Source organism: Scardinius erythrophthalmus, assembly GCF_964197995.2.
Source record: "Scardinius erythrophthalmus genome assembly, chromosome: 12".
Classification (NCBI taxonomy): Eukaryota; Metazoa; Chordata; class Actinopteri; order Cypriniformes; family Leuciscidae; genus Scardinius; species Scardinius erythrophthalmus.
This window is the reverse complement of record NC_138232.1, coordinates 33,666,863-33,738,951: the sequence shown is the minus strand read 5'-3', so window position 1 is coordinate 33,738,951 and position 72,089 is coordinate 33,666,863. Positions and strand designations below refer to the sequence as shown.

Genomic DNA, 72,089 nt, shown 5'->3' with positions numbered 1-72,089 from the left:
TGACTCACACACGTACAATGTGTGTGCCGGTGTCACCTTCTGACGTCATCACAGAATAAATGAAATGCTTATACAATCAGGTAGCTTTATATGGTAACATTTGCAGGTTTACCATACAGCAAAACTCTAAACATAATACACAACACTAGACTCTGTTTTATGTTTGTCTACAAATGAATGTCCACAAGGTGGAGCATAAGAATCAGTGCTGCTCAAATGTCTGAGGCTACTGTAATGCACCTGTACCACTAGGGGTTTAAATGACCATTTATTTGTGTTATGGTATCTATACCTATTTAAAAAGTATGAGTGATCTAAATCATTGAAATTGTTTGTTTGAAGTGACAGTCTCCAATACAATTATAAATACACAATTAAGAAAAACTTGCTACCATCTGTTTCCCCCGTTTTCTTGTTTTAGCTTTCTCTTTGCTTGACCGTTCTACCAGCTGTGAGATCATTTTGGGAATTGTACCTTGCTAGCTGACAGGCTGAACACATGCATGTAATTATGAGGTACGCTTTTGTTCTATTGCTGGCAAAAATCCAGGAATACTCTCTGTACCCCTTGTATAAAAATAGAAATCTGAAAGAGACTGTCTAACCCACATACAGACTCATATAAGATGTGAGCAGATGTATTTCAAGCTTCTCTGGTTGGTGAAAACAGACATCAGTCGTTTCACTTCGCATTAGGATTGGCAGATGGGGGAGGCTTATCCCGGTTTAACAGGTCTGTACCTTTAGATTTTTTTGCCCGGCTACACAAGTCCTGCCCATTGCTCCCGCTGTCTGAGGCTGCGCGCGCAGTGGGATGCAGAAGGAGTGGCGGAGCGCGCGCGTGTGACTGAAGCTAGCATCGATTATTACATAGGTACCGTAACCTGATCAACTCAACAGCTGTTTTCCCCCACTGTATACCCAGTGGTCACGCGAAACGTAAATGGACGTGAACCTGTGACTCTGAATTCGCACCTCCCCGAGGCACTCAACGGGACGAAAGGCGAGACAGCGCATTCCGAAGGGCCGGTGGGTGTTGGTCGACAGTTGAAAAGATGGGCACGGTGCTCTCTATTTCTCCCACGTCCAGAAAAGGAGGGATTCTGGATGAGAAGACGGATGGAGCTAGCGGTAAGACGGAGAAGAGCCTCAAGCGCCATTCGGTGCTGATATCGGCTCTGACGTGGAAGCGGTTAGTCGCTGCCTCGGCCAAGAAGAAGAGTGCCAAGAAAGTGAACCCGAACCCACCCGTTTCTCAGATCAGTAACCCCGTAGACCAGCTAAACACCGAAAATCTTAAGAAATCTCAATCAGGCTCCGAGCGCAAGACGAAATCTGGGCCGCTCGCAGTGCCAGTCCCTACTGTACCGGATAAAAGCCTTCGATCCAATCAAACCCAGAATGCATCCCAGAACGGAAAGCAGCTCCTTTCGGTCCAGCGGCAACCGAGCAGTCGCTCCATCATCTCCCCTAGACGAGTCATCGTGCAAGCCTCCACAGGAGAGCTCCTTCGCTGCCTGAGCGAGTTCATGTGCAGGAGGTGCTACAAACTCAAAGAGCTGAGCCAAAACGAGATCATCCTGTGGTTCCGAAACGTCGACCGATCACTGCTCATCCAAGGTTGGCAAGACCAGGGTTTCATCACTCCGGCCAACTTGGTGTTCGTTTACCTGCTCTGCCGGGAGGCGGTGACCGAGGATATTTCCAGCGAGTATGAGCTGCAGGCCACCTTTCTCACCTGCCTGTACCTGGCTTATTCTTACATGGGCAACGAGATCTCGTACCCGCTCAAGCCCTTCCTGGTGGAGACCAACAAGGAGGTGTTCTGGGAGCGCTCCCTGCGGATCATTGATAAAATGAGTGCCAAAATGCTGCAGATCAACTCCGACCCGCATTTCTTCACCGAGGTCTTCCAAGACCTCAAGAACGAGGGTGGCTCGAGCGATACGAACGGAAGATGGAATAATAATCTGGACCGCTAAATTTGGCTTGTGTTGAAAGGAGAGAGAAGCTCTCTGATACCTCTCCACACCCTTCCTTCAAGGGTGAAATGAATGTAAGGCCCGACTGCTGAAGGCGCAAAGAGTGTCTCGCTCTATTGCTGGTTTGTGGAAACGGACAGGGGGATTTCGCCTCACCTCCATGAGAGGGGGTTTACGTTATCACATGTGTAAAATAGGCTACAACCTTCATGACCCAGTGAATGTCACGAGCGCGATCTGGGGTTTCTTCATAGTTTACTTAATGCATGCTTAAAGAATTCTACTCGTATCATCATTGTGGTTTTTGAAGAAAAAATAAATAAATAATAATAATAACGAGCTGTTGGTGCCGAGCTAAAACCGAGAGATGTAAATTATTAGCTTGTGCGTCAACGCTGGGGTCTTATTTTTCTATTAGTTTCAGAAACGATGTTGTCACCGACGCTGAGCTGTCCGGGGTGCTGGCCTGCAACAGACACTCTCCTCCTGTCTCCTGTGGCGCCTGATGCTGTCTATCTGAACGTTGAATGTACTGTTTTACAACAAAACGATTCTCTACAGTCAATGTGCCAATTGTCATAGTATAAAACGTAATGTTTTATATTGTATATTTGAAAATATATGAATACAAATACCCCCAGACTCTCTGCCGCTTCTTTATTGTTTTGATGATGAAAAGGGGACAGTTGATGCATTGGTTCGTGATTGAAGTGTCCTTTTTGAGGCGTTTTTTAATGTGAGCATAAATGATCAAGGTTTTACTGACATTGACAGGCGCTGGCGTAATATCGCATGCAGATAAAGATGATTTCTCTTTGAATCAATTCTCTTAAGTCAATTAATTTGATTTAACTGAAAATGATTTGCATTTCCTTTTTTTTTTAACATTTTAACAAAACTCGACCATTGGTAAAAGTTGAATTTCAATCATGCACGAGAGCGAGCAACAGTGTAGGGTTTACGTCATTCCTGTGCAGGCAAATGCTTGAGCAAGATAATCAGTCGGATAAGGAGCGCGTGCTGTAACAACATAAATCCATACAGTCCCTGAATTCACCGGAGGCTTTTCAGTATATATAGCTGCTAAATCGTTTTATTTTGAGTCTGGACAGCAAACACTTACATTTAATCAGTTCGTGACTAAGTTCTGTGTATAAATATGTATCGGACCCTTTTTTATTTAAGAGGGGTCGCTAGCCGTGGTGCTGAAACTCGCCTTCAGTTTCCGCATTAGTTTCGTTAATAGGCCTATTGGTTATATGTGTTATACATGTAAACTACTTCCATATCTATTAAATATGGGGTGCCTTGAACTTGGTCGTTTATCTTACAAACCCCTCTCACAGATCACGTTTCAGAAGTTAAAGTAAATTAAAAATCAATATTCTACCATTCTACTTGGTCGTACAATTGGCTGTCACCTGAAAACATCAGACACCCAGACGTCATATATGATTTGATTACCTCAGTAATAAAATGATTAGTTTAAAATTCATTCATATGCGCGCGCGCGCGTGTGTGTGTGTGTGTGTTTTGGTCCCCATGAGGAAAACAGCTTATAAATCATAAGTTATGTTTTTTGAAAATCTAAAAAGTTTTCTGTGATGGTAGGTTTATGGGTATAGTTTAAGGGGATATAATATACAGTTTGTACAGTATAAGCATTATGTCAATGGAAAGTCCACTGAAAACAGAAAATGTGTGTGTGTGTGTGTGTGTGTGTGTGTGTGTGTGTGTGTGTGTGTGTGTGTGTGTATTATTATGTATGTGAGTGTGTGTGTGTGTGTGTGTGTGTGTGTGTGTGTGTGTGTGTGTGTGTGGCGGCTGGACATGGTGCACTGACATTGCTCACTTTCTCCTGCACAGGTAGTCCTCAAGAGAAAAGTCTTCATTGTGAAAATGGCCTCAGGGGTGCATGAGTCATGGAGAGAGTAAGAAGCAGCTGGTTTGAAACGAGAGAACCCCCAGAATTTGTGAATAAAGCACGTGGTTCGGGAGTTCGAACATTTGATTGGCTCGATTTTGGTGCAGTCTGATAGAAGTGTCATTGTGACGGAAGGCTGCAGAACCGGCCGCGTGTCGGCCATAGGAATTCTGCGGGCGCATTCCGCTCCGTCTCTATGGCAACGGCCATATTAGCAAAGGGTCTGATCCAGATCGAGCGTGGGATGAGAAAGGCTATATCTCGTACAATATCTGTCTCTATACAGTATGAAACCGGACGCCCAGAGTTAAATGATTAGATACAATATAGTGTCAGTAAACGTATTACACCTTATTACTAATGTGCACGGATGTGCATAAATGCCCCAATATTCAATCAATGTTCTTGAGAGTGAAGCAGGAGAGGTTGCAGAGTCAGACATGAATGCAAATGAGCTGGAAGTAGCCCTTAAAGCGATCTGCAATGTAGAAATGCACCAGCAAGCATGCATTAGGCACTGTTCTTGGATGAACCTTCAATGCGAAGATCATTCTTGTTAAATAAGCCGTTTATGTAAGTCTATATTCTTGTCTGCTGGATACGGATGCAGCCGTAGGAATGAGGTTGCCGTGGAAACACCCGCAGCTGGAAGCGAGATCCAGGGACCACAGAAAGGGTGGAGCAGACAATTAATAATTTACAATATTTCTTTCGGCTTTCTATTTTTACTGGAGATGACTGTCAAACCTTTAGTGGGAATGTGGGATTAGTCCCTGGCGAATGCCATAGGCTATCCTCTCAGTACTAAATTTAGTTATTTCTTTTGAGACTTATTGGTACTTAAACAGCCAAATACACACAAAATAATGTCAAAATGCCTCTCTTGGCGAGTATTCAAGTAAACACAGTCAGTCGTTTTAAGACAAGTGAATCGTCTTAAAGAGACAGAAGCCTAATTTACCTGCTGCCAAATTATGAGATACTTTTAAAAATATACGGAAAATTTTCCCCATGGTATCGATAGCAAAAATGGGGCCAGTGAAAATGCTAAGTGGCTAGTAACTTGGAAAACCACAAGCCACAGTGACTGATGAGCAAAAAAGTGTCAAGCTCTGCTTTCACCCATTCATGATTCCACTGAAACACAAAATAAATGGATGCAGTTCAGACTACTTACCTGTAGGTTATTATATCAAAAGTATGATACAGTTTTTGTCAGAGAGATTTTATTAAACTAAAGGTTAAAAACGCTTATTAATTTTGGGTTAATGTTCTTCAACTCAATATTCAGCAAATAAAGCACATTAAATGGTACATTGGTATATTAGTCAAAGTATGGAATGATAACTTCTGAAGCATAACAACTCATTTAAAATAGAAGCAACTTCAAACTGAATTTTTCTGGACTGTTTTTATTTTGTAAAGAGGTCAGGACGGTCTTTCTCTTTCTGTCAAGACACAAGTAAACATTGAAAATTGAGATATAAACACACTGACAAAATGTATTCATCACACAGTTGATCTAAGTTTCATATATACATGTCATATAACCAATATCAGATTATTTCTTAGGTAATCAACAGTAGCCATAGTCTGTTTATATTTGTACTTTATCCACAAGGGGGCTTACTGTATGTCTTTCAGGTTATATTGGTATGGGCTAATCTTGGTTATGAGATTATTTTATTCTCCCTGTGCATGCAGTTATAGCCCCTCTGAGACACTCAGCTGAATTCAGAAGACGTAATCCACAGCTAGTATGAAAGGGGCCAAGACATAAACAGTCACAAAAAAGAAAAGAAAAGAAAAAAAGAACAGAACAAATGCCATCAAATTGTATGTGAAATAACAAAATTGGTTACACTTTATTTTGATGGTCCCTTCAACGCATTCTGTTGACTCTAAGTAACGTTGCACCATCATGTCTACTAACTCTCATTAGAGTGTTAGTAGAGTATTAGGGTTAGAATAAGTTGATTTGTAGTTGCAAAGTTATTTATAGTCAATAGAATGTTCAAAAGGGACCATCACAATAAAGCTTTACGTGTTCAAGCTATTCAGATAACCCAATATTCTTGCATTTAAACATTTTGCATAACTATATGTTTAAATGCAAGAGCTACTGTTTATATGTTTGGAGTCGATATACAACACTTTATTTCAATAGTCCACTTTACACATTCTACTAGTAACTTTGCAACTACATGTCAACTTAGAGTATTAGTAGACTATCTGCAACACGGTCCCCAACAGACATTATACTTCAACTTATTCTACTAACCATAACCATAACCTAACATAACAATCTACTAATAATGAGAGTTAGTTGACATGTAGTTGCAAAGTTATTTATAGTTAGTGGAATGTCTAAAGTGGACTATCAAAATAAAGTGTAATCAGAGAATTTTTTGATGCTTTTGAAAGAAATGCTCACCCAGACTGCAATAGGCCTAATGCAGTGTCAAAATGTTAAAATGAAAAAAAAAGAAGAAAAAAAGTCAATATTTCATAAGTAATATTGTGAAATATTATTACAATTTATTACAGTTTTTTACAATCACTTTGTTACTATTTTCAGAACCTTGATGTCATTTTTCACAACTCTAGACACAAAACTCACAACCAATGATCAAAATGCACATTTTTCAAAACTCTAACCCTTTTCTCAATTGCTTGGATACAATACACATAAAACTTAGATCATTTGTTCATTCAACAAAAATCACCTGTTCAATATGACACAACTTAACATCAAAGTACCACTATTTCAAAAGACAATTCACACATTACATTTCAAAAGAGTGTCTATTCATTTCCTTACAATGATCTAACTATCAATTGATACAACTGCTCAAAATGATAAGTAACTGTTGCATTACTCTTAATGCATAGTTGTAAACAGACAAACAATCTTCCATGTTTACTATAAATCATGAAAGTTTCAAGATAACGAGATTCACCAATTAGCGTGGAGCATGAACCAATTAGACTACAATATCCATGGATGTAGCCTAATATTTTATCATAATGCTTCATCAGACACTGTGTGGTCCCAAATACTGTATCACCTTTTCAGACTATTTACTGTAAAATATTGACAGTACTGCACTGTATAGATAATCACTCCTGTTTTGTTTCTTACAGTACAAGCAAGCAAATTGAGGAATACTGCATTTGATGTTTTACAGTACTGTCTTTTCTTTTCTATTACAAAGCTAATTACAGTTTTTTACAATCACTTTGCTACTATTTTCAGAACCTTGATGTCATTTTTCACAACTCTAGACACAAAACTCACAACCAATGATCAAAATGCACATTTTTCAAAACTCTAACCCTTTTCTCAATTGCTTGGATACAATACACATAAAACTTAGATCATTTGTTCATTCAACAAAAATCACCTGTTCAATATGACACAACTTAACATCAAAGTACCACTATTTCAAAAGGCAATTCACACATTACATTCTATTCATTTCCTTACAATGATCTAACTATCAATTGATACAACTGCTCAAAATGATAAGTAACTGTTGCATTACTCTTAATGCATAGTTGTAAACAGACAAACAATCTTCCATGTTTACTATAAATCATGAAAGTTTCAAGATAACGAGATTCACCAATTAGCGTGGAGCATGAACCAATTAGACTACAATATCCATGGATGTAGCCTAATATTTTATCATAATGCTTCATCAGACACTGTGTGGTCCCAAATACTGTATCACCTTTTCAGACTATTTACTGTAAAATATTGACAGTACTGCACTGTATAGATAATCACTCCTGTTTTGTTTCTTACAGTACAAGCAAGCAAATTGAGGAATACTGCATTTGATGTTTTACAGTACTGTCTTTTCTTTTCTATTTCAAAGCTAATTACAGTTTTTTACAATCACTTTGCTACTATTTTCAGAACCTTGATGTCATTTTTCACAACTCTAGACACAAAACTCACAACCAATGATCAAAATGCACATTTTTCAAAACTCTAACCCTTTTCTCAATTGCTTGGATACAATACACATAAAACTTAGATCATTTGTTCATTCAACAAAAATCACCTGTTCAATATGACACAACTTAACATCAAAGTACCACTATTTCAAAAGGCAATTCACACATTACATTTCAAATGAGTGTCTATTCATTTCCTTACAATGATCTAACTATCAATTGATACAACTGCTCAAAATGATAAGTAACTGTTGCATTACTCTTAATGCATAGTTGTAAACAGACAAACAATCTTCCATGTTTACTATAAATCATGAAAGTTTCAAGATAACGAGATTCACCAATTAGTGTGGAGCATGAACCAATTAGACTACAATATCCATGGATGTAGCCTAATATTTTATCATAATGCTTCATCAGACACTGTGTGGTCCCAAATACTGTATCACCTTTTCAGACTATTTACTGTAAAATATTGACAGTACTGCACTGTATAGATAATCACTTCTGTTTTGTTTCTTACAGTACAAGCAAGCAAATTGAGGAATACTGCATTTGATGTTTTACAGTACTGTCTTTTCTTTTCTATTACAAAGCTAATTACAGTTTTTTACAATCACTTTGCTACTATTTTCAGAACCTTGATGTCATTTTTCACAACTCTAGACACAAAACTCACAACCAATGATCAAAATGCACATTTTTCAAAACTCTAACCCTTTTCTCAATTGCTTGGATACAATACACATAAAACTTAGATCATTTGTTCATTCAACAAAAATCACCTGTTCAATATGACACAACTTAACATCAAAGTACTACTATTTCAAAAGGCAATTCACACATTACATTTCAAAAGAGTGTCTATTCATTTCCTTACAATGATCTAACTATCAATTGATACAACTGCTCAAAATGATAAGTTACTGTTGCATTACTCTTAATGCATAGTTGTATGGAAACAGACCAACAATCTTCCATGTTTACAGTAAATCATGAAAGTTTCAAGATAACGATCCATGTATATTGTAGTCTAATTGGTCCTTGCTCCACGCTAATTGAGCATGAACCAATTAGACTACAATATCCATGGATGTAGCCTACTGTAATATTTGTATCATAATGCTTCATCAGTCTATGGTCCCAAATACTGTACCACCTTTTCAGACTATGTACAGTATTGACAGCACTGCACTGTATAGATAATCACTCTTTTGTTTCTTACAGTACAAGCAAGCAAGTTGAGGAACACTGCATTTGATGTTTTACAGTACTGTCTTTTCTTTTCTATTTCATAGCTAATTATTTTTGCTTTGATTCAAATAACCCTATGTTGTGATTGTACTGTAGTGTTTTGCATCAATATATTACAAACTTTGTTCAATGATTCCACTGTCTGTCGTATTCTCTCTATTACTGCAGTGCTTTTACAGAGATGTATTTACTGTACATGTAGTACCATAATGAAACCTGTATCACCTATTTTGTTCTACAATATTTAATGATTGTACGAACAATGACACAGTGAAACTATCGGTTGCTTGTGTGTGTGTGATCTATAGTTATGTTTCAATGGTATTTCACAGTAAATTTGTTTTTTGAACCAATGATTGTGCAAGTGCAAGATTTCCTTAAAGATGTGAATGCACAATGCAATGTTTTGAACATTAGACAGCCTGTGTTACAAGTGATAACCGTTTTGAGTTTTGTGTCTAGAGTTTTGAAAAATGAGATCAAGGTTCTGAAAATAGTAGCAAAGTGATTGTAAAAAACTGTATTTTTGCTTTGATTCAAATAAACCTATGCTGTGGTTGTACTGTAGTGTTTTGCATCAATATATTACAAACTTTGTTCAATGATTCCACTGTGTCTGTCGTATTCTCTCTATTACTGCAGTACTTTTACAGAGATGTATTTACCGTACATGTAGTACTATAATGAAACCTGTATCACCTATTTTGTTCTACAATATTTAATGATTGTACGAACAATGACACAGTGAAACTATCGGTTGCTTGTGTGTGGGTGATCTATAGTTATGTTTCAATGGTATTTCACAGTAAATTTGTTTTTTGAACCAATGACTGTGCAAGTGCAAGATTTCTTTAAAGATGTGAATGTACAATGCAATGTTTTGAACATTAGACAGCCTGTGTTACAAGTGATAACCGTTTTGAGTTTTGTGTCTAGAGTTTTGAAAAATGACATCAAGGTTCTGAAAATAGTAGCAAAGTGATTGTAAAAAACTGTATTGATAGCAAATTGAAATTTGCTGTTACATTTGAATAATTTAATGTGCCCTTGCTAAATAAAAATATTAATTTGTGTGTGTGTGTGTGTGTGTGTGTGTGTGTGTGTGTGTGTGTGTGTGTGTGTGTGTGTGTGTGTGTTTATTTAATTAAACCCTTAGTCCCTTATATTTAAATAAACCGTTGTAGAGTATATTTTTGAGTATTTAGTTGAGTTCAGTTGTGCTGAGATCTATCCATCTTTTTGACAGTGGTTTCTTTGCAAGCTTTTATTAACAACCTATTGTTATGATACAATGGTTCATGCTAAATAAGCATTGATGCAATGATGTATTTTCTTTGCAACAGTAATTTTCGTCCCTTGACACAACATTCATGAAACTTTGCCAAGGACTTCCAACGAAAACAACTCGCCCACACAATGGTTAGATAATGTGAACGAGGGGGAGTCATCAATGAAGCTTTTGATGATTTCATACAAACATGAGTGATGAGAAAGATTGGATCAGAAGACTGACTTGAATCAATAGTTATCATTACAGATCAACTTTGGAAAGTTTTTGGTAGGTGTACTATACCGAAGGATGCTCTCATCTTACATTGCACATTTTTCACTTCAAATCTGCAATGACTGGCTGGCACACCTGTTCTCTTATTTATTGCACCAAATTATGTTCTCTTTCCCCTCATGACAAATGACACTATCCATGCATTTTATTCTTTCTTGTGGCCTTTCAGATCCCAGGAGAACATTCCTGATGAGACTCAATAGGGATTAAGCTTGTTCCACCCACCTGGCACAATCATGAATAAAGTCTCAGAGCTGAGAGATATATTTATATAAGCCCTGAATATAAGCTCATTCAGCACCTTCAGGATTCAGCTTGTACAGGGCAAGTCAGTGCAAGTCGTGTTACATGTGTGTGTGCGTTTTCACTGGAGATGAGCTTATCAGAAGGTTTCATAAGGTAACAACACTATTTAACCCTGAAGCCTACTGCATCACATTTGATACACACATTTCTAAGGCCTCTAAATGATCAACATGATCAAAACCCATTGTACGCAATCTACTGCACGCCTTCTGTTGTCTGATGGATAGTTCACACTTTTTTAGAGGGTAAAAGGCAGAATGCCTTATAATTCTAAAAAGACCCCCTTCAGGTTGAGGTACATTTCTTTTTGCTGTGAAATCTTTACAGAATTTTATAAATATTCAAATAACTTGTATATTAATACTGAGGTTTACTTGATAATCCAGACATCATTATTTAGAAAAATCATGACAAAATGTGAGTATCAGATATGATCAGACTTTTTGAAGATCATTTATTTGTACATCTCTCAATCGTCATTGTATTGCATTGCATCATATGTTTTGCCCCCACAATAAAAACTACCGAGATCTGATCATGAAACGAAGCATCTAACTATCATCTTACTAAGACATTAGAGCAAAAACTGATATTTAGTAGACTGCATACTGGTATAAAGATCTCATTAATCTATATGACAAGCTATCAGAATTTTAGCTCATATAAATTTTAGCAACTGCACCAAATACTCAGTTTGGGCCTCTGAACTGTTCCATTAAAAATGGTTTTGATTACTATTTCATATGGTTGCATATCAGGGTTTACAGGGTTACGTAAGATTGTAGCTGTACCATGAGGCTTTATGCTATGAAATAAGAAGGGAAAACAGGTATTTCATACCTTCTTATCTATTTTGGACCACTATTTTTGGGAGAGATATAGAAAGGATGCACTTATCAATTATATTATATTATATTATATTATATTATATTATATTATATTATATTATATTATATTATATTATATTATATTATATTATATTATATTATATTATATTATATTATATTATGTTATAGTGTATTATATTATATTATATTATATTATATTATATTATATTATATTATATTATATTATATTATATTATATTATATTATATTATATTATATTATATTATTATAAATATTGCTGCATTGCTCAATGTCAATTGGTATGTGAATGACAGACTGACACAATCACAACAAGGATTGATTTGTGTGGGGTCTTCACTTCCTGTACCTTCTAGAACATCATTGCCAGAGTGTTGCCATGGTAGCCAGCAGTGGCAGTAACAGCGGAGTCAGAAAAAAAGAGTGAGAGATGCTGGCAGCTGGAAAGGAGTGAGAAGAAGGAGGAACGTCTGGTACTGTTCAGAACACCGAATAGAACAGAAAGTAAAATGAGAACATAAATGGGGACAATATAATGATGGGTGCAAATCTGAGAAAAAAATAAAATAAAACTGTTTACTATTGTAATATATTTTAAAATGTATTATTGATGGCAAAGCTGAATTTTCAACATCATTACTCCAGTTATCAGTCACATGATCCTTCAGAAATCATTCTAATATGCTGATTTTTGGCTCAAGAAACATTTCTTATTATTATCACTGTTGAAAACATTGAAAACAGTCATATTTTATTCTTTTTGTGGAAACTGTGATACATTTTTCAGGATTCTTTGATGAATAGAAAAAAAAAATATTTGAAATGATCTATTAATCTATTTTGTAGATAGAATGATAGATAGATAGATAGCAGAGGAGATGTACATCTCGGGCATGTTATTTTTGGGGGCGGTGGGTGATGGGCATGATAGGTTGGTGGTAAGAGGGTGATTTGAGTTGTTTACACCTGATTAAACTCTCCTGATGAAGAGACTTGAGTAATGGCTGCTATAATTAGCATAGCAACAGGTGCAGTGTTACTTCAAAAAAGTGCAGTGGCCTCATTCAAGTATAAATATAAATGATGTGTATGATGTATATTACGATGTTGATGAACTATATGCCTTTCTCCAGTTGCTCAAAGCGTTTGTAAGGATGCTGATTTTTAGAAGGCAGTTGTCTGACTCCGAACGTGAACATGGTTTGTGTAACATTATAGCAAATATTAGCTGCTTGATAACATAGTGAGCAAAAGGCTAATCATATTAATTACCGTTATGTGTCCGACATTGTAGAGCAATGCATAAAACACATTACCATTTTGATATTTCGACTTGTATAGCCTGTAAAATGCACTCTTCCACTTTTCTTCTGAATCAGTTTCTGGTTCAAACATATTAAACCAGCATTTTCACTTAACATTGTGCAGCGTTTACTATAGTAAAGTTGACCGAGTGGATCAGGTATTCTGAGCTTTTGTGAGTAGTGAGTGGATGCAGCTAATTAGCATATTCATGGGGTGTAGAGTTACATTCAAGCTATTTTATGGCGTGAATACTTTTTTTACACAGGAAAAAACGTTTAAATATGTCATTTTGGTCATCAAAGATGAGTTTTAATGGATACAATTATTGACTACGGGGGACTTTAAGCTGAATGGCCCTACTTCTATCTGAATTGATTTTGTTTCATAACGATGAGCTTTGCAACATTAACACATTGATCTGAAATGAAACAGCATTGAACAGAGCTGAATAATGACACCATAGGCCTGTAGAGCTGCTTCACAGCTGAAAATAAATTTGTATCAAAATGGATGATTTTATAACATTAACACTGTCTATTAATGTGGAGCTGCTTTGAAACAATCTGCATTGTAGCCTATAGCACTAAAAAAATAAATGTGACTTGACTTGGATTGATCACGGTCAAATCCCTAGTTGTTTCTCCATGACATTTTGACATCACAAACAGAAATGTACTGAAGCTGTTATGTTTCTGAATTGCATGGCTAGTTATGAATGATATAGAAAACAATTCCTAAAAAAATAAAAATAAAAATTCTCTAGGCTATTTTCTGACAACGTAGAACGCCCGAACGTTTCAATGCAAAAGCCAAGGGCGCCATCATGTGGCAACATGAGAGACTAGCTTTTTATCTTCTTCTTTTTTTTCATTCATTATGTATTAGCCACGTAATTTATTAATTCATAAAATAAACAGTCATTTCATATGTTTTTAATGTTTAATGTCTAACTTTAATAATAGCCTATAGTTATGAATTTGTGATCGTGATAACCGTTAATAGCACCTCTGTATAGAAATACATCTTTATTTTAACATTATGAGACTTTTTTCCACTTTTTATCTATTTAAAGTCATTTTTAATAAAATACACATTTTAATTAACGTTTTAAAATGATCGGTAAACTGAGGTCTAAACCTACTGTAAGGTAAAAAAGTAACCAGCAGAGGGCGCTCAATGATCGTCTCCCGCGCTGACAGCCTGAATATATATTTGAATGCGCCTCGCTGATCAAAATACTACATTTACTGGACCTTTGTAACCGATTGTGTTTTGTTTTTGTTGTGCTGTAAAGCCGCTTTTCTGTAGGCTACTTCAGTCAGGCGTGTTGGCTACATTTTCGTATTCTTCTTAATTCTTCTTAATTTGCGTATTTAACTTAATTCGATGAAAATCCAATGGAAATTTGATGAAAATACCTTGCCAGTAATAGTTCCACAACTATTAATGCTGTTAGTATCTTGCTCTGTTAAGCGATTAGAAGATATCAGCACCGTGGACAGCTCTCGATGAATTACTTATTCTTAAAATATATGATCTTAATTTTATCTGACCAAATGAAGAGATTTACACCAGCTTTTATGTAGCCAAGGCTAATATTCAAATAACCAATGCTGACCAATCGTCATAATAAACAAACGTTTTGAGCTGCAAAACACAATCGATCCGGCAACAATAGCACACAGTAGAAACACTAACAGCCATCATCTCGTGCTTTTGTTTATTGAAAATAAAATACAATCCGACAAGAACAATATACATTCTATGTCTGACATTAAGCAAAAAAAAAAAAAAAAAAAAAATTCATAATTTAAATGAAACAAAAAATCTAATCTAAAAATCTCGAATCTGAATTGAAAAGTTCTGTTAACAATATGTTAAATCTTTATAAGTACAAAGGCTGGGATAGCCTTATAAGCAGTATTCCATCTTGATTTGCTATAAAATAATTACACTCCAGTATTTTAACGATCTAACGTTCAATTTTCTGGCACGGGTTTGAAAAATTAAAGGAATGGCGACAAGCACACTCTTTTTTTCTGGAGTTTGAAAAGCGTTTATTGCCTACTTCGTATCATATCATGCTGTCACTTGATTCACAGTAGCCAATAGGAGAAGAGCGGGGGCGGAGTTAGTGCTGGATTCTGCGGAGTGATTGGATCTGATTGCTGTGGGCCTGGGTGCCGAACTCATTATAGTTCCTGTATTCTCCCTGACGTCTGTCTCTCTCAAAGATATACTGGTATCCACGGTAACCTGGAAACTGGTAGCCCACCCATCTGCCGTGAGATGAAGAAGAACATATTATAATTGAGATAAGTCTGTGTGCAGAGAGAATAATACAAACATAACTTCTATTGAGGCAAAATGGAGGATGACTTACGCTCCATTGTTGACTTTCATAGAAGGAACCTCCTTACTGCACCAGCCCATGGCTTGAAGAGAAGGATAGTCATCGCACATCTCAAACTTGCGTCCCATCATGTCCTCACACTCATACAGGGTAATTTTACTATCACTGTGTTTCTGGCGGTGAAAGAGGTCACACACACAAAAGTATATTTTGAAAGGTTTGTATTTCAGATGCAAGATATCATGTTCATTTGAATGAAATGCTATAAAATTAAAATGATGTAGCCTAGGCTACACATTGCATTTCAGTAGATTGTAAGCTTATTATTTCTATTTCGTACAATGCCTTTATTAATATTACTATTACTATTGGTTTTGTGATATTTCACAAACAAATTTGATTTGTACTCAAATGTACATAATTTGTACAATTTGAGACGCTTAAATGCATTTAACTCACAGCGCATTTGATGGGTCTGAAGGAGAGCATGTGCTCAGTGCGGTAGCTGCTGTTTCCGCTCCAGGCCTGATAGCATGGATAATCTCCTTTCTCCAGGATGAACTGCTGACCCTGAAACTCTGGGTACTCATAACCCACCCAGCTGCAAAAATTAGGATCAATGTTTATATCATCTCAAGAAAAAAAATGGACAAAAACCTATTAAAAATATGATTAACTACACACACACACACACACACACACACACACTATATTAGTGCTGTCAAATCGATTAATTGCAATTGATCGCATCTTAAGAAAGTTTGTAGACATTGTAATTAGCGAATTGATTGCTGTCAACGATTAATCACGATTAATATATTAGTTATATATATATATATGTGTGTGTGCTGACAACTCGATTATTCACAATTAATCGCATATAACATTCAAGTTTGTAGATTTATATAAACAAACTTTTATGTTATACGCGATTAATTGATTTGCCAATGTGTGACACATTAATTGCGATAATATATGTATGTATATGATGGAGTTATACATGTAAGACGCTGATATCAGCAAAACTAATCAGCTCATATACACACTTACGGGCCATTGTCCACCTTGATAGAGCGGATCTTTTGGAAATGCCTGTCCAGAATGTTCGGGCACTCCAGCATGAACTCACAGCGCTTGCCCTGGAAGTTCTCCTCTTCCCACACTGTGATCCTCCACTGCCCCCTCTGCTCCATCTGCTCTCGCTGATCCATGATGGCCGCCTGTCTGCTCTCTCCAGCTACCGGCAACATTAAGGGATAAGGTTAACAATACAACACCACCTGCCCTCACCTGACAGATTACAAGCACTATCAACAACATTCAGGCCTAACCCATGACCTCAGGCCATTACTGTTAGCGTCAAGTTGTCAAAAGCATTCTTCTTTTAGGTCACTTTAGAATAAACACATTTTGTTCTATTCGACCATTTCAGTGTAGCTGCGTCAAGAGAAAGATCAGACATGATATTCACAAACTGATGCCTATCTGCACTAAAACAACCAGTAAATTGTTTGCAGTCATAGATAACAGGGGCCCCATGAATCCAGCGATGGCTGAAATGTCTCAATTCCAACATTTCTTTGAAAATTCATTTAGCAACCACCAAAAATGGGTGACTTTTCAGTCCATGGAAAGATTCACAAAGGCCTCTATCTCCCATCATTCATGATGATCCATGATGATTGTGTCCAGTCAGCACGACTGAGCATCAGTTTATCCATTTTCACAGTTAAATCCGCTTTCATGAGGTTTGTTATGATGTTGATTTTGGCAGCATGACGGCGACCCATACTCACATGCTGTTGTGGGAGAGATTTGGCGTTATAAACGTTGGGGGTCGGTCCAATGCGGGGTGTTTATATAGCCGCTGTCTCTGCAGTTACTGCAGAATGTGCAGAGGGAATGCTAGCTCAGCAACATCTGTCAAAAGAGAGCTTAAGTCCTGTTATTGTCTAACGGGGGCTTCAATTTCTGACTCATCAAAAAAAACAAGGCCCATCCATACTGTTTGACCTTAATGTAGATTCATGGAGTCCGCTTAAAGAGATAGTTTACAGGGAAATGAAAATGATCTCATCATTTACTGCTTGTTTAATGCTTGAAAAAGCACATGGTAATCCATAAGACCCCAGCGGATGAATCAATGATAGGCACTAATCTTTAAAAAGACACTAACACTAATATTTTGTAACTTTTCAAGTCATTGCTTCCAGTCTACTGTCATATAAGCGTTTGTAAGTGTGTTGTGAAGCTTGCACAAAATGTGTCGGTCCTCTGCGTTTCCACGTTACTTCTCGCATGAACTTCACAATGCACTTAACATTTTGCTTCAAATTCTTCCACTGGGCTGTTATGGATTACTGTATGGACTCTCAGAGATTGATTCTTTTTTCTAAAAATCATTGTTTGTGTTTATCTGAAAAAAGAAATTGATATACATCGGTTATGGCATCAGGATAAGTAAACGATGAGAGAATTTTCATTTTTGGGTGATCTATCCCTTTAAAAAATGGTGAAACAGTGTCAGAAAATTATTATTCACATTATTTGCAATGCCAAAGGAAGCTTTTTTTTTCGGCCATTTTGCTTTTTGTCATTTACTGTCGTGTTTAGGAGACTCTGCAGGTAAAGATATCAACCAAGCAGTCATCAATCTCAGCTAAAAGATATTTACAGCAACTGCATCACTGGCTAGCATCTTGTTTTAATGCTGTTGTTTATTACAGTGGAACATCCATCCATGATGTGGTGTCCTCTCAGAGTTTCAGGAACGTGATGCACTATTGTGCATCTGTCCAAACAAAAGGTATTGTTGTTCTATGGCCCTCATCTATTGTGGTGGTAGAGTCATTGTAGCACCTACAGATGAACCCTGTTTCTTTTTTCTTCAAGCACTTTCTAGCATAGTAAAACATTACAGTACATAACATGAACTCGCTAAAAGCTCTTGTCAAAAACAAGCTTGTAAAGTGCTTAAAAAGAAGCTTTCAATAACTTTTGTGAGAGAGTACTGAAATTCACTCTAAAAAAAGAAAGTAAAGCGTTATGTTTAATATTCTAGGTATTGTCATCATTTTTTATAATGTGTTGAGTTATATTACAGTTTATAGCACCATTTGCTGCTATTATACATCTGTTATAGGTGTGTTTTTGTTTTTATTTATTACTTATATCACAATAAAAGAGTCTTGAAAACTTCTCAAATGCCTTTAGTATAAATTTTGTTTTATTCATTTTATTCAGTAATATGAATATCTATACAAAGAGAGGAACCTTCAATATTTTGTGTGAAAATTATTTATATTAATTACAGTTATCCCACTGCAGTACCACATACAATATAGTATTTTTTAATTATTTTTAAAAAAATCTACTGTACTTTGTTGCAAAGAAGACTAATGTCAACAAAGACCATGCTTGAGATGAAATATGTGACTCAAACCGATTGAGGAAACTGATTGCAGCAAACCATTTAAGTTTAAATTTAGTTGATGGACCCCATTGACTTCCATAGTATTTTTTTTTTCCTACTATGGAAGTCAATGGGGTCCATCAACTGTTTGGTTACCAACATTTTTCAAAATATCTTCTTTTGTGTTCAGCAGAAAAAAGAAATTCATACAGGTTTGAAACAACTTGAGGGTGAGTAAATGATGACAGAATTTTCATTTTTGGGTGAACTATCTCTTTAACTGTGTTTATAGGTTACATGAAATGCAGCTCTGAGCTCTCAGCTCTTAAAGGAACTTTAACTACCACTACCATTATTATCATCAAAAAAATCTACTAAACACTGGTGGGAATTTTCTTTTGTAAAAAAAAAAAAAATAAAACTGTAATGCATATATGTAGACTATTAGCCATTGTTATGACAGTAATTCAGCAAACTGGCCGCAGGACCAAAAAAAGTGGTCATAGTTGAAGAAACTCCCAATTCATTATTGCATAAATTTCCTGCCTGGTTTTTAATTTGATTTGTCATCATGTTAATAGAACAGGTATCATTTGAAAAAGCAGTGACACAAGCTTTTCACCAACAAATTATGCAATTATAATGACTAACCAGACAGGGAGGGTTAAAACACTACTAGTCAAAGTCTTATCACTCAACCAGCAAACATTGTGTAAAATAGGACAGTGTATAGGCCTACATTGGTTTTTAGAAATGTTAGCATATAACCTGATTTGTAATGCATTGTGATCATCAAAAAGTCGTATGTTTGTTCATGGATTTTAGAAATAAGTGAGAGGTGTTTCTGTGCTTCTATTGGTGTGAGACAGAGGAGTTGGCGAACTCAGTCAAGGCCTCAGGCTAATCACATCTCTCCTTGCATCACTACGGCATTCATTTCACAGTAAAATTATTCCATTTACATTACAGGCCAGCTTACTCTCTCTCTCTCACAGATAACCATTCAAAGTAGCTCAGTGAGTCAGCCAGGTCTTTATGAACCAGATTAAGATAGTTAGCAGGCTACTCTGTAACAATGTATGGTAAAAATTATTATTAGTATAGCATGTACTGTAAACACTCTCTTATTACGGCTGTTTTACCGTGAGAATCATACACTCCACCCACTCTTGGAGAAAATCCAAGGCTGTCACATGTAGTTTGAATGTATTATATGGAGCTCAGTGTTCCAGCAGGACCATCACCTGCTTCTCACTTCCCCAGTCATTCAGCCATTACACAGAACAAACAGGTAGTGTTTACACATCTGCCCCCACTCCTGCTGTCTGCGTGCTACACCCTATACCTGTGTGTGTGATGAATGTTTATTAGTGTGTATCTCATTCCGTGTGTGAACGACAGGGTCAGATAGTATGCAAGCACTGTGTGTGTGTGTGTGCCTGTTTCATAAATCCATCTGTTCCATGGTAACACTCTTCGTCTCCTGTTCTTTCTGCGTCTCTGTGAGATGGCATTAGCATCTCCATGTTGTCAGGTAGGCTCTGGAAAACAAGAGCTGTCTGGATGACGCACATCTCCAGGGGCTGCTGACCGGTCACCTGTCCTTGGAACTATATTCGGTGAAGTTTACACACACCTTGAATTTAATATCCTCCATACAGACACACAGCACAACAGTTAGACCAATTTCACTGCCAAATTTCTCATTTGCATTCTTTTTAAAGATTCTATCTCTTATGTAAATGGCAACGCAACAGACAAAGAAGTTGCAGTGTGGATATGTTTACTGGAATGGAAAAATTATTATAAAACATACATCAAATGAAATGTATTCATTGGTTTTATCCATGTATACATATACAGTTTTATAGCAACTGCTTCCTTCTGCAAAACGTATATAGTTTCTTTTATGACTGTCGTTTTAGGATTTCCTCACAGACAAAACTAGTGTCTTTTTCTGCTGGTCCAGTACAAAGCTGAGGGCAAAAACCACCTGCCACATGTTCACTGCCACCATGGAAACTAATCCTGCTCTGTGTGTGAAAAACGGGTCCTGACAGCTCAAACTAAGACATCTGCAACACCAACAAATATGCTGTGACTCTCACTTTGTGTGTTCTTTGTGTGTATGTATGTATATACTGTGTATGTATATATATATATATATATATATATATATATATATATATATATATATATACTGTATATATATATATATACATATATATATACATATATATATACATGCATACATACATATATATATATATATACTATATATATATATATATATATATATATACACACACACATATACATACATACATACATACATACATACATACATTTTACACACATTTTAAAATACTTGCAATCATAACTCTTAATACTAATTCTAATATTTATTTTTCACATTATTTATTTTCATTTTTATAATTTAATTACTTAATGGCCCAGTTTCACAGAGAGGGCTTAGATTAAGCCAAGATTAGGCCTTTAGTTCAATTAGGACATTTAAGTAGCTTTTATAAACGTGCCTTAGAAAAAGCCATCACTTTTCTGCATCTTGAGACAAAACAATGGCACTGACATATTTTAAGATATCAGAGCAAGTTTATACAGCTCAAACTGGCATTTTAGTCTGGGAATATCTTAAACCTTGTCTGTGAAACCAGGGGGAACAGCTTTTCATTAATCTCACGAACCCCAGTCTGGGAAACCCTGACGTAATGTAATATTCAATGCACTGCATATTGTTGATCACAAATTAATGGAAAAAAAATTCTTTCTCTTTATATTAATGTGGTACAAGATCATACTATTCAAATCAATGTGATTAACAAGTAGGTCAAAAGTAATCTAAAAGTAATCCAAATGTAATGAGATTATATTACCATAAAGGGTAAATTTACCCAAAAATGAAAAAAATTGTCATGTTTCTCACCCTCATGTCATTTTAAACCTGTAAGACTTTCGTTCATCTTTAAAACACAAATGACGATATTTTAATTATAATTTGAGAGATTTCTATCCTTTCAAGTTCATAAAGAGATCGTAAAACTAATCCATATGTTTTGTCCAAATTTTCTGAAAAGAAACGATCGCTTTATATGATGAATAGATTGAATTTTTCCTTTTATTCACATATAAACATCGATCAGCAAACATAATCAGAAGCTCAACTGAACCTGCTTGATACACGAGAATGAACCTGATTGGTTCTCGCGCGTCAAGAAAGCATGCTTGAGTTTCCATTTACCATGTCTGATGTGTGCGGTGATGAATGTTTATATGTGAATTTATAGCCTATGTTCGTTATAAAAAGTGATCTTTTCAAAAAATTTGGACAAAACCACCCAATTCATATAGATTAGTTTTACGATCTCTTTATGAATTTTTTGAAGCAACAAAGTATAAGTTGCATGGGCTGTCAATGGAGGGACAGAAATCTCGAGATTTCATTAAAATGTCTTCATTTGTGTTTCGAAGATGAACGAAAGTCTTACGGGTTTAGAACAACATGAGGGTGAGCAAATGATAACAGAATTTTCATTTTTGGGTGAACGATTCCTTTAAATATGTATGTTTCTAACTTTATGTCATGTAATTTGGAATTAGTAACCGACTAGAGTTTGTAAGTATACCCAGCACACACACACAGTTTACATGTAAAAAATCAATACTTTTATTGCAGCTAGCATGCATTGAATTGATCAAAAGTGGTGGTAAATATATTTATAATGTTACAAAAGATTTCTATTTTTAAATAAATGCTGTTCTATTGAATTTTCCATTTATCAAATAATCCTAAGAAATGTATCACAGTTTTCACAAAAACAGTAAGCAGAGCACATTGATTACAATAAGAAATGTTTCTTGACAAATCATCATATTAGAATGATTTCTGAAGGATCATGTGACACTGAAGACTGCAGTAATGGCTGCTGAAAATTCAGATTCAGAATTGAGAAAATGTGAGTTTAAAAATGTACACTAAGTGTCCAAATGTTTTGGAGACACTGTATAGAGCATACTGTAAATGTGTGTGCACGTCCATGTATACAAGTAGGTGTGTTTAGGTTCGTTCAACAGATAGAATCAATAAACAGCTCGAACAAAACACTCATCAAAATTGCTTTGGGCACATTGAATGTTGACCTCAATATTCCTCAGCCTAATTGGTGATATTGAAGATACGTCCATGGCCAATCACAGGCTGTGAAACCGCCCAAAGGCACTTGCATATTTCATTAGTGGTATTGTAATGGTCTTTGGCTGAAACACATGGCCTCTGGAGCCTCTTTAGTTGCAGTAGCCTTCAGCATCATCAGAGCAGAACACCAAATTCTGATCTAATAACAGCCCTCCGATTGCACATCTGCTACAAACCACGTTTCTCTTTCAGCTAAACTGCTTGTTTTATTACTATTCTTGCATAGTCTGTGAGCTTTGTGGTAGTGCTCAATAGAAACAACAGATGTGAAATAAAACAATGTGCCTCACACTATAACGGTAATATAATGCAGCTGCATGGTAAATAAGGAAAAAAACACACCAAAGGCGTGCTATAATGACGCACTGCTAACATAACAACAGCCAGACGTCGAATGGCTTTATGTGCGTGTTATCCAGAAGAGTTGAGGTAGTGATGTTAATTTATTTGAATGAATTTGACTTGAGAGATAGAGGCCAGGGTGACTCAATGTGAGCCTGTGTGAAACAGCCAGGAGCAGATGGTCAGGGAAGAGAGAGTCCAGGCTCCTCTAGTTAATGTTTTACCTGTTACCCATTAGTGCAGATTACCCATTACCCATTCCGCACATCAAACTCTCCGCTGACTTCTAGATTTCCATAGCAATCATATGCTTCCGCAGTTACCAGGCTATAGCGTACGTGTGATAACTCAACATACAAACACTGAAGGGTTAAGAAGTATTTTATTTTGCCATTACATCACTGCAGCATGTGTGAGAAGACGTTTACTCATTTAAAACCAGCACAGAAGAGAGGAAGTGGAGAGCTCAACAAACATTGTGTTGGATAACAGGTGATATTGTAAATCATGGTCATTTCAGAAGGCAGGTGATCAATTGTAGCTCACTCATTTTTCTACGGATATCTCACATTTATGAGGTTTGGCTCTTATTTTCCATTCCAAGAGCATAGCCATTATTCACGCTTCTAATCCATAGGAGTTTGGCAACTGAAGAAGGTCTGCACTTGCTTAACGCGAGCCGAACGAACAAAACTGAATCCATATGTATTGTGCGTGTGGCTCAACGTAGAGCAAGTGCAGTTTTATCCGTCGAAGTTCTGGATGCACACCGTGATGTACTCCAGAAACTACTGTCAAAAACTTTGAATCCATTAGATTTCATTTTTCAGGCGTTCCCTGCAAGTAAGAAAAGTAAAATAAGAAACAGTTCAATTAAATTGCATATTATAGCATTACAGTACATTCTTGGATATATTGTTACAATAATGTTTGTTTCAATCAACTCATCTTTCCTGACAAGTAATTACATTCAAACTGCAAATAATTTTCCACTGCATGATGTAATTTTGCCACTACTTTCAATATAGGCTACTTCATTAAAAGCTTTCAGGGTTTTTCCACAATGCATGTTTCCTTCCCCTAACCTACTAAATTAAAAAAGGTTATTTTAATAGATGTTGATATTGAAGTTTGTGCGTATATTGATATCAAATTCCAATTAATTTGTAAAATAGGCTATATTCTGCACAATGCAAATAGTTTAATAAAATTAAAAAAGGCATGTTCCCTAATGCATTTATGTATGGTCTGAGAAAATCCCTTTAAGTTTTTTGTTTTGTTTGTTTAGTTGGTTTTACCTGTCTGGCTCACCCCTGTAGTTTCATATCCAGGTTGCTCTGATGGAGGGCCTCGGTCGACATGCTCGTTTCCGTACCTGCGGGTCCTGTGAATCAGCCTGGCCAGTGTCGGGTTTTTATAGTCGACAAAAATCATGCCCCCTCTCCTTTCCCCGCAGCTGTAAAGGTGCTGATCTCTCCACGCACCTGTCGCACTTTACACAGGTCTAATGTTGACCGAGGGGCGGGGTGTGATGATGATGATGATGATGATGATGATGGTCCTGCTGCTGAAGTGTGGTTCGGGCCTCCAAGGCTTTAGATGCAAATGTCCTTTTACTTCTACGATCTAAGATCTGATATACGGATATTTTATATGGATCATCCGTGGTCGTAAGTGGTAAACGTTTTGAATCATTGAATCACGATGACAAGGAAGGGCTTGGTCTGTTTCACGTAGGGCGGGTATAATTTGCACAAAATTTACATGACACTTGCAAATGTCTCTTTTTTTTTCCTGATTTAGATCAGACGCTGAAAAAGATAGTTACCCGATGGACGTCTACCAGCCTACTTCTTTTTGTAGTTAGCTAATGTTATGTATGTGCAGAGAAAACTGAATAGCAGTTGTAAGATATATTGTCCATTAGGCCTATCACATAAACAATTTAAGTTTACCTCAGGAAAATAATTCGTTTCCGAAAACACAGGTTAAATACATAACTGTTCTAAATTAGATTATGTGTAGTGTAGGCTAACATTCAAAACCTACATTTTATGTTCTCGCTTCAATCAATGATTGGTTCTACTCGGTGCTTGTTGCAAGAATATGGCGCCATCGTGTGGTGAATGATGGAAACGACGCCATTGTGACATCTGTTTATATAAAATTAAAACGTTGCAGGGTAATTTTAAGAAACACCATTGTATAAAAGAACATTGTTAATATATATATATATGTATATATGGGTGTTTTGAAACATTTTTATTCATAAAAATAAATCATGAGAACATGAACTTCATTCACTGCATTTGCTGCTCTGGACCCTTTTCATTGTTCCCAGCTAGCTAGCAAGAGTTTTCATATTACAAATATTACATATTACAAATTACAATTATTACATATTATTGTAATTACATATTACAAAAAATTACATATTACAAATATTTGTACTTGGTGACATTCTGAAAAGCCGTACATGGATCAAAGCTAATGGACAGGATCAGATAAATCAGAGCTTAGATTCTCTGCCCGAGCCCGAATTTGGCCCTTGATCGAGCACTTGTGTTACAAAATGCAACACGTCACGTGTCATGCTCAGCGTCTCCTCCACTCGCACGCATCACACCGGGCCCGGGATAATAAACTTTAAAAATATTTATTTTGTTTAAAAAAAAAATCTATATTATTCTAAAACCTTGTTGAATTAAATTAGAGTTGTAGCCTACTAGGCCTACTCCTTCTAGGCCATCCAAAGTTCATTCTTGTTCATTTTCTGTGTTCATCATTGTTCACTTTTTTTTTTTTTTTTTTTTTTTTTTACGTTTCTTCATTCGGATCCATTTGCGATCCATTTCATTCTGAATAAACAAACAAGTCAGTTTACATGATTTGTCTTTGTTTCATTATTCATTAAGATAATAATTAATAAATGCACGCACAATTATCCGTGAACTTGATAAATGTTGCAGATATGTTTTACTATGCACAAACAAATGCCTTTCAACTTATGTGTGCAAAATTCAGAAGTAAATAAATGTGCAGAAATTTGTACAGAGATTCTGTAGGCTTACTATAGCCTATGTGTTGAAGCCATTAACCTAAATAAGCTCATTGATTTTCATATTTGTTAAAATATTATAATGATTTATGAAAAGTGAACAGCACGAGTAAGATAGGATGTGCAGTATATCGGGAGACTTGGAGTGGGTTAGACATGTTTTGTTTTGTAGAAAGCCTTTCTTTAAAGTGAATTTCGTTTTGTATAAATTGTATCTTAATTTTAATATTTTTTTCATCAACGAATTGCATGTATTTAATAAATAAGAAGCAAATATATCAGGCTATAATCATGGAGGCACCGGCGCGCCTTGCACTGCACGTTAACTGGAGCGCATCTCATCATAAATTAACTGAAACTAATTGTATGCCTCACAGAGAATATTAAGAAATATATCTAAAGAAAGCTTGACATGTCTTTAAACGAAACAATTCAAAACGAAAAGAAATAGGCAACTCTCTGATGTAATCCATGCATTTCTCCATATAGGCGCGTTCACTATACGGAGATGGAGATCGTCAACTTCATCTTTGCTACATCTCAACTTCCCTGGCGCCACCCCTGGTTATAACGGCCCACGTATTAAAAAAATGGTCGGGTTTAAATCGGGCTCGGGCTCATAATTACAGTTAATGTGTAGGGCCGGGCTCGGACACAACGTGCAAAGGCTCGGGTAGGATCGGGCTTGATTTTGAAGATAAATTAACCACAATGTAATCTATTGTCTCAGAAGGCTAGCGCTGACGGTGGGTGGTCCATTTCGGATTTTATTGTTCTATCGCACTGACAGTTCACATTACAGCGCTTTACTTAGTTGAATATAGGCTAGGCTACTTCTATAGGCTATATCAGCTTCTGCTGAACCACAGAAAGTTAAACCATCACAGTAGAAACAGTTTTACTGCTGCTGTTAAAGTAATAACGTTATCTGTGTTTGTCAATTCGCCTCATTAGGGCTTCGCGTCTACCGCGCCGCGCGAAACGCCCTCGCGCCGCAGGACCTCTAGACGCGCGTAAACGCGTCTTTACATTGACTTAACATTGAAATCAGTCGCGCCAGACACTCAAAAGTGAGTGAGTAGGCCTAATCAAAAAACCTTTGCTTTAGTCTCAATTGAGTGAAACACCGTATTTGTAACTTCGGCCATTCTCAGTGGTGTGACTGGGACACTTGCTTGTCATCATAGAAACAGATAATCAGATTGTGATGTTTTTATTCCCGCTTCAGTAATGTGCTGAATATGCGGCGTAAAAAAAGACCTGCAACCGTCTCGCAAGTGTTGATAGGCTATTACTCGTGAGGTGTAACCAATCATATAGTGCTGTGGGCGGGACATTGAGCAAGTCTGCAGAGTGATTACAGAGAGGCTGCGGAGCCAGTCAAAGTAGCTCATTTTAAAATAAAATTGACTTTAAACAAACCACGGATCCGTGATAAGTTTTGTGATCCGCCTCGCCACTAGTGTAGTAGCACTGATCTTTTTTCGGGATAAAAATAATTAAGCAGAGGCAGGGATACATTGACCAGGAAGGGGGAAATCCCACGCATCCCCCCGGCAAATCGCACCCTTTAATACATCCAACATTGTTTGTTGGATGTTCATTGGTCTTTTGATATACACTGCCATTCAAAAGTTTGAGATAATTAAAAATTTTTTAAATGATTTAAAAAAAAGTCTCTTCTGCTCAACAAGGCTGCATTTATTTGATCAAAATAGTATATAGTGAAAGATAAAGTAAAATTCACAATATTACAGTTGTGTAATAGAAAATGTTCAAAAGAACAGCATATATCTGAAATAGAAATCTTTGTAAGATCATAAATGTCTTTACTGTCCTTTTTGATCAATTTAATGAATCCTTGCTGAATAAAAGTGTTAATTTCTTTTTTCTTTTTTTTTTCTTTTTTTTTAATTCTTACTGAGCCCAGACTTTTGAACGGTAGTGTATAATGTTACAAAAGCTTTACCAATCCCAAACTTTTGAATAGCAGTGACAGTACCGGTCAAAAGTTTGGAAGCATTACTAATTTTTATGTTTTGAAAGAAGTCTCTTATGCTCATCAAGTCTGCATTTATTTGATCAAAAATACAGAAAAAAAAACATTAATATTATGAAATTTTAATGTTTTTCTATTTTAAATACTTTAAAATATAATTTATTTCTGTGATGCAAAGATGAATTTTCAGCATCATTACTCCAGTCTTCGGTGTCACACGATCCTTCAGAAATCCTTCTAATATTCTGATTTATTATCAGGCTGAAACAATTGTGCTGCTAGTCAGCCAGTGATAGTGAAAATTCTGTTACAATTTCACCCTGAGGTTTGTTTCAAACCAGTCACCAATCACTTTAATGGCAATTTTTTTTTCATACAGTGAAAGTGAATGAAGTCTGCCATCCCATGAAGCCTGACATCTTCGTTTGTGTTCTATTTTTGGGTGAACAAATCCACTCTGCAGCTCCCCTGCGTCTCTTCACCTCACTTACATGCTTTAAACCTTTTATCCAGCAGGTGGCAGCAGTGGAGTTGCACTTTCTTAGTCACGTTTGCTTACGTCATTATTTTCCTTCGTCTGTTGGAATGTTGGGCTCAGTGTTGCCAACTTAGCGCCTTTGTCGCTATTTTTAGCGACTTTTCAGACCCCGTCAGCGACAATTTTTCAAAAAAGCGACTAGCGACTAATCTAGCTACTTTTTGAACAAACCTCAGTAACCTCCAAATGTTGCCAGCATGAGTCCTGCGAGCACGAGATTTGCTTTCTCCTTGCCGCCACACACCTCTCTCTGCGTCTTCCCTGTTCTGTGAATGGCTGAGGGCTGCAGCTGCAGAACGGCAGCTAACAGACGTGAATGAGCAGTGTTGTTTCCACGGACGGACTTATCACTTATCTTTTGTTTTATAGTTAAAGAATTTAGTTTGACCATTTTATTTTCCTTTCTTTTCTTGTGCTTATTACTTGTATTACTCACTATCACAGTGCTTTAGTTCACCCAGTTCCCGAACTCTCTCAATTCAGATAATTTTACACATATAAAAAAAAACAGTCATTCAATAGCTACTTGTTCTACTAAAAAAAAAAAGTAAATGAGAACAGCTTTATTGGACATTCGGCTATAGCCTATATTATATTATATTATATTATATTATATTATATTATATTATATTATATTATATTAAAATACAGTATGTGAGCATGATTTTAATGAGAAAAAACATTAGGCAGGCAGAACGCAAGTACGCCTCGATGACGTCATAAATATGCTAATTGACGTATTACGTCATCTAGCGACATTTAGCTACTTTTAGGGGAGGCGTTAGCTACTTTCCTTTGAAAATAGTTGGCAACACTGGTTGGGCTGGAATATTAATGTGAGAATAACAACGACATAATAATGATATTTACGGTATATAGCCTATTCAATGACACGTATTTGATAATGTCTGATGCATGAATAAGCGTACTTAGATTTTGAATCCACTCATTTGTGCCAGTAGACTTAATTCACAGTACATGTTCCATAATCTGTAACGTAAAAGTATCGTTTTGTAGTTGTTTTGCATAAGTCGATACAGTTCATTACAGAGAAGTTGTTTGTTAGATGAGGACAGCTGAACGTTTTATGTACAGACACTGATTAAATACTGGTTTTTATCAGATTTGCCCCCAGATACTACCAAGAGTAGCTTTAGAGATTCCCATTAATCGAAATGAATCCCTGGGATTTGCGTCTGTGTTCATTCAAATTCACGATCCTCCACTAGTAGCACTCTCGTGCCCTACATCTTCCCCTGACCCCGCCTGCTCGGGCCAATACGGTCCGCCCCAGACTGAGTAGGTAACAGCAGTATTTATGTGTGTTTCGGCATCTTTCTGATCAGTGTCTGTCATCCCACTGAAGTCACTCCACAGCATACTATAAAATATTGTGCTTTATCTGTCTTAGGGTTCACAAATGTAAGGCAATAATCAGTGCGTGGACTAATTGGCAGCACCCACGACCAACGAGAAGCCGACAGGGAGTCGAGGGGAACCTCGGGAACATCTCCGGAGCGGTTTGTCAGGACAAACAAGTGCTTTATATTCCCGAGGGAGCTCAAGTGTGCAGGGCTTGATCGATAGGACTGGAATGTGGCTGTTTCGCCGGAGATTAGACTGTCGGACGAGCGAAGCCAAAGCACGGGACCGGGATCTGGGAGAAGCAGGATGCTGAACCGCGATCAGGGTGAGTGCATATGGCCACGTCTGGACGCTTTTGTTCACGATAACATGAGGATGCCAAGCGCGGGTTTGGTGTTAGCATTCAGGCAATGTCGTTCATGTAACAGACACGCGTGTCACTGTAAATGTCTGTACATCAGTAGCATAGGGGGATTTGCTTGAATGCGATCATATCAAGAAAATGATGTCGTGGCCTACTTCGCTCGAGATGTCTCATCTGCTCCCAGTCCAAATGAGTGTGTGCATGAGATTTACGAGATATGACACTCTTAGTGTCTTACGCTTATAGATATATAATTAGGCTATCTATGCATGTGTGTTCATATCTGCGGGTAAAGTGATATGACTTCTGTTAACATATAGCAGAAGGGCATTGACGTGCCAGACGAGACAAACAAACTTGAATGCGACAGCCTCATGAACTTAGACTTGCTTTTTTTTTGTTATGAGTTGGCTTGTATGTTATGTGTGTGTTATAGTTTAATTTCTATTATTTTAGTTTTGTATACGATACGAGTTTACTAAACATTTCCTTGTCCCAAGAATGTACAATACATTATTTAATGGAATTGGGAGATATAATGTCAAACTATTTCATTGATTTCTTGGGAAACTGTTTTTATTGAAGGCATAGCCTTACTGCACCCAAAACTGATAATTCTCTCATCCTTTACTCACCCTCATGCAGTCCCAGTTGTAGCCTATATGACTTCCTTTATTCTGTGGAACACATTTTTCGGAAAAATAGTCCATAATGCAAGTCCTTCAAAGTTGACGCTTCAAAAACCAAGTGAAATGGAACACGACTAATCCATATGACCCCAGTTGATGAATCATTGTCTTCTGATGCAAAATTATAGGTGTATGAGGAAAAATACTAGGCTAATATTTTACTAATACTAATATACAAAGCATCACTTTTGGCCTACTGTCAGCGCGCTGTGAACGTCAGCATGTTGTGCAACTCGTGCGAGAAGTGATGCGGAAGCACAGAGGACCGTCACTTCTCGTGCGAGTTTCACATCGTCAACTTTGTGGGACCTATCTGTATTATATGACCTCACAGAGATGTGATTATTTTTGTAAAAATCTCCATTTGTGTTCCACAGAAGAAAGTCATATACAACCAGGGTGGCATGAGGGTGATTTTTGGATTGATTGGTTTGTTTCCTGCCTTACTAATAAATGTTACTACAACACCACAACTACAGAATGTAGCAGCTACAGTGCAGAAAAATAGTGTGAACAACAGTGACCCAAACTCATGCTTCTTACGAACTGGTTCTTTTTAGTGAAGCAAAAACAAAGAGCACGTGCAGTGTAGTCCGATTCCAGATCAAATGACTGTGAGAAACAGTAGTATCATTAAATGATTTCTTTTAGACTTTCTTTAATATCATTTTTACAAACAGTGCTTTTAAGGAAGAGCCAGTGATCTTGATCAGTGTCGTACTGTACAAGTAATTTGGCTTCTCACATAACCTCTTCTGTGATCTTCGGTATGTCACCGCTGTCATATCGTGATATGACATGTTTACAGTTTGTTTGCTTCATCTTATCACCATGTTCTCTTTAGGTTCTTTGTTAGGTGATTCCATCAGAGTTCCCACACATTGTGGACTTTGTTGGTGCATGCTTCGAAAAATGTATGTACCATACCAAATCTTTTTCATTGACAGCAATACACACACACACTGGCATCTGTCTTTTTAACCCTGTGTTGTGCTGTGTGAATGGCCTCTTACAGACTTACTCCCTTGCAGATTGCTTTAAGGAGTTGGTGACTGTCAGCATGTGCACTGCCAGTTTTATTTGTGTGATGTTGTCACTTGGCCTTTAGCCTGTGCGGACGTTCCCTTGGAACATTTGGTATTGGCACGTCACCCATCGATTGCAGTGGTACAGTAAAGCAGCAGTGGCACAGCACAAATGATGCCCCCAGGGCAGTCCCCATAATTTGTCCTGCATGTCAGCACACATCGAATCAAAGTTAATTCATCATGGCTAGAGACCTATTCCTGTAAAATCTGTTACATTTGGCAGAGCTATCATGTGACACCAACAGATTTGAGTAGTTTGGATGGGAGCTTGTGATAAATTGCTATGGTTAGGTTACATTAGGTCACAACTGGTACCGGTATATTAGATTATGCCTTGGTCTGCTCTCAGGTGTTAGTATAATTAATGTTAATAAATGATTAATTTGTATTGATGTGGCTTGTCAATATGGACACCAGATTAGGGATCACACTCAAGTGAGGTAGCATCAATACACGTGTCATTTCAATCACTGCAGTGGAGTTTTAAGTCACGGTTGCATTCACTGTTGTTTGGTGAATTTTTGTCATTGACTGGCCCACACACATTTCGCAATGGATTCAAATTGACCATGCAGTGTTGATTGGTCATTTTCCGGGTTGATGAACAAAAAGCTGCATGGTTTGAAAGTGACTTCTGTGTGAGCTGTGCTTCTTCAATCGGTACACTATTGACGATAGACAATGGACCGTTTTGCACCGTTTTTGTGACTGCACCTTTAGTCTTTATTTTTTACGCCAACCACTACTTTTTTATGGGTTTAACCAAAACATATGTTGCCCATGTAACGTATGTTTGGACCATGATAATTTGATGCATGTTGTTGATCTAAACTTCAGATATTGATGTGGTTTAGCTCTTTTTATGCTGGCTCAACTTCCATGAACACAGAAACAGAGCAAGACTTTCCCCCGAATGCACTGTATGATGAACAGACCATTCATTGTCCTTTAGGCCTCTAGCGGTTAGGGCAAATCTTTCGTCTTTCTTCCTCACTTGTGTGTGCCACATGGGGATCCTTTTGTTCCATGTCCAAATCACCAAAAGACTTGCATTCTTTTGATGTCCACCAACTCTGACAGATATATGACTCACAGACCTTCTTATGATGTGATTTTTATTTATTTATTATTATTTCAAGTTAATAGGAGCATAAAAAGTCAGTGCAGAGGAAAAACTCATTGCTTTGTTTTGAGAAGTCTCGATCAGTTTAACCCCACGTTGTGTTACAATTGTATTGGTTGCAGAACAGATGAAGTGGTAATTTCTGCATGTTAGTGTAATTGGTGTTGGAGGATATGTGTACTAAGTGTTACAGGGTAATAAATAATGAACAAAAATATTGAGTGTAATGGTGTGTGCAGTTAAGTCACATGTGGTTAGGTGGAGGCATTCCATAAACCCTTATTGTGAACGAACACAATAGAAGTGACCTGGAAAGACTGAGAGGTGCTATGGGGTTGCCGCTAAAGAAAAGACAAAGGCGCACAGAGAGGGTGGAGGCGTGAGGTCATAATACTATTAATCCACTCAACCCAAACCACATGTACTGCAGAATCTTCTTAAATTCCAGCAAGCATGCACAAGCATTTCATCATTGTGTTGTTATGAAAACAGTTACTGTTATTGGATGGGAGTGGACATTTCTGGAACTAGTCTGTGCATTCTAATTAGTCGTTCATGAAATTACTATATAGACATGGGTAGATGGCATGTTTCATATGATGCGAATAAAGACAAGGCTTTATGGGACATGAGTGCAATCGGCTCCAAAAGTTATTGTTGAGAACCTTAGTGTAGATTGTTCAGCCAACAGGACATTGAAAATACTTTTCAATCCATGAAATTTTCAGTGGCCTTTATTCCATTTCATTTATTCCAAAACTTCTTCTTTGCTTCAATGTTATTAGTTGGCATGCTATAAAATGATACAGAATAATGTATTTCAGGCTGATTCAGAATTAATGAAACCTTAAGTAAACTGAGTCTGCCAGGGATCTCATGTCCTTGTGTATATTAGACTAGTAGCCCCATCTAAGGCCTGTCATTACTGATCAAGTATGTTTACTAGAAAACTCTTCCCTAGCTGGCTGTGATATGCAGTGGTCTGAGCAATGCCATAACTTATTTGTGTTAAGTTATAGTAGAATAGCCACAAAATCTTTTGTTCAGTGCTCTCTGTCAGAGTCATTGCAAGCATTGTAGTGAAATCTGGTGTGGTAGTCTGAGGAAAACCTGTTTCTTTCTTTCCCCCCATTTTTTTTCCATGTCAGTTCCTGTGCGTCGAATCTGTAACCTTACCCCGTTCGCCTGAAATGATCCGTTCTAATATTTTTAGTATTGTCCCTGGACATTCATTTGATGACCGGATATAAATTTAACAGAATGTCCATCATTGTTACTTAGGGACAAAGTATCACCAAACTGGACACACTTTTGTGCCTTGATAACCATGCATCAGCATAAAGAAGACACACAGATTTATTAACTGCACCTTTACTTCTTATTGTTGTTGTTATTATTATCAACATCTTTTCAGTTGATTCATGTAGGTGTTTGTTGCACATGAGCCTCAGTTGTTTTGATGTGACCTCACTGTAGTTGGTTTCATGTGACCACCCCTGTGGGTACGATTACAGGTCTGACACCAGAGGAACCTCTAAAATTCAATCCAGAAGTCTCAAGGTTTCTAGAATAAAAGATTGTTTTCATTACCAATAGTAGTTTGATGAATGATTAGAGTGATGATAGATCCTGTGAAAGAAAAGAGGTAGGCCAGCCTCTAGCCTATGTGCTAATCATCTGCTTTTTATTTTCTTTGTGTGTTGTATTTATTTATTTTTTATTTATTTTTTTATTTTTAACTATTTACATATGTTGTTTTTGCTTTTGAAGTTGATTTTGTTGTTTTAATGCAATGTGTTTCCTGTAGACTGAGCCATGAGGTGCCGAGAATATGACCTCACTGGAGCCTTGTCGTTCTGGGAGGCCCAGAGTTTGGCCGTTGGAAACTATAGCACATGAGGTTCATTTCCTTGTCATTCAGAGAAAAAAAGTTATTGTTATTAAAAAACGTTCTTCTCCACACTCAAGCATTTTAGGGCACGTTTACACAGCAACGATGTACTAAAAATGATGTATGTTTTTTCGCGTACAGACGACAACGTTGTCAAAACGATCCCCGTTCAGACGAATCTGCAAAAACAACTAAAAAAGGCTGTATTATGCTGCCAGGCCAGTAGTTGGCGACATCACTTTGTAAAGTAAAACTTCATGCCTATTGACTGAACATGTAATATGCATAATTGTCCCCGTTTTCACAAATTCGCGTTTTTGTAGTTTACACAGAGACAATAAAACGGTATGGTTTTTAAAAATGTTTTCAAAAATTTGCGATTTCAGGCCCTCAAAACGCTGTTGTTGTGTAAATGAACGGCCAAAACGCATAAAAAGTTTTCAGTTTTTAGTTGAAAACGGTGTCGTGGAAACAGGTCCTTTGCTAATTTCAGTCTGAAGAGTTGTGAAATGTTTCATCTGACTCCATTTTCTAGTTCTCTGCACAACCAGGCTGTGGGTTCCTTTCACCCTTCGTCAGCAGATACTGCAGGCGACACATGAACAGAATGAGTGGAGCATGACTGATCCATTATGAAGGAGTTATGCAAGAGAGGGTTCCATTTCTTTCTCCTCCCTACACACACGTTTACTCTCCCTCTTATCAATTCTTCCATTCCTCACATTGTATTCTCCTTCAGTCTCTTGTACTCTTTAAAAATCACCACAGTCTTCTCTCTTTTGTTTTGCTCATTGCTTTTCATCAATCTCATTTTTTCCTCCTTTATTATTCCATCCTCTCTATTCTCTGCCCAAGTTTCTTCCGCTGGCAGTGTTCCAGGTTCACCCACGCACACACACAAATTCACTCACACTGATCTTTTCCGGAGTGGAATTCTGTAACTCCACGCTGGGTGTTTGGCAGTGTCCAAACCGCAATGGGATGAGAGAAAAACAGCCCCTGCAGGGTTTGGCTGAGATGGCAGACTATTTTAGTAGCAGCCTGTGCCAAAGAGCACCTTCTGATTCATGAAAATAGGGAAATCTGCTAGTGGAGGATTATCATTAGGATGGTGGTGTGTTGGGCGCTATCTAGACAATGTGTGAATGAGAGGGTGCTCCATGTCTGTGCAAATATGATATAGAATGTTTGTATGTGTGTTTTAAATTGGATAAGACAAAGAAAATGTGTAAATGTTTATGTAAGGGAAAGATACAGTGGTGGGGTGTAGTTTTTGGCGCTTGTGGGAGGATATGATTGAGGTTTACAGCTGGACAGATGCTTTTCTGACATTTTGCAACACTAGCACACAATACTGGAACAAACCAGAGTGTGCGAGTCAAAGAGTATGCATTTCATGAGCAAAACTGGATAAAGAGTTGGCAGAGAAGAGAAACAATCTGTAGGCTGGATAAGATATGGAAAACAATGAGACAACGCTATGATACACATTGATTTTGTTGCAGGGTGACGCATCAGGCTGGAACCCTGTGCTCTGATGAACGTACACACTGTTCAAATCATCAGCCAAATTCTTCAGGAACTGAATGCTTTCCAAACACGACACTGCCTAAAACACACACAATATCATCTGTAGCCAACGCATGCTGACGGTGCTGTAGGTGGGTTACTTAATGGATGATTGGTGTTGGGTGTGGGTGACTAAGGGAGTCGTGAGAGAACATAGCCCACAGACAAGGCCCTGGTGTTAGGTACGACAGGACAGCTTGTAGGGGGTGTAGCAGGTGGTGCCGGATCTGCTTCTGTGGTCAAATACCACTCACATAGTGCCACTCATTCAGTACATCATCAAACGCATACAAACAAATGACTGTGTCTGTAGTTATTCATGCATGAATCAGTCTGGAATCAGTTGCTTTTTGGTCTTCAAAGTAAAATTCAAAGACAAAATTCTTGGCATTGCTGTATCTTTCAATAAAAGATATTTTGAAAAATGTGAAGAACAAACCATAATTTTAGTGTTCAGGCACGTCATTAAAAATAAATTCAACCATGCATTTGTAATTTTAGGAAGATTTTGGAGGTGCAGAGGTGGAGTTAGTTTTGAGATCTAAAACTTCTGAATTCTGAAAGCAGTAGCCTGTGGTTTTATTTTCCCTTAACGCTGAGCTCAGACTACAGGAGTTTTAGGCCGATTTATCCCTGATTTACCCCTCTCTGCAATCTGAGAAAAAATCTTGTCCAGGACCTTGGTCTTTACACTGTTCACCCCAGATTATCTGGTGCTGTGAGGCATTTACAAATCAAATCTTAAACCTCCCGATCTGTTTGCAGACACACCGGGACCGCCCCAATAATATCAAACATCATGTTTTATATTTAGGATTTTAAATCGGGATGATTATGACCATGAAACAAGTTGCTGTATGGGTCAGTTGAACAGCAGAGATGGAGGAACAGTGGCAACAACACTCCTGTATGGGGCCATTCACACAGAACAGGGTTTTGCTTTGAAAAATGTGAGACATGGGACAGTGGAATGGGGCAAAACTCGAGATGTGTATTTAAAAAGTGCACTTCTTTTAACTTGAGCACAACGTTTTTAGAACGCTGTGTCATGTGCGTCACGCTGCAAAAGACACAAGACGTGAGCCCAATGGTCAAACATGTCAGTCTAGTGCGAGTTTACAGCTGTAGGCACCTGTGTGAGTGTTGGAGTCTAGAAAGCCTGTTTTTCCTCGGGTTTGACTGAAGAGCAGAACCCTTACTCTGAGTCTTGAAGCAGGGTCCTCCAGTCCCTATGATGATGAGCTCTTTCAATATCAAGAATCAGACAGGAAGTGGGTTTTTCACCCCAGTTTGCAAACCATTCTTTGTTGTAATGCACCTTTGAGAGTGTCTGGAATCTTGAGATCCTACGAATCTCCTACAAATTTGTTTCCGAGTGGTCGCAGCTAGCACCTTGATGGCAATGTCTTCATGGTTGAGAGTAAGTGGAATCCTCAATAGTAGGATTCCTGACTCCTTAATAGAGAGCTTGGTTTGTTGCTGGAGTCTCAGTTGAGCATTTATACTGGCGTGGCTAGCAATTTTGCCAAATCCTTCTTATACTTTTTTTAGGGGTGTGCACGAATATTCGAGCTGTAATTATTATCTGAAAAATATAAATTTTGCTACATATGTTGCTTAGCTGCATGCAAGCACACAAACTAAAACTCACAGTTATAACTTAATGCACAATGATCTTGAGACACATGCTTCATAGAGGGAGATGGGTTTAAGAACTGACAAGACAAAGCACTGCAACAAACTTTGCTTAGCACACCGTAGGGGTGAGCGATATGGGGGGGGGGGGGTGTGACGTCCACCTGTGAATGCAGACATGATGGCTGGATTGCGTTTACATTACACTGAGATCCGATCACAATACGTCCTCGACTACCTCCGAACCTGCGCACGCTGATCGGATAACATTCCCATCAGAAGCTTGTCGACAACATCCGGATACAAGTCGCACATTAATGCCAAGTGTAAACTGATAGAATGCACTGTAGCATGATACTACGATATTTCTTCAAAAGCAGATCGTCGAGGCATTTTAATCGTCCACGATCAAAAACCGTGATATCGCACACCCCTAGCACACGGTGTGCTAGGAGTGTGCGTACCTAGTATCTGTGTCCCTGCGACGTCTGTTGGCGGAATGCATTTTCTCTGCACCTGGCCTTATTGTTATCAGACTTAGGAGCCAACTTTCACCTGAGCATGTGGATATTCTTTTTTTCCTCAACATGAACGTGTGGAACAATATAAACACGATAACCATATGCTGACTCGAGTATATCCGTTTTGCACGATAACTGGCACAGTCTTATTTATTAGCATTTCTTTTCATGTTTTCAACTAAAAGAAAATCTCAAGATATAATGTAAGCTTGTTGTGTATATTTGCTAATCATAAGCTTGTTCAGAAATCATGCCAAAAACGTAATCATTAAAAAATAATGTCTTTCTCGTTAAACTTTGACTTTGCGCAGTAAAAAGTGACTTTGGTTCTAATGACAGAAGTGAGAGGGAGAGGATTTTTCAGGAGTGACTTTTTACTGCGCTGAGTCGAAGTGCTCCCAACTTCAAGTGCTATTCCCCCATACATTATAGTTATCCTTTTTACCCGCTTAGAAAAGCGCCACGTTTTATTTTGTCACCATACTTGGTCGTGTAACTACTCGTGTAACTGTATTTAAATGGGGAAAACGTGGAGGTGTTTGGTCGCTTCTAGCTTCATCTCTGTTTGGTTCCTAATGAATGAACTAGGCTAAGCTAAGTTCTATCAAAGTGTCGCCGCACGCCAGAGCGATTGAGTGCATGCACTGAGACGAGAGAGGTATGTATCAACTCGTCTTAGTTAAGGGAATAGTTTAATATGAAAAAACGGTGGAGTATCCCTTTAAGGGACAATATTTGCCCCCTTTAATCGATTTTTCAAGGTAATTTTTTAACTTTATAAAATAAATAATGCTTTAAATAAAACAATGTTCAATAAATATGCAATGATGGTAAAAACGAAGTGATACTTTTAAATATTAAATTAAAGGACAAGTTCGGTATTTTACTCTTAAAGCCCTGTTTACAGATCGTTTCTGGTGAAATAGAACGGTTAAGATTAAAATTTGGACAAATGCTGCTGTCCCGAGAATTTTAGGTTTCTTTCGCTTTCCCCAAAACCTCTAGAATGGTTGTATAGGTGCACTGGAACAGTCCTTCCTAAAACGCATTAAACTTTCGTTTACAAAGACGTGAAACTCACCGTGTGGTCAGGGGTGTACACTGATATGCTCACACATAAATCGCTGCAAAAGATGCTTTCCAACAGGTGTTTTACCATTCGTTGTAAAACTGTGGACCTATTTTTCCAAACGTCTCACACCCGTAGATTCTTCCGTTGAGAGCTTGAATAATAGACACTCCAGCCCAGTTGGTGGCGGCGGAGTAATACCGTACCACACAGCACATCAAATACAGGTAAATGGAGTTGGACAAAAACTACGATAAAACCTGTTGGAAAGCATCTTTTGCAGCGATTTTTGTGTGAGCATATCAGTGAACACCCCTGACCACTCGGTGAGTTTCACGTCTTTGTAAGCGAAAGTTTAATGCGTTTTAGGAAGGATGTTCCAGTGCACCTATACACCCATTCTAGAAGTTTTGGGGAAAGCGAAAGAAACCTAAAATTCTCGGGACAGCAGCATTTGTCCAAATATTAATCTTAACCGTTCTATTTCATCAGAAACGATCTGTAAACAGGGCTTTAAGTGTAAAATACCGAACTTGTCCGTTAAAATCAATTCAGTCACTGTCTTTATGAGTGAGTCATCGAGTCATTCATTCATTCAGTAACGAAGCAAGTGGCTGTTTATGAACGGGTCATTGAATCTCACGATTCGTTCACGAATCACTGCTGTGTACTGTAGTTCTGCTATGGCTTTCGTTGCAAAATAGAACAATGATATAGCCTACTTACAATACTGTTTTAAATGTAGTAAATCACAATTACACATCACTTAACAAAAGTTACCCTTTTGTTTGTTGAACTGTTGTATAAAATCATTTTCACATTTGAAATCGTGTGGATATTCGGGAAACATTGCATTCTTGCTTATTCGTATAATATGATCAACATTAAAAACACTGCTGGATATCAGCCTGCTTTTTGATAGCTGATTTAGTCGCACAAACACCACCTAAACATAGCCTAACTGGTTAGAAAGAAAACACAGAACAAACAGAGTAATGCGCATATGTCCATCTCGCGAATGTACAGTCTTCTACCATATTCTCCCATTAGCCGCTTTTCCACTGGCCAGCGCGAGCACAGAGGCCGAAATCATGCCTCGCGGCACTCAAACCTGCCCTAAAAACACGCCTTTACTGGACTATGTCACAATACAAAGGTACACCAGCAAGAGGGGGATGATTGAAATAAATTGGCCTACATATATATCAGAAGCTGTCATTTAGTCTTTATTTACAAACTTGGACACCACACGAGGCTATTGACTGACCACGAACAGGTAATAACTTACTTGCATTTTTCATTCGTTAATGTCTCGCGGTCTTGTTGTTTTTTCCTCCGTTTTTTTTTTAACAATTACATTTTGGGCTAAAAGTGTGTTGTAACGCAAGCGTTACTGAACATGTACCGTGTAAAATATTACTGAAAATTGATTAGTAATGCCTTACACTACTGCGTTACAGCAAAAAGTAATATGCTACTGTAATGCATTACTTTTGTAACGCGTTACTCCCAACACTGCTGGTCACACCGGTAGTGACGTCATAGGCGGTCACCTGCCAATGTTCTTGTTGTGTTAAGACACCTGCTTCAGACACAGGTCACTCTGGAGGCGTTCCCCAAAGCGTCCTAGGATGCAGTGTCTCGTTCTCCTTCATGGTTACATTCGTAACCCGAGACGTTCTCACAGTCCCCTTTAAACATATTCCTCTTTGTCAGGTTATAAAACTAGAGCAGTTTACAGTGGTAGTTAAACTAGAGAATTACTCAGGAGGAAGTGGCAACATCTTCATCTGTCAATTGTCTATCAGTCAATTTATTAAGTGTTAAGCTGTGTTTGCACCAAAGCAGTTTATTTAGCGCACAAAGGTGCATCTTCTCAGAGACTTCCATTCAAAAAGAACAACCTCAGATCTCCCTGTTGGACGGACTTTGCACTTGTTTTAGCTAACTTTGTAGGCTCCCCATAGGAGAGGGACTCTGGCTGAACAGTAAAGACTGGACTGCATTTCAGTTGATCAGAGAAAATAAGAGAATGGAAAGCGACAATGAACAAAAGCAAGGGATTTAATCTCATTGAGTGCTCCGCTTTTACATGCAGTGGTGTAAGGTAAATTGGATGGTTATTTAAACGTGTTTCCTGGAATGGGAATGGGCCGGGTGGCTAATGTTGGACCAGCGGGCGATTAATCATATAGTGTTTGTCAGGAATCTGATTATGTTCTTGCTCTAGAGGACAGATAAACACAAGCGTGTGACATGGAGGCAACTCTGAGAGCGTTTAGGTGAGAAACAGAAGGACAGGTGACCAAATCCACTAAAATATCTCCAGGGAATGAAGACGGTGAACGCTAAGCTTCTTCGTTTAAATGGAAAGAAGTGCAAGTTGAGGTAAACAACCGCAGATGGAAGTAATTAATGAGCTTTAGAGGAGAACAGCAAGTGAGGAAGAACAAAAAAAATGGGAGGCTAGGAACTGAGCAAAAGGAAGACAAACTGAAACAATGGGATAAATCGAAGCCAGACAGCTCTAACAGCTGTGTCAGATTAGGTTACCGTGGTTACAAGTGTCCATCTCGCTATCCAACAACAGGCGGGGCAAGACACTCCAGAGGTCATGATATTAATACGGTCGATAAACAAGTCATCCCTGTGACCTCAGGTAACCTCAAGAAAGTGACAGTTTCAGAAAGCATCAGAAACCACAGCAGTGTAACTGCAGTAACTCATTTCAGATATCACTCTAATATGCTGTTTTGGTGCTCAATAAACATTTATTATCAATGTTAAAAAAAAGTTGTGCTGTGGGAACTTTGATGCATAGAAAGTTCAGACAAACAGCTTTTATTTGAAATGGAAATGGTTTATAACAATTTGGATTGTTTTAAAGCTTTCAACTTTCAGAAGCAGTCATTTTGAAGGGCCATTCTGAGTGAGTTCTACACACTTCTGAATAAAAAAAATGGTGTTTGATGGCATTGCCACTTGAAATGCACTGCACAGTTTTTAAAAACCTACTTAGACCACAACCTGTGTGATGTCTTGCAGAATACACTATTCAGAATTACTAATTTATCCCAAACTTCAATTTCCATGAAGCCACTTTACATTCAATCAGCCTCTTTTTTCACTCTGCATTAAAAGAAATGTTAGTCTGCTGAGTAAAAAGTAAAATCATCAAACTAACTTCCCCAAACAATTCTTTACATCTTTACATATATAACTTGGACTATATTCGTCCCTCAACTAAACTTGTGCTTGTTGTGTTCACAAATGCGAGTTTAAACATTCAGGAGAGTATGATGAACTTTTGTATAAGCATAAATGAGGGTATGTGGTCAGTTGTTTTAGTTCCTCATGTTGTGATGATGATGCTACAGCAACACTTAGGAGAGCCCCACAAGCTAGAATGGCTCTGATTGGATCCTAGTCTGTTGCTATGGAGGGGGAGGCTGCCTTCCTATTGGTCAATGCTGCCTTGGCCTAGAGCTGATAAGGGTTGCATCTTTTTATTGTTATGGTCACAGACAGGAAGTGGAAGGTCATTGATGTTGGACATCTGTCTGGGGGATCTATTGATGTAAAATATGTTTTTATCAAAACATGTTTGTAGAATATGGCTTTTTTACTTTCTGTGCTGGATTGTAGTTTGGTTTGGCAGGGATTCTCTGCCACGTGGGGGTTGACATAAACAGAGCTTTGATTATCCCTATGTTGAAGATAATTACTAAGGCATGTGCTTTGTATGACAGAGAAGGGGAGAAAATAGGGAGAGAGCACAACTGAATGGAGAATTTTCTCACACTCAACTCAGACTGACTTCAGGGGAATTATGGGCTAGGGATATGCAGAACTACATAGTTTCATAATCTTCTACTCAGTTGGTTTTCTGAATGAATAGTTGACTAGTGGGTCCTAAGGAAGCCCTGTATAATTAAGTTGGTTTAGGGCCATGCCCATCAGACTTGTTTCATAGAATGTATTTTTGCATTCAGAATAGTGCTGGGCGGTATGACCAAAAATCCATATCACGGTATTTTTCAGAATTATACCCGTTTCATAGTATATGACGGTATTTATTTTTTTCAAGCATGACTGGGAATTACATTTCAAGAATCACATTTTCTACTGATTGAGAGTGGAAATACTGCAGTAGACTTAGAATGCCCTATTTTTACTGTCATAAGTGAATATTGTAGAAGAAATCCACACTAGTATTAATACAGGTTTGCAAGGCTGTTTACAAAGAGGTGACAGCAGGAGGCGCTTTAGGAGCGGCAGAAATATCGGTTTCCCCGGTAACGGCTGTACACAAAGCAGGCTCATAACTCTGCTTTATCAGGAAAGATAAAGAAAGATTAAATTGAAATAACATTGAAACTCTCACTTCAGATACATTCATATAAAAACACCCGTGCCGCGGTTTGACTCTGAAATGTGCAGTGCTCATGTTTATTCAACAATGTCAAAGCCTTTTGGAAAATCAATTTGTGGTTGGCAGTGTTGATATTGTAAATTAATGTATGGGAAACACTGTAATATACAATCACCTAAAGGATTATTAGGAACACCATACTAATACTGTGTATGACCAGCTTTCGCCTTCCGAACTGCCTTAATTCTACGTGGCATTGATTCAACAAGGTGCTGAAAGCATTCTTTAGAAATGTTGGCCCATATTGATAGGATAGCATCTTGTAGTTGATGGAGATTTGTGGGATGCACATCCAGGGCACGAAGCTCCCGTTCCACCACATCCCAAAGATGCTCTATTGGGTTGAGATCTGGTGACTGTGGGGGCCATTTTAGTACAGTGAACTCATTGTCATGTTCAAGAAACCAATTTGAAATGATTCAAGCTTTGTGACATGGTGCATTATCCTGCTGGAAGTAGCCATCAGAGGATGGGTACATGGTGGTCATAAAGGGATGGACATGGTCAGAAACAATGCTCAGTTAGGCCGTGGCATTTAAACGATGCCCAATTGGCACTAAGGGGCCTAAAGTGTGCCAAGAAAACATCCCTCACACCATTACACCACCACCACCACCAGCCTGCACAGTGGTAAAAATGCATGATGGATCCATGTTCTCATTCTGTTTACGCCAAATTCTGACTCTACCATCTGAATGTCTCAACAGAAATCGAGACTCATCAGACCAGGCAACATTTTTCCAGTCTTCAACTGTCCAATTTTGGTGAGCTCGTACAAATTGTAGCCTCTTTTTCCTATTTGTAGTGGAGATGAGTGGTACCTGGTGGGGTCTTCTGCTGTTGTAGCCCATCCGCCTCAAGGTTGTGCGTGTTGTGGCTTCACAAATGCTTTGCTGCATACCTCGGTTGTAACGAGTGGTTATTTCAGTCAAAGTTGCTCTTCTATCAGCTTGAATCAGTCGGCCCATTCTCCTCTGACCTCTAGCATCAACAAGGCATTTTCGCCCACAGGACTACCACATACTGGATGTTTTTCCCTTTTCACACCATTCTTTATAAACCCTAGAAATGGTTGTGCGTGAAAATCCCAGTAACTGAGCAGATTGTGAAATACTCAGACCGGCCTGTCTGGCACCAACAACCATGCCACGCTCAAAATTGCTTAAATCACCTTTCTTTCCCATTCTGACATTCAGTTTGGAGTTCAGGAGATTGTCTTGACCAGGACCACACCCCTAAATGCATTGAAGCAACTGCAATGTGATTGGTTGATTAGATAATTGCATTAATGAGAAATTGAACAGGTGTTCCTAATAATCCTTTAGGTGAGTGTAATTTGACAGCTATCAATTATAGTTTATCCTATCCATCTTCACCATCACGCTAGTAACACATATAGCTGTGACCTCAGTGCAACAGTGTTGCGCCGCGTTCCGATCGTTGTTAAAGCAACATACACCGGTATTGCTGTATATTAAAAATTCATATCATAACAAAAATAAACACCGGTATTCAGTATACCGCCCAGCACTAATTCAGAAACAGCTGTACATAAAACTGCAGAATGAATGCAGCAAAAAATTTATAGCTATTGCAGCTTTGCTTTAAAGAGGATGATTATACGCTGCATTCACACGGGGCATCGGCGTCAACGCCTGATGGAGGGCGTGTCTGACTCTGAAGCTTGGTGTTGACACGACCGTCATAGTGACAATAGCCAATCACATTCCTTTCCGGTGTTGCATGAACGCAATTGACTAGCGTCTGCGCTAGGTTATTTGCATAGGCAATCTAATTGGCCTGCATTGGCACTTAAAGTTGAAAAGTTTTCAAATTCTGCCATGAGCAACGCCATGTAACCCACATTTTAGTTCAGCAATGCATGACGTCACCCATTCAAAGTAAATGAGAAGCGTTAAAGCCGACACCCAGTGTGAATGCACCGTTAGAGAGAGAGCTTTGCTTAGAGGGTTTTAGAAAGCACATAAAAACACACACACACCACAATCCGTTTTTGGCTTTGAGTTCATTCCCTTTGAAGTGTACAATTTTTTAATGGGTGTGTTGCTAATATCTTAGAGAGCAGGATGGCCGATATAAAGCCTATATAAGCCGATTGAACTTGGGGAAAAAAATGGAAAAGTTTTTCCTTTGTTTTTTACAGACGACAACGTTGTCAAAATGATCCCTTTTACAAGGATCCACAAAAACAACTATGCATAACAATGCTGTGTTATGCATGCTAGGCCGGTAGTTGACAACACCACTTGTAAAGAAAAACTAAGGGCCTTTAGACTAAACGCATAATACGCATGCGCATGATGTTACAGTTTTCACAAATTCTTAATTTTGCTGTTTACATGGAGGCGATAACGGTATTGTTTTCAAAATCTTGCACTTTGAAACCTGGGGCCTTATTATATGTTTTCAGGCCCCCAAAACGCATAAATAGTTTGAAAGCGTGTCTTGTAAACGGCCCCTTATACTTTTAGATAGCAGTTTCTTGATTCTGTAGATGTATTTGAGTTTTTTCACACAAATAAATGTTATTAATTTATTAGACAGGACTGTTAAACAAACACAGTAAACTAATGAAGACAGAGAATGGGAGCTCCTGTGAATCTGCGCTCTCAGCACTTTCAAAATAAAAGTCCCGCTTCCAACACTTATCAAGTGAACAGCTCAGCTGATGCCAATAATAAAAAAAAAAAAAAGCCAAATATCAGTCAACCATCAAGCACTTATAGAGTTGTCAGCTTGTCGCCAACCAGGTCATTGAACCGAGAGCTCTTTTTTGTACATAATGAGCAGGATTACAACTGAAAACCATCTCTTTCAGACAAGTCTGATTTATATTGAGAAAGCAGATGAGTGAACTTACTCGGGCCATTTGGAATCCACTGAGGATTTGACTGATGGGGTAAAAAGTTACTTTAACAGTGTTACGCCCCGTCTAGGGTAAAGGACGTAACATAAAGGAAACGATCCAGTTTCTTTTTATGGAAAAGTAAATGAAACAATATTTTTTATTGAGTTTTAACAGGTTTATAATACAATTGGGGATTTTACCTCAGGAGCCGACAGAGCCCAAAACAACAAACAAAAAAGTTACTAATTTGCATGTACCTCTTACTGCCCTAGAAAAAAAATAAATAAATACAATTACTTCCAAACAATTACAAACAAACTCTTCTCACTTAAACAATTCTCAAATGCACACCCCAGAATAAACACTCTTAACAGTCTTACTAATACACTAAGTAGCAAAGTCAGGCAAGACAAGTGTAGCGAGTGAGCACAAGGCTAAAGGCAGGCGTACACGGTGCGATTTTTGCTGTTTTACGAGCTCGCAGATGGTCGCGTGGAAATCGGTGATGGTCGCGGCTCACAGCTTGTGAGAGGAATTACGAGCCGAGCGGACCACGTTACGAGCACCTCCCGATAATTTTTAAACATGTTTAAAAAATTAATTTTTAAACATGTTAAAAAAGATTTTCAACAGTGTATAGGCTAGACCCCTTTTGCGCCGACGTCACAGTTACGTCACGGCGCTAGCTGGAGGCAAAACAAACGGAAACTGGAGGCGGCCAATACAAACCAGCACAGATTTGGCTACATAATAAGGAGCTTAAATTATTATTTTTATTATTAAATGTCATCTTGTTGTGTTGTTGGGTGCAAGTATCGATGAAAAATGAGTATGCTGTATCTGGAATTTTTATTTCTAGAAAATATTCATATCATTAAAATTGCACCGTAGTGTCACTCTTTACATTGTTGTCTTCTTGGCGCTGGCTAGGCAGAACTGCGGATCGTCTTTACATGACCATTCAGCACATAGTTATAGGCATCTAAATATATTTATATGTCCTCAGTTTCTCTTTACCCTCGGTTTCTCTATCGGGCAGGTGTAGAAGTCAGGCCACTCAACCGGGGGTAGCATTAACGTTAATCCTGTTAGTTCGTCCATTGACTGAGCGTGTACGGTAATCTGGTTCCGTCCGTTAAAATTAACTTTTGCAAATAACAATCACGGTCCTGGACAGTGAGTGACCTTGCACATTAAGAAAAAAATAGGATTTTCTTCAGTCATTGTTAAAAAAACAAGCTAAAAAAACTTGCAAACTAGCGTTAGTGAAGCGGCCAGAGGGATCTTTCTGCCTCCAGCTAACACAAATAAGTCACCATGTTTACCAACTGTAAAAGGGTCTATAGGCTGTCCCCTATTGCCAAATCATACACAACCACACAGGCTAGATCGATGGGGCTATACTCAGTGGCAGCAACCATACAGGCGTGCGCATACAGTCTCACACACACACTCTCTCTCTCTCTCTCTCTCTCTCTCTCTCTCTCTCTCTCTCTCTCTCTCTCTCTCTCTCTCTCTCTCTCTCTCTCTCTCTCTCTCTCTCTCTCTCTCTCTCTCTCTCTCTCTCTCTCTCTCTCTCTCTCTCTCTCTCTCTCTCTCTCTCTCTCTCTCTCTCTCTCTCTCTCTCTCTCTCTCTCTCTCTCTCTCTCTCTCTCTCTCTCTCTCTCTCTCTCTCTATGTTGAAAGGAATGACTACTGTTCTCTGCTTTTCAACAAATCGTTTGCACACACATTTCTGTCATTTTTCTATCTGAAGCTATAGTTGCTTGCAACATTGAAAGCTCCGGTCTCGGTGTTTAGCGCGAAAGCTCACGTGATTGCCACCGGCTCGGGATAAAATTCGTGCAGGACAGTCGTGCCGTGTACCAGCTGCTTTGATGCGATTATCAGTTTAACTGACTCGTAACGTGTGCAATATCTCACGATCTCCCGAGTGTCCGAACTCGCACCGTGTACACCCGCCTTAATGAAAGCAGTAACGAAGGAGGCTTTTATACACGTCCAGGTGTCAGCTGATCAATCAGGGCGTGGCACCAATCAGACTGTAGGAACCAATTCGGTCTTCTTCCTGGATAAAAACAAACACCTCCCACAACAGCATAAAACACATAAACAGACCAAAAGGGACGTAACAACAGTTACTTTGGTTGAAAAGCAGTAATAGTACAGCTAAAACATGCTGGAAATATGTTTATGACCTGATTTTATGACTTTTTATCCAAACAAAACATGTATGCACTAGTTGGTTTAAATAGCTTTTTATCCCTATCCCTAGTGCACCTATTATGCTATTTTAAAGTTTCCTAATGTTGTTTTGTAGTCTCCTACCAACAGGTTTACATGCATCAAAGGTAATTTCATTACATGCATCAAAGGTTTCATTTTCTCATAATATACATTTGGACATCACATTTTTCAATGATTCTCAAACGACTTATCAGATGAATCAGTCTCTCTAAATCCCGCCTTTCCGTGAGCTGCTCTGATTGGCCAGACAGCTCAGTCTGTTGTGATTGTTCTACCGCGTACGTACATCGCGCGTCAAACAAAAACACCCTTTGCCATAACTGAACGTCAGCTCTGTCCTGCAGCTCAGTGATTTTACGTACTAAACTAAAGACAGTAACAGACAATGACGTTGATTTTACCATATCAATCTGAGCACGAGTCCGATGTTGATGAAACACTGGAAGAACTAGTCATTCAACCTGAACCTCCATTGCAAGGACGACTCAAGCAGGACGTTTCTCAGTGACACTACTCAGTTTGAGGTACATTATGATATGTTGCAACTGTAATTCCTCACCATCACAAGTGTATGTCCATCAACAACCTGATTATTTTACACTTATTTATTTCAAATTTATTGCGGTGAACGTGGGAACTGAAACGTGAAAACTGGCTTTACCTTCACATTGTAGAGCACAGCGTCTTCTCGACATGATGCTATCCAGTATCCACAGGAATCTGGTGTCTGCACGCGCAGTAAGTGGGCAGGCAATATGCTAATGTTTCGTCTTGACATCACGACGAAACGGATTATGACTCGTTTGAAAAACAATTCATTTCATTGACTCAGAGTCGATTCTTACTTTTGAGAGACAACTTCATATACGGTGCACTTTCAGATTTAAAACATTGCAGGATGTTTTCATTCACTTAGAGCTATGTTGCACACTACATGAAAGGTCATTTTCAAAAATCCACTATAAGGGCACTTTAAAACATGCAATAACCTTTGAGCTAAGAGACATCAAATTAATTTTAGTATTGTTTACTGCAAATGCAAAGTATTTTAGATTCGTAAAGGGGATGTCTAATACCTGTTTCACACATACTCCGTTTGCAGTGCATATTTTTTTCCGTACCAATGTTAACAGGTTAGAGCTTTCACACTGCAGTGCACTCGGATGCGATCCGGCAATGCGTTCCAGGAGCGGTGCGTATACAGCAGTGCAGCGATAGTTTCCACAGTCTATTTTTGCTGTGCTGCACACGCTATTGCTATTTCATGCATTCTGACTTATTTGCATTGTTAAACCGTTGGATTCTCCTGCTAAACATGGCCAAAGTTTTTCGTCTGTTTTCGGAAAGAAGCGGTACAGCTGTATCTATCTTTTATAAATCTGATAAAACTAAAGACTCCTCTGAGATATGAAGGATGCAATACTATAGGTACTCAAGATTAACACGAGATTGGCAGAAACTGTGTGTGTTATGTCCCCTTTTAGGGCGGTTGTTAAAATGAATCATGGTTGCAACAAACCAGTTCATTTCATTGAAACAAATGGCTTAGTACAACCACTTTAGTGGTTCCAATCACTGCTGGTCAGCAGTTCTGACACATTACTACTTTTTCTGCAGTGTCAAAGAGTGTTGGATAAAGAATCAGGAACTAGAATTAGAGAAACTTAAGAGTTGTGTAGTGGCCTAGTGGTCAACCAATATACCGATATAAAGCCTGTGTGTGTGTAGTTACGTTCACATACAGTTCTATTATTTAATTACGGGAGTGACAACCGAACTCGCACCCAAAATTTTCAGGACTCACGAGTCACAACGCATTCTCGGAAAACCCGCGTTGTGTGAACAGAACCGCACTGGACAAATAGTTGTCTGTCACGTGAAACGCGAGTGATTACGTTGAAGCTTCTGTCGGTTATTGAACATTTGACGGAACTCGCGGGTTAATTGGACTCTTGTCGTGTCAAAAGTAATAAGACTTTTTCAGTTTTGTGGACGTCGCCATTTTTGATATTACTTCGGTCACTGTCGCTATGGTTACTGGGGCTTGACTCTAGTCGTTGCACGTTCGTACAGAGACAGTAAGTTAATGTTATTCAAGACGCTGCTGTAATTTGCTGTGTGAACGGGACATTTCGAGACTCACACAGTTGTAAGTAAATGCGGTTGTCAATCCCAAAAATTGACGGTGTGAACGTAGCCTTAAAAGTCTGGCGTGCCATCAAAATAAAAGCCTCGCCTCCAATACATCGCCATACAGAAAAACATATTTAAGAACCGATTAATAAAAATGTCAAATATCGATCGACCACTATTCTGTAGTAAACAGTGCCAGAACAATCACACAACTGTCAGAGAAGAATTGTCCATTGATTAGATTGTGATTTAAAGAAGACCTGTCGGCAGAACAGTTAAACTTATTAGGCATCGTTAAGCACAAAAGGAACCACAACTAGGCCTAACTTATGTGACAGAGGAGAAGGGCATGACTGAACAAGCGGTGGAGGGGGAGGAAGAAAGTGGGGGAGATAAAGAAAGGGAGAGAAAAATAAAGTTATGGGTCTCCACCCATCTAGAGATAAGGTTACCTTATTTGCCTTTGGTATTAAGGTAATTACCCCCTGTCTGAGAGATGAAGGTAAAATTCCATTATTTATAGATTCATTAAACATAGCTAAAATAAACGGGGAAAGGGCATCTCTGAAAGTATTGAAAAATTTATTTGTAAACTCATCATTACCTTTTATTCTCCAAACTGTTTTCTCTTATTTTTGCCAGCAGGCTGAAATTAGGAATGGATTCCCTAATTGATCAGTATCAGTCTGGTTTCATGAAAAGGAGGCATATGTAATAATATTAGTCTTTTTTTTATTGATTATAGTCACCTTCTCAATGATGACAATCTAATACTATTTGTTGATTTTAATAAAGTGTTCAATGCAGTAGAACACAAATTCATGTTCGCAACAGTAGAATAGGCTAGTTTAAATTTTGGAATTTTTTAGAAAGGCAATTACAACCCTGTAAACCAAATGTAACAGCTCTGTTAAAATGGTTAATGGGACTTCTGGTAGATTTCTCTTTCTTGCTATGTAAATAGGAATTTCTTAGTGCACCTATTATGCTTAAAGGTATTAACATTTTTGGGAATGAATAAAAAATTTGGCAGCTAGCCGATGACGCAACACTATTTTAGCAGAGCTAAGCAATTCATACTATAAATAATTTATCTAAAGTATCTGGTCTTAACCTTATTATTAGCAAATGTGAGATATTTCCACTTAGGAGTGTTAACCTTGAAGAAATTGATGGAGTCCCTGTTAAGGAGGTAGTCACATATCTTGGTGTAAAACTTTGTAAAGATGAATCATATCGTGCTTCTCTTAACTTTAATCCGATTATCAACAGTACAAAAAGAAAGTTTGACTCTTGGTTGCAGAGAGATTTATCCATTTATGGTTGTGTCTTAATTGTCTAAATCTGAAGGTTTGTCAAGGTCTACGTATATCTCCCAAGCTCTATTTGTACCCAAGACATTTACCAAAGAGTTTGACAAGTTGTTATTTGATTTTGTTTGGAAAAACAAATCTCATTATTTAAAGAAAAATATATTATGCAATCCATATGATCAGAGTGGTTTTACAACTTTGAATAGCACTTTTAAAATAAATTGGCTAAAATGTTTTATTAAAAATAATTGCTCTATGTGGAATATTTTCCCTAACCATTTAGGCTAATTATTAATCAACTTGGTGGTAATTTTTTTTTTTGATATTAACAAAATACCTCTTTGTCTATCTAATTTTCACAAGCAAGTCCTTTTGACATCGATTGTCGAGTTCACACGCATAGGTTTAGTTACCTATGATCACGCGCGTGAACTCGACAATCGATTACTATGGACTTCGACCGAAAACAGGAAGAAAATACAGGTATGTGCGCTGGCTGAAATAACATCATCTTTCACATCTACTGCAGTCAGATTCACCCGTGATCACTCTGAAGGAATCACTCACATTAGCTGTGCACTTGTACAGTAATGACACATCAAGGATGTTAAGAGGCTAAAAGCTGGTTTAAAACTTGCCCCATTGAAGTCAACAGGGTGCAAATTTTAAAAAGAGGATAACATGGTGTAGGCAACACCGATTTTTGTCGTTGTTCTCTGTATTGACAGCACTCCAAATTTACAAAAAAATGAGATCAATGTTAAAATTGACTGGAGTTCTCCTATAAGTTTCTTTTTTTTTTGTTGTTGTTTCTTTGGTTTCTTTGGAAAAGGTAAAACTAAAGGGGCAGGACAGAGAAAGAGTCAGTGTAATTCGGAACCTTTAAAACTTGAAAACTCAAATGGAAAAACTCAACACAAATCTCAACTGGTTGATTGTTATATTGTTGAAAAAAGTACACTTAATACACAGTATATTATCACCCAGCATTATATTAAATGTGGGATAAATAGTTTATCCTACTTTACCTGCACATACAGTATTCCCATGTAAAGCAATATATTGTATAGCAAATATTGGCTGCGTGATTGTTTGTCTTCGCAAAATGTAAACTATTATTGCACAGCTCCATATATAAAGTTATTATATCCAGCCTTATCCGCATACATACAGTACACTCACGTACAGTAAAGCCATATGCACTATATTGAAAATCTCAACTGCCTGATTTTTTTTTGTGCAAAATGTAACTTATTACTCTTATATAACAGCTCTTTATATAAAGTTGGATATATAAGCATGTCCAACTTTATATGCATACATACAGTATACTCGCATAGAGGGAAATATGTTATATCTGGCATATTTCAACTGTTTGATTGTTATATCATAGAAAAATGTAAACTATATTATCGCCTGACTCATAAACATTAACATCATGATTTTCTGTCAAGATGCTTTGAAACTATGTGTATTGTGAAAACTGCTATATGAATATATTTGACTTGACTTGGTTAGATTTTCCTACTAATTCCATGTTGGTTTATGCAACTTCTACTCTTCCAATCTTCTAACACATAGATTTTTCTCTCTCTTACAGGTAGATTCATGTGGACACGTGGTGTACCCTGATTTCCCAGCCCTTTCCCCTTCCCTCAGTCACCCCTTCCCTACAACCTGTTCGCTCCGTCCAGTGCACTACGGTCACCATGACGTCCACCTTGCAGACCCTAGCCTTTAAGCTGGCCCCTCCCTCAAGAGAAGCTGGACCAGAGCCTTGTAGCGATGGAGTGGGACGACGTTATGAGGTGGTCCCTTCGGTGGTCTGCTCTATGTGCTGTCTCTTCGGAATCATCTATTGCTTCTTTGGTGAGTTGAGTCTTCATGTTTATGTGCATTACCAAGACACAATTTAATATGTTACCAAGATACAATGTGAATAATTTTATTACAGTTAACAATCTGTAGATGGCACATGATCTCATGCTTGCAGTCTGTCCCTATTATAATTATTTATTTATAGTTATGGTGGTGGTGGTTTTCAATTTTTATTCTGTTTCTGTGTCAAACCCATGTTCTCTTGTTCTGAGAGTTGTTTTTTGCCCTCTTTTCAATATTGATGAGGTTCTAAATAAGGTCATAGCTTGTATAACTGTACTGCATTCTTCTTGAGATGGCTACAGATTTAAAGGGAACATATTCTACTTTTTTGTATACCATTCAATCCACTTATGTTGTTAGTCAACAGCTGTCATATAGAATTTAATGGATGTTTTGACACCGTACTTTTAAGCCTTCTCTATTTTGAATGGTTACCCACATTGCATGAGAAATGCAAACAATATCATTGTAAAGAAATTAACAATGTAATAGCATTGTTATGAAAATAAACTTTTCTGAAAAACCAGTTCGCACACAATTTACAATGTACCTTCTGTTATCTGATTGATAGGACATACTTTTTTAATAAAGTAAAAAGCCTTTTAGAATAATTCTAAAAACGTCCACAATTAAAACTACTGAACTTTGATTGTACAACTATGCATTTAAATATCATTTTAATCAGACAATTTATAGAGTGAAAACTGATATATTTGTATATGTGCATTTAATGTACAGTAAGTTATCTGTATAAATAACATCTACACCAAATTTGAGCATATTTTATGCCTCTGAATAAACTTAAGGTGGATCGTTCTTGTTAAATCAACCAATTTTGAGAAACTTCCCTGCTTCATTTTTTTTATTTTGTAAAAAAAAAAATGTAAGCAAGACAAACATAAATAGTGATGAAAGATAAAATATTAAATGTAATGGATGTATATTTACAGAATAATCCACTATTTAAAAGTACCGCGGATAATTTTTTTTTTTTTTCAAAGAGGAACAGTTGAGGAACAAGTAACGTTGAAACTAGAAATGTATCTTGTTTTTCCTATCAAAACAATTGCATTGAACATACCAGAGTGCCACAAATATTATTTTCCAAAGGTAACCATGTTACTGTAACTCTAAAAGTATTAAATATATCTTAATATCCTTCTAGATTCTGGTTCTTAATAAATGTTTCTTTTGTAATGTTAATTTTTAAGGTCCTATTAGGTTTAATCCCAGAGACATGGGGATCTCAATGTGGTTTCACACTGAAAAAAGAAGAAGATTTGTGCTGCTTGTTTAAATTAATTAATTAAAATGAGCTAAAGCAACACAATTTCTATACATTTTGTCCTAACTTAATTTCATTGTGTTCAATCCACTTAAATATATTTAGAATTTAAGTTTACTTTTACCATTTGTGTTGGGATTACATGATTGATTTTTGTTGCATTAACTGAAACTGGGCTTAGGAATTATATTTCCCAGCATGCTTTGGATATGGCTGGATCTGGAGAGTAAATGTTTAAATTAAGTGTTATTTAATGTGTTTTGGAGTGAAGGGAAAGACCTGTTAATGTTTAATGTTCAGTTATGTTTGACATTTAAGAGTTTCTGTTATGTTGACGTTTTTATGGTTAACATTGTGCAGAAAAGTAGAGCTTATGGTTAGGTTGTGGATGGCTGCATGTACAAAAACTATGCTGCATGATTCTACGTCCAATGAGCAATAGCTTTGCCAATGCCAGTGCATTAACAAGTAAGCTATCGTTCTACTTGTGCCGTGCTAGTTGCAGACTGTCTTTTAATTGTACAGCATAACTGAATGTCAAATACAAACAGGTATTTTCCCTTACTCAAAATCACAGACTTGAATATATTGGAATCTTCTCAATATATTTGAACTGAAATAGCTAAAAAAATAATTAAAAATATATGTTTAAAGTGAATTCAGTGCATGTTCAAATTGTTGAATGTTACCCATTTTTAATGTTCAAAAACCAAATGTGGGTAACTTTTCAGCTGAAATAATACTGAAACTAGAAATGTATCGTGTTTCCCTCTATCAAAACAACATTATGTCTGTCTTCTTCATCCATGTATTTCTTTCAACAGTAAAGAAAAAAAAAACTAAATTTTTAGCTAGGGACCGGGAGTTGACACGGAATGACCCAATGAAATGTTCATATCTATTTTCATAATGTATATTGTAATTTGATGCCTAAATTCACTTGTAGCATTTAAAATTTATTTATTGAACTTTTTAATGATTTTATTTTTATTTAATACCCTGTTATTTTTTAGTATTATACATGAAGGGTATAATCCTGAGGGCTTCAACTTTAAAGGCATTTCTGTTTTGTTTTAAGGTTTTTTTCTTTTTCTTTTTTTTTCTCACTGACAACTATGGAAAGTGTTGAGCTGCTAATAAACTGCTATTCTTGAGCTGTGAAATCAGCCAGTCTGTATGTACACACTTTCAGTATTTATCCACCTCGGATGTCTTTCTCTTCCCCCTCCTTCACTCTTTCGCACATTTGTTCACTCATTCAACTCTCACCTCCAGTTCTCTTTCCCTTTTGCAGGTTACCGCTGTTTTAAGGCTGTACTCTTCCTCACGGGTCTGATGTTCGGTTCTGTGATCATCTTCCTGCTCTGTTACAAGGAGCGAATATTAGACACGCAGCTGAGCATTGAGGCCAGCGTGGGCATCGGGCTGGGCATCGGCACCCTGTGCGGCTTGGTGACTATGCTGGTACGGAGCGTTGGGCTTTTTATGGTGGGGCTGCTCCTGGGCCTGCTGGTGGGCATCGGGACCCTGATAGGCATGGAGGAGCTGTCATCCAACCCCCCGCGGTCAGTGTGGGTGCCCCTGGGCGTGCTGCTGGGGCTGGGCATGCTGTTCGCCGTCCTCACCCTGCAGTGGCAGAGATGCTTCACCACGCTCTCCACAGCCGTGTTCGGGGCTGCAGTGATCGTCGTGGCCACTGATTATTTCGTGGAGCTCTTTGGACTTGTGAGGTATATTTACGATCGGGTGAAAACGGGCCCCCGGGAGCCGGTGTGCTGGACTACGTGGGTGGTCCTGGGAGCCTGGCCTGCTCTCGCCTTGCTGGGTGTTTTGGTGCAGTGGAGAGTGACGGCAGAGGGCTACTCCCACACGAAGGGTGAGTCAGGGAGAGACAGAGTGTTGTTTGGAGTATGTGACACACTGTTCTTATAGATTTACTGTACCGGAGAGGGAGAGAAGGTTTGTATGAATGTGTGTGCAGCACAGCAGATGGTTCCTGTCTGTCGGTGTGCTCTCAGGCCTGTGTGACTAATGATCACAGAAACAATCATGCAGAGCAGAGCATCAGGTCATGGAGAGGTTCTCTCTGTCTCTCCAAGGCAGTTTCCATTCCAAGTGTGTGTCCACTGAATGGTTTTTAATGTCAAATTTCTTAAAGAGTGAGTTTACATGAATGCTCTGGCATTATTTCATGTCATTCCAAGACTGCATGAGTTTCTTTCTTCCTTCCATGGAACACGAGGAGATGTTTAGCAGAACGTGCAGAGTGCTCTTTTGAAAGCGAATAGGCACAGATGCTGTCAAACTCCAAAAATAAAAGACCATAAAAGTAGTTTATACTAGGGCTGAATGACTAATCAAAATGAAATTGAAATATTGCTTAGTGTGATTATCAATAGCAAAGGCTGCGATTTTATTAAATAAAAAACATATGCACAGCGGCACTGTTTTCATTTGCACGCGTGCATCTCATGAATACGGTGTTTTCAGTGTCTCCAAGCAGCACGAAAGCATTTATAAAGAGAAAAGCTTTAAAGTCTTCAAAAAAAATGTTGACCTAAAAATCGAATTAACAATCAATGCATGAAACCAAGTCACAGCCTGCATTTTTTTCTTTGTCAATAATCTGTTTTACTTAGATGTACAATGTCACAATAGAGAGCTGTCTGTACTTACATTTCATTGTGAATTTAAGAGCTCCCTGCAGTTTTCAGCCAAAATAAAAGCTTGATTTGGAAGAAATAAATATTAGAATTGTAATTTTACCGTTGTACTGGAAAATAAAAATGAATAATCATAATGGTATTTTTTCTTAAATACTCTATTTTTATTTTATAGTTAAATAGTAATATACTATTGTAACCTGAAGCTCTTCGCAATAAAATTTTATCAGAAAAATCGCAATTAGTCCCCCCCCCCAAATCATGCAGCTCAATTCTATACAACTTTTGCGCTATATGTTGATCATTTTCGTTATGTTTCTCATGACAGAGCATGCTGTGTAAATATTATCAGTGAATAGAGAATAAAGTGAATTTCAGTGACTAAGTTTATACATTTAAGAAAATTCCAGGGTTTTTGCAGAAAGCAGCTTTCTGAAACATGATACAGTAAACACAAACTCTTTTTTTTTACGCCAAGGGATTAAGAGAAACCGGTTTTACACCTGGGTTTGTGCCAGAGAATGCGACTTTGATCGTGCAAACATATGTAGGATTTTAAAGAGTGTGCATGACTGTAGAAAAGAATGGATGATTAAAATAAAGGAAAAATAGTACACCATTAACACAGTGCATGTAAACATACTCTGTCTGTGTTCATCGCATTAACTTATTGAATGGATTGGGAATTATACATCACATGGCACACCACATGTGTGCTGTATTACTACATTTATGGTCCTTTTGTGGAGCTTCATTTGTTTGACAATGTTCATTCCCATTCACTTTAGTTGTATGGAAACCAGTAGTTTAGAAATAATTAGTTAGTAGAAATAGTTTTCAATTTTAAGTGAACACTGCCAATTATTTACAAAATGTATGTTACTGTTATGTAATGCACTCTTTCTCTCTTTTTCAGTGATGATCAGTCGCCAGCAGCGACGAGTTCAGCTCATGCGTATTCGTCAGAAGGAGGAGAGGAGGGAAAGCAGCAGGAAGAAAAAAAAGAAGCAGAAGCCGGACTCACAACACACACATGCCGCCAAAGCCCTGCACCCAGAGCCTGCCTACCGCAGGAAACCCAACCCTATACGACGCTTTGACGGTGATGTACTTTCTCCTGTGAGTCCACACACACACACCGTCCTATACATGCATACTTGCACAAATTATACACATATACTGGAGGGCAGGGTTCGAAATGAATGGGGCTTGGGGTCAAAAAATGTCATAATGCCCCCTTTTGAATTCCTTGGGGAATTTTTTTTTGTAGCTTGGTTAATTTTTCTAATTATCTGGATGGAGAATTTATTTAAGCCTTTGACGCATACAATCACACCAGTGTATTTAAAACTCTCAGTGCATCATGTGCTCAACTGCTAAATTCAAATCTGCTTTTGTGCTTTGACTGGCGCTAAGCCAGAGAGAGACTTGTTGTATATCACAACTGTTCAGTGTTTTCTTGTTTATTTTAGGTTTCGGACATTTAAATACACATATGTACTAGAAAAAAATATATAGTTTGTAAAATACACACTGATGTCTATTGAAGCAGAAAATCTATGGGAAATAATTGAACCCCTTTCAAACATAATTTGACTGTGTTTTATGTTACAAACACATTGGGGAGGTAACTGTAACATTTATTTTATTCTTCTCCCAGTTCACTGGCCACTTACTTTCATGAATTTCAGGAGAATGAATAAATGTATCTGTTGTAAATCTGACAGGCTCTGATTCTGTGCATTGCAGCATAAACTAACATGAAGGCACTGGTCAATTAGCATGACCTTAAATTTGTTTCATGTAAACAAAATACTTATTTACATGTATTAGAAAATCAGATAGTTCGCAATCTGGTTTACAAGTTTGTGAATATTTTAAATAAAAATAAAATAAAACTGAAACATCAGTGTGTGACTGAGTGATGTATCGTTTTATTTTATTTTGTCTGATATTGTGGCCGCGGTGTCACGTGACAAGCTTAATGCATCTTCATGGAAATAGTAATTTTATACATTTTGAAATAAGTCTCCCTTTAAAGGGTTCACCCAAACATTAAAATGAAGTCATCAGTTACTCACCCTCACGCCGTTCCAATCCATAAGACTTTCTTTCATCTTTGTGACACAAATGAAGATAATGTTTTAACTAAAATCTGAGAGATTTCTGTCCCTCCATTGAAGGTCTGTTCACCCAAAGCTTAAAAATGTTAAGGTTGAGCTTCTGTTTATGTTCACTGTATAATGTAGTAATATTTTGAATCTATACCTATGATTTTTTTTTTTTCTCTGGCAGAGCTACATCCAGAGTTTTCGGGACAGACAGGTGGATGGACGAGCTTATCCGGTGGGCGGGCTGATGGCTTCAGGTCACACAAGTGTGGACATGGACTATGACTGTGGCTCCACCGTCCCTCTCACTTCTGGGGTTGGACCACATGTTCGGGTCTGACCACACTCACTTATTCACAAATAAACACATACACAAACACACACACACACACAAATCCGGTGCTGACCTGACCCTTGGTCCCGCACGCACAGAGGCTTGGGTCTCCTCACCATTCAGAACCGAACAATTAAAGCACTTCTAACTATAATACTGGACTCATCCTTCTGAGACCATGGTTGTATTAAAGAGCTGCTTTCACACACATAATTACACTAATACACTTTCCCTGAACATGTGCCTGAGATGTGGCATTCTGTTCACCTAATATTGAAACCATAATGAGGTGTTCAAAAAAAAAAAAAAAAAATCAATCTGGGCTCCATTCTGTCAATTTATTTTCTAAAAAACGTCAGTGTGGTGAATTTAGCGTGTTGCCCGTTCATCAGTGTTTCACGATATTGCGTTTCCGTTTGTTTGTGACAAATTCATCAGTTGGTGCTGAATCTTGTCTTTGTACAATAACGCTGACTCGCGTCGAAGTCAGCCGCCCTTCCTCTCATAGTAAAGTCTGTGGACTCCACCAGTCAGTGTCTGTACTGTGAGATCCCGCATTCCCGCCCAGGACTGTACCAAATACTGTTGAGCAGGGGTGCCTTGGAGACACCAGTAAGAAACTCTCTCAGGAGAATGCAACTCCTTAGCCTTGTTTCAGAAAGGCTGTAGGGCAAAGAGCCATATTACTGCTGATCAGAGCCACCTGGTCCACTCTGGGATGCAGAGCTGAACACCTGGTGATAAAACGAACGAGGACAAGTCAAGATGGTGGAAAAAAAAGTGAAGACGTTACTCAGGGACGGCGTGAATGTCATGGAGAATTGGGAGAAGAACTGCAAAGGACAAGGACACAGAATGATAATGCAAAAATGATGATGATGTCCCCTCTGAGGCAAGTGCAAAAGGGATGTCACCATGACTGTTCAGTTACTGCTGTGTATAAAACTAGTTTGCAGTGCCATACAAGTGAACATTTATGGTGTCCAGGAGGACAACATCATTCTAAAAAGACCCCCGCAATCCCTTGGGGCAAACTGCATGACATAAACACCCCAATTTTCTTTTAACAATGCATTTTCATGTTCATCTTCATACAAATAATTGAAATGAGCAGTTTCTGCCATGGTGTCTCTCTCTCTCACTTAAATTCTGCAAAGCAGAAAAGTCTATGTTATGTACATATATTGCACATTTAGTATATCCATTTCAACATGGCCTCTCATATTTATTAGATATTGGTTTAATTCTAATTAATTGTTTTTCAAGGGATGTTGAGTCCCGACAGGTGAATGGATGGTGGTATTTATTAGTTTGTTTAATTTGTCATGTTTTCTTTATTACTTACTTTCTGATAACGGAGCGTAGTCTTAAAGACTAAAAGTCCTCATGCAATGAAACCTTTGACAATCTGACATCATCTTTTCTTTAACACTGTACAACAGCATGTGTTTGTATGGGCCTGGTTATTATAGTAAAGTTTGTGAATTCACTGTCTCTTGTGGTCGATGATTTATTTGTCTAGGTGCATTCTTATACTATGTAAAGGTGAACAGACACACAAACAGAAAGATAACATAATACAATGTGTTGGTTTAGGTTTCTTTAGTTTATTTTTTTTTTATGCTTGGTACCATCACAATTTTCTCCATTTTGCTGTCTTCCACCTCTCTTCATTTGCTGCACTCACACCTCCTTTAATATTTCTCTCATTCTTTTTACTTTACTTGAAATTTAAAGATTAATCTACTTTACATCATTCAAAATTGACATACTGGAATTTTTATTAAAAATATAGATTTGAAAAGAAAGTGATCTCTCTCTTCTCCCACTCATGCAGATGTGCTCGTATCACTTTTAGGATGTAAAGAAAAAAAAAAGTACAGAATATGAATAACTGTCCTAGTGGTTGTATTTTGGTCTTGTTTTTTTTTTTTTTTGTTTGTTTGTTGAGGCTCTTCGTCCGAGGTTTACATGATGTCCTGCTGGTGCTGTGTAGATTCACTCACCACCTATAGGGGGCAGAAGACTCATTTAAATTCAAAGACATCTCTTCCTGTCAGCAAGCTTCTGCAATGAATGTTACTTTATTTAATGATTTACAATATCCAAGTACTTTAATCAAATATTTTGATGTTTTATTAGACTATTTTGAACACAAAACTATTTGACCGCACCCAAGGTGAAGCTGATTTTACATGATGTTATGAGGAGAATGAACTGAAATGTGTGAATGTGCGCGCGCATGCATCACACCTCTCCGTCACGCGTCTCAATGGTCTTAATCAGGACCGTTTTCTTTGAGTGCATTTCAGATGCTCTCTGTTGGTGCTCTGGACTCGTCTCTGTTGGAAATGATATTAATAAATACATATACACTACCAATCAAAAGTTTGGGGTTAGTAAGATGCTTTTGAAAAAAGTCTCATGCTCACCGATGCTTCATTTATTTGATCAAAAATACAGAAAAGGGGGAAATATTAAGTGTTATTAAAATTTAAAATAAGTTTTTATAAAATATATTTAAAAATGTAATTTATCCCTGTGATTGCAAGGCTGAATCAGCATCATTATTCCAGTCTTCAGTGTCACATGATTCTTCAGAAACAAACTGATCTGCTGCTCAAAGAACGTTCCAGTATCACTTCACAAAGTCATTTTAGTTAACATTAGTTGAGTACATTAACTATATATATATTTGATACAGTATTTATTCATCTTTGTTAACGTTAGTTAATAAAAATAGCCTACAATATTAACAGATACACATTTGGTTTTAACAAAGCATTCGTAAATTATAAAATGAACATTGACTAAGATTAAAAAATGCTTTAGAAGTAGTTTTCATTGTTATTTCATGTTAACCAATGTAGTTTACTAAGTTAACAAAGTTGCCAGCATGTTGAAAACAGTTGTGCAACTTAAAGGGATAGTTCACTTTGAAATAAAATTTTGGTAAGTTTTAGCTTACCTCAAGGGCATCCAAGATGTGGGTGTCTTTTTTTCCGCAGTAGTTTCAATTTTGATAATTTTAGGTCAAACCGTTCTTGTCTGACAGTCATATAATGCAGGTCTATGGTCACTGTCTCAAAGAGCATGCACAGAGTCCAAATTAAAACAATTTCCCATCGTCCAAATTAAACAATTCCCCATCGTAAGTACACATTGATGGCCTAAGACACGAAACGAGCGGTTTGTGCGAGAAAACGAACAGTATTTATATCGTTTTTACCTCTTGTAACACAGCCTCATCCAAGTGATCTGAGGGCGCGCGCATCCTGGTGTGTGACGTGTGCGCAGACTGGTGCATAGATATATACACTAGATGTTGCCTTGGCTACGGCAGTTCATTGGAACGAATGTATTTAATGCGACCTCTAGTGTATATATATATCTATGCACCAGTCTGCGCACACGTCACACAGCAGGAGGCGCCCGCGCCCTCAGATCACTTGGACGTGGCTGTGTTACAAGAGGTAAAAACTATATAAATACTGTTCGTTTTCTCGCACAAATCACTCGTTTCGTGTCTTAGGCCATCAATGTGTACTTACGATGGGGAATTGTTTTAATTTGGACTCTGTGCATGCTCTTTGAGGGGGTGACCATAGACCTGCATTATAGGACTGTCAGACAAGAACAGTTTGATCAAAATTGAAACCACTGCGGAAAAAAAGACACCTACATCTTGGATGCCCTTGAGGTAAGCTAAAACATACCAAAATTTAATTTCAAAGTGAACTATCCCTTAAATATTTTTGTGGAAACTGATTCTCTTTTTCAGGAGTCTTTAATGAATATAAAGTTCATAAGAACAGCATTTATTTGAAAGCTTTCTTTAGTAATATAAAAGTATTTTTTATCTGAATAAAAGTATTATTTCTTTAAAAAAAAAAATTACTGACGCCCAAAAATTTTCTAAATACATTAACATTAAATTAAATCATACTGACTGTATTTAACACTCACTTTCTGTTTAAACAGACTCGATAATTAAATAGAGTCTTCAAAGAAAATCATACACAAGGCATCACAAATTGCATTAAGTCAGGTACAACGCCACCCTGTGGCCTCTGAGGAAACATATACAAAGATTTCTACTTAAAACAAGGTTTTAATCTTACCTCTAAAGCTTATAGTGGAATACGCCTGCATGGGCATCACAATCCTTTAATGTGGGAGAGGAAGGATGATGAAAAACAAGTAAGGAAAAGCCATCAGAATAAACAGAAAGGATGGAGTATGTTAAAAACAACAAAAACACATCTGTTCGATTCCCTGTCCTACGTACCTGCTCTCCTCTCCTTCCAGCAGCTTCCTATAGGTGGCGATCTCCACATCCAGGGCCATCTTAATGTTGAGCAGGTCCTGATATTCTCTCAGGTGACGTGCCATCTCATCCTTCATGTTAGAGATCTCCGCCTCCAGCCTGGCGATGGTGTCCTGGAAAGAGCCGGCCTCACGACCGTGGCGATCCTCCATATCTCTCATCTGCCTCAGGAGAGACTCGTTCTACAGAGTGAGAGAGAAAGAGATGAGTGACGCGTGAAGAAAGACAAAAGAACAGAGCAATCCACATCCGATAGAACAGACAAACGCACAGTGCCCTTGAGGGAATCGATCTCACAGGTGTAGGACTGGATCTGGTGTCTGAACTCCATGCTCTCCAGCTTGGATTGTTTGAGTGCCTCGTTGTTCTTGCTCACTGCCTGGTTAAGGTCTGACACCTGATGGTGAAAAAAAAAACAAAGGTCAAAGATCAGCAGGTTCTTCCTTTCACTTCTCTCTTTCTTCTGTTTCACCTTTGACTTGTACCAGTCCTCGGCTTCTGCGATGTTCTTTGCAGCGATGCCCTCATACTGAGCACGGATGTCCCTCAGGGCAGCGGTCAGGTCTGGTTTGGACATGTCCATCTGGATCTGGACTTGGGTCTCTTGCATCTGGGCCTGCAACTCACGGATTTCCTAAACACAGAGGGACAAAAGGTTTGTGAGGGTGCTTGTTCTAATAAAGCAGCACGGCAGTGTTGATACTGGCAGGACTAAACTCAAACATCCACACACACCTGGCCCTGAAGCAGAGGCCTGTCATACTGTGTTTCAAAGTGTCTTATAGGAACAGATGCAGCTCTGAACTCAAAATAGTAAGCTTTTACAAACTTGAAAGTTCCAGTAACTTGAATTAAAAAAACTTAGTTGTCAGAACTTGAAAAACTTAGCTGACGCAACTTAATAATTGTAGTTCTTCAAAACTTCAAAAAAATTAAGTTGATATCTTCAACTCAAAAATTCTGTGCAGTCGGTTGCCTTGAAAATTTGAGTTGAACTAACTTTTTCTTTTTTCCATTGTAATAGAGCTCTGAGATTCACTCAGCTCAGCAGTGTTGGGGAAGCTACTTTACTTAAAAATTTAAGCTAATTTAAAGCTATATGCTCAACAACGTAAAAACATGCATGGACACAATAAGCACATTGTATCATGATGATTTAAATTTTAGTACATTCATAGACACTTACAGTAATTTAACCCTCAGAGAGTCTTCGTTTAGCAGTCACACTCAGTGCCTTCCCGGTCAGAAGTGACCGGACACCTAAAAATGAAACTTCCTCCATCCCAGTAAAAACCAATGCAATTTATTTTTGTTCTATAATATTTATTCTTTTTAAATTGGTATTTAGAGACAATTTGATTGAACTTATTAATATTTATGCAATATTTATAGTCCATTTTTTGCCATTGAAAATAATGTTTTTTTTTAATTATTATTATTTTTTATTTTTATTTTTCTATGCGGTATTTTCGGTTAAAATAGAGACTAGGCTTTCAGAAAAAAAATAAAAATAAAAAAAATAAATCAATTTATTAAACATAAAATTAAATAAATCATGTTATTGCATGGGTTTACTACTAGATGCCTGTAATAGCTCTAAATGGAGATGCTTGTGAATTCTAGTTGTTTTTGGACCAAATTACTTACTTTTAAGATGTGGATTGATTGTATTTTTTTAGAAATTCTCAAATAATACTTTTTGCCAAGGTTTATAACATTTTATTAATTATTATTTTAATAATTTTAATAATTATTATATTAATTATATATATATTTATTGGTGTGTATGTGTATAAAAGTGTGTTTCTATGTGTGTGTGTGTGGGTGGGTGTGAATTTTTTGCACTCTTGATGTTGTAGAGTGTCACCCCTTTACTGCGGTGTACTTTTTTTTAGAATCGTGGCCGATTTGTAGATTGTACAGACAAAAATTCAGAGAATTTTTGTGTTTTTGTAAATTTCCCATTCATTTCCTATGGGTCGGTCATTTTTGACTGAAGGCACTGATTGTGACTATTTTTTTTACGACCACTTAGCATGCTCGGATCATGACCTCAATTTTTTTTTTGCATACACATACCTAATGCCATAAAAGTCACCAAGTATCATAACCTTCCGATGAAGCTGTGATTTTTTAAAATTCAAAACAGAAAATTTTTCGGTCAGAAGTGACCGAAGACTCTCTGAGGGTTAATGTAGGTCCTTTATCTGGTACAAAATAGGTACATTTATACGAAATACAAATAAAATATAAGTATTTTAAAGAAATAATTACTTTTTATAATTAAACTGGTCAAGTGGCAGGAAAAACATTTATAATGTTACAAAATATTTATTTTTCCAATAAATGCTGTTCTTTTCGACTTCAAATTCAGACAAAATATAACAAAAATTGACAAAAAATAAATGTTTCTTGAGCACCGAATCAGCATATTAGAACGATTTCTGAAGGATCATGTGACACTGAAGACTGGAGTGACGATGCTGAAAATACAGCCTGGCCATCACAGTAATAAAGGACATTTTAAAATATATTAAAATAGTATTTTAAATTGTAATAATATTTAACAAAATTACTGATTTTACTGTATTTTTGATCAAATAAATCCATCCTTGGTGAGCATAAAAAATACTTCTTTCAAAAACGTTAAGAAATCATACTGACCCTAAAATTTTGAACAGTAGTGTAACACAGAGTCTAAAATTTAGTGACAAACAGCAGAATTTAACCAAATATTGCACTACAAAAAAAGTTGTAAATGCAGACAAGGCCCTAAGTAAAAGGACTTAAACGGATCAGTGAATCATGTTTTGAAGAGATGCATATGCATGAGCTCCAGCTACATAATAGTTTTGAACAAAAAAAATAACTGATAAATATCAGTTTGTATGAGACAAATGACTGTCTTCTCACTTTCCAATACTACATGAATCAGTGAATCATTTATTTTTTTCACAGTAGGCTATAGTTTGTTTGAGACAGAGGACACAAAAAGCTATATTTTAGCTGACTTACCTGGAGGCTGTGTTTGTGTGGCGAACAACAACGTTTTATCCCTTGTTGTAAAAAGGTTTGTTACTTAAAAAAGCTACAATATTAGTTTGTGTGTGCACCTTTAAGTCAAATTAGCACAGATAAAATAAATGAAAAGTCTTTAAATGTGCTGACCTCCTCGTGGATCTTCTTGAGGAAGGCGATCTCTTCCTGGAGAGTCTCTATGCGTCTTTCCAGATCCAGGCGGGCCAAAGTGGCAGCATCCACGTCCTGAGAGTCGGTGTGATACCAAAATAAATCTATGCCACATTTTAATGTTTATTAATAAAACCAATTTAGGGGACTCACTGCTCTGAAACCGGACAGAGTATTCTCTGCCTCCTCCCTCAGTGCAATCTCCTCCTGAAGCCTGGCGAGAAGAAAAGGGGGAATGGGAGTTGTGTATGTCATATTTATTACAAACAGCCTCTTTCCTTTCCTTTTATAGACCGAAGGTGCACAACAACTTCACACACATGCTCTTCGCGCTGGAAGGTGGAGTGGGGCCAACACTTTTAGGCTGACTAACTCCTGAATAGGAATTAAAGCTAGGCTATTGTAAACAACATGTTTGAGAGGACAATAGCTTCCTTTATAAAGGCAGTTTCTTTAAGCCTTTAATAACCTCTCAAGGTCTGATACAGCATTTTATTTAGCTCATAATTAAATTGTAGACCGGATGAAGTAATGTTTAAATTATTTCTTAGCTTGGTCACTGCAGAGAGAGGCCATTTGAAACTCTTTTCAGCATTAAATAAAGAACACATCAGAACAATCCAGTGACATGGTCTCTCGGACTGATTTATCAAACCCATTATATAAATATTCTGCCTGTATTATGAGAAGACTGTCATATTAACCCCTCCAACAGTTACATATAGCCTACTTATTCTGGAAAAAAAGGTCATTTTTAGGTTAGAAAAGTGCCTTCTCCCATTCTCAGCTTATAGAGATATTTCATGAGATAAAGTGCATGCTTTAATATGGCATAAGCTTTACAACCTCAATAATACATTGGTTTAAATATAAACTGACATTTTCAATTGATAAAACAATTTTCATTTGAACTGGTTATTTTTCTTTCCTCCAGTTGCTAAATAGTTCACAACATCTTATGCTTTTTTTTTGCTGTGATTTAGTCTTCATGTTGTGTTATGGGTGAATGTGATGTTTGTATTCCTCTCAGATTACCGGTATGTTACCTTCAACCTGATCTCATGAGAAAACATAACTATTTTACAAGGTACCAATTTCGTATGAACTTGATTTGTACTAGGTACTTTTTTTTTTTTACCCCTAAACATAACATCATCAATTGCTATGAGAGTGTGCTGTTGTCTTATGAGTGTTTATAAGATGTTTGTGACAGGGAGAGATCATGTTGATTTCTCTGTTGGCTCTGAAAGACTCTAGATTGTTATGTAAAGCACTGTTTCTAAATATGAAACTCAAGTGTGGATTGACAGCTTCACTACCACAAAGAATACATGCATAACATTTGCATATAGTTTTTTTTTTTTTTACAAAATAGCATGTTTTTCAACTGAATCCTTTCAAACAAACTATCATTTTTATTCCATTTTTAGATGCTTAAAACAGCCCAAGCTGGTTTACTGGTCTTAGATGGTTTAAGATGGTCTCCCAGCCTGGCTAAGATGGTCTTCAGCTGGTCTAGTTGGACTCTGGCCGACACTCTTAAAAATTGTGGTTACTGTATTGTCATCTGTGGCTCCATAAAGAATCTTAACGGGTTAGTTCACCCAAAAAATGAAAATTCATTTATTAATTGCTCACCCTCATGTCGTAAGACTTTCGTTCATCTTCGAAACACAAAGGATGATCTTTTTAATGAAATCTGAGAGCTTTCTGACCCTCCATTGACACCCAACGCAACTACCACTTTCAAGCCTCAGAAAGGTAGTAAAGACATGATCCATGTGACTCCACTGGTTTAAACTTTAAAATGTGCACAAAAAACATAATTTACCACTTTATTTACAAAATATTAATCTCCAACGCGCGTTCACAGGAGCAGTTGAGAGCAGTCAACTGGTTTTTCACAGCCTGACTAGCTGAAATGTCCCAAACCAGCCTGAAGACTGGGAGACTGTTAAACCAACTTAGGCTGGTTTAAGATGTTTGTTTGTTTTCCAGTGGAGGATTCATGCATCTTACCTGATTTTCAGTTTCTGCAGGTCATCTGCCAAGTTGTCCCGCTCCACCTCCACACGTGATCTGTGATTGGTCACCACTTCGATCTCTCTCCTCAGCTCCCTCATCTCATCCTCGTACAGGTCGGCGATGCGCGTGGGCTCCCTCCCCCTCAAACGCTCCACCTCAACCACCAGCCCCTGATTCTGCTGCTCCAGCATGCGAACCTTCTCGATGTAGCTGGCAAACCGGTCGTTCAGGTGCTGAAGCTCAGCCTTTTCATTAGTGCGTGTGTGGAGAAACTCCTGGTTGAGCGCGTCTGCCAGGCTGAAGTCCAGCGTCTCACCCATCCCGCCATAGGAGCGGGTATAGCCCGCAGATAAGTTGGGCATACTGTAGGAGGAGGCTCGATAATTGGAGAATCCAGGAGAGGAAGTGGAGGTCTTGGAGAGCTCGTAGACTCTGGAGCTGACCCTAGAGTTGCCGGACCCCCCAGTGGAGGGTCGGCCAAACGTAGAACGGGACATTGGTGGCGTCATGTAGCCGGGACCGCCAAACATGCGACGGTATGAAGAGGCTGAGGAGGAGGCATAAGAGTGGCTCATGTTGGAGCACAAGAAGGACAGACCAGATGAATACAAACAGCCTCCGGAGAGGACAGAGACAGAATGAGCGCATGACATGATCATCTGTGGCTATTTGTAGGCTTCAGGCCCCTCCCTCCCTCCCCAACTACCCCAAAATCCTTCAGCCCCAGTCTCACTCTCCCATCCTACCCCTTAAGTATCTCTATACCTCTTTCACTTACTGTCCAGCTGTCCCAACTCTTGGAACAAGAATATTGAGTATGAAGTAAGAGAGAGAACCAACTGTGCCCCTCATCACAGTTGTGGACTCTGGTGCAAACCTGCAATCTT

At 37.9% G+C, this 72,089-nt stretch overlaps 5 protein-coding genes across 6 annotated transcripts in view; 3 read left to right on the top strand and 2 right to left on the bottom strand.

The window, feature by feature from the left end:
- Positions 1 to 373, top strand: part of wnt6a (wingless-type MMTV integration site family, member 6a) — a 7,371-nt gene extending 6,998 nt beyond the window's left edge. The window contains exon 4 of the mRNA XM_081380606.1: positions 1 to 373. This exon is cut by the window's left edge and continues 1,326 nt beyond it. The gene's annotated coding sequence lies outside the window, so the exon portion shown is untranslated.
- A 682-nt stretch (positions 374 to 1,055) lies between these two features.
- Positions 1,056 to 2,176, top strand: cdk5r2a (cyclin dependent kinase 5, regulatory subunit 2a (p39); the record flags this gene model as incomplete). Its single annotated transcript, XM_081380449.1, has 1 exon — positions 1,056 to 2,176. The coding sequence occupies one exon, from the start codon at positions 1,056 to 1,058 to the stop codon at positions 1,980 to 1,982; it is 927 nt and encodes a 308-aa protein (XP_081236575.1). The 3' UTR covers positions 1,983 to 2,176.
- A 12,684-nt stretch (positions 2,177 to 14,860) lies between these two features.
- cryba2a (crystallin, beta A2a) lies at positions 14,861 to 16,728 on the bottom strand (the record flags this gene model as incomplete). The annotated part of the gene is made up of 4 exons (XM_081381371.1): positions 14,861 to 15,443; positions 15,548 to 15,690; positions 15,977 to 16,118; positions 16,568 to 16,728. 4 exons carry the CDS (start codon positions 16,726 to 16,728, stop codon positions 15,296 to 15,298), a joined length of 594 nt encoding a protein of 197 aa, XP_081237497.1. The 3' UTR covers positions 14,861 to 15,295.
- A 13,594-nt stretch (positions 16,729 to 30,322) lies between these two features.
- tmem198ab (transmembrane protein 198ab) lies at positions 30,323 to 63,155 on the top strand. 2 transcript variants are annotated; one of them, XM_081381369.1, is made up of 6 exons: positions 30,323 to 30,378; positions 30,491 to 30,769; positions 54,988 to 55,256; positions 57,848 to 58,429; positions 60,133 to 60,335; positions 61,512 to 63,155. In XM_081381369.1, exons 3-6 carry the CDS (start codon positions 55,097 to 55,099, stop codon positions 61,665 to 61,667), a joined length of 1,101 nt encoding a protein of 366 aa, XP_081237495.1. In that variant the 5' UTR covers positions 30,323 to 30,378; positions 30,491 to 30,769; positions 54,988 to 55,096; the 3' UTR covers positions 61,668 to 63,155. The 2 variants fall into 2 exon arrangements, with proteins under 2 accessions (XP_081237495.1, XP_081237494.1); XM_081381368.1 differs by having other exon boundaries at positions 30,372 to 30,769.
- Positions 63,156 to 63,281: 126 nt separating this feature from the next.
- On the bottom strand, positions 63,282 to 71,855 carry desmb (desmin b; the record flags this gene model as incomplete). The annotated part of the gene is given in 11 exon segments (XM_081381370.1): positions 63,282 to 63,670; positions 63,915 to 64,003; positions 65,783 to 65,826; positions 65,950 to 66,170; positions 66,260 to 66,385; positions 66,461 to 66,622; positions 69,157 to 69,252; positions 69,331 to 69,391; positions 71,197 to 71,799; positions 71,801 to 71,840; positions 71,843 to 71,855. Coding segments are annotated over 11 exon segments (1,497 nt in total). The 3' UTR covers positions 63,282 to 63,628.
- Positions 71,856 to 72,089: the final 234 nt, after the last annotated feature.

Excerpts from the sequence above, each read along its gene's own strand:
- tmem198ab (XM_081381369.1), top strand. The coding sequence starts at position 55,097 with ATGACGTCCACCTTGCAGACCCTAGCCTTTAAGCTGGCCCCTCCCTCA. Across the intron at positions 55,257-57,847 it reads AATCATCTATTGCTTCTTTG|GTTACCGCTGTTTTAAGGCT; the intron begins GTGAGTTGAGTC and ends TCCCTTTTGCAG. Across the intron at positions 58,430-60,132 it reads GGGCTACTCCCACACGAAGG|TGATGATCAGTCGCCAGCAG; the intron begins GTGAGTCAGGGA and ends TCTCTTTTTCAG.